Source organism: Musca autumnalis, unplaced genomic scaffold (assembly GCF_047663935.1).
Source record: "Musca autumnalis isolate F117 unplaced genomic scaffold, ASM4766393v1 scaffold_1, whole genome shotgun sequence".
In the NCBI taxonomy this organism is placed as follows: Eukaryota; Metazoa; Arthropoda; class Insecta; order Diptera; family Muscidae; genus Musca; species Musca autumnalis.
In genome coordinates, this window is record NW_027411644.1 from 331053683 (window position 1) to 331116211 (window position 62529).

The following is a 62529-nucleotide window of genomic DNA, read 5'->3' on the forward strand; positions in this document are numbered from 1 at the left end:
CATTTTCAATGATCAACTTAAAAATGTTCATTTTTGATTTTCCAGTAAAATTTTAGTATAACGGTACTGTAAATGAAATGTTTATTTGTGCCATCTAAAAGACAACTTTTCAGGCTAAAAAGTTTTATTTTGAATTGTTAAAAAATCTCTACTTGTTTCGAAGTCATCAACGATTACATTTTTTATTTTATGTTGCATCATTTTCAGTGACAGTCACTGTATATGCATGCTAGGCATGCCTAGAAGGAAATTTGGGTCTAAATCGATTCCTTTTGTATGTAACATACAAATGCACCTAGGGTATAAAAATGACATAAACGCTAAAATAAAAACCCTCTGTGTCATGCAACATATAATTCAATTCTATATATGTACTTCATTTTATAATAATTCCACCCTAAGCCCATAACTCATACAACGTTAATTCATTTGTAAAGGTGAAGTTGGAGTTAGCACTACTCCAACATGAATCGTGCAACCATACAACTGTGAACTTCATTATGAATAGTATCGTAAACTATTTGTCTCCTACATTGATACAATGCGAATGACACTGGCAATGATACCTTCAACCGTTATCGACAACTATCGTCGATACAGTTTTAAGTGGCGGAACATTCAGATCTGGTATAGCATGTCAATAGAAAAGAAAGAAATTCTTCTAAGATTTCATATGGCATATCAAATATGCAAAATTAACTCACACTGATGTTCGAAACGGGATCGTATAGTACCTCTCCAATTGGCAATAACTATTAAAATCGATGACGAAGACATTGTGATGCTGCCTTATAACTCATGGTCTTAATGCCAAATATCTGTGCCGATTGTTTCTTCACACAAGACAATCAGAATGAAAAGGGACTGAGACAAAGAAAGAAAACCAGTAATATTGGTATTTTTAATGAAATACTCAAGTCTCAAGTATACCACCACCTTAGAAATCCAACGCTTGTTAGCTATTCTTCTTTTAATTCAAACTGAGTAAAAGTGTAAAAATGGAGAAGATATAATAAACAACATAATAGAAATAAATCAACAAAGATAGCGCTAAAAGATCTTTAATGACTAAACAACAATGACAACAACGTCATAACACAACATGCCAGCAAGCAAGAGTAACAACTTAAACCGCATAGATGCTTATATTATATTAACGAATGTCTGTTTGAATGAAATAAGCGACTGCTAGTTGAGAGCACTTCAAGACAAAGAAATGACATTCGTAAATAGTGAAGGAAAATATTTGTACCCTCATATACATACATAGGTCCATATATAATTTATACGGTTATCGATTTTGAGGATTCTAGACAAATTTTGAAAAGAAATAAGGTGTAATTTGGCTTTTCGATTTTCAGTTTCAGATTCAGATATTCTAGATATTCTAGATATTGTGTAATGCACTATTTCGTACCCTATGCTGTAATAAATTCGCTTAATGTATCAGAATGGCAACCCTATCTTCTTTAATCCTTTCGACAATGAAACATTACTGAAATATGTATTTATCTTCAGGGAGTGTCCTATTCCTAAAAAAACGTTTACTGGACACTGACGACCGACACTCTTATCGTTGAATTTACCCACATTTTAATATTTAAAAGGTATATACATACATATGTACGTATATATGAATGTAGCTAGCTATCTACACCTCTCCCAACTCAAATAAACTCGCTTATACACTCTTGTGGTCTAGTGACCACCAGCAGATAGCTTGGCGCGGGGCAAACAACGCTGCTAGCCCTAACAAGCAGTGTGAATACAACAGCTGTGTGAGATACTCTTGTTCAGCTCGTTATGAGTCGGCTACCATCAATGGTTGTGGTTAGAGAGACTGGTGTCAACGATGTGCTTTCAAACTTCAACGTTAGTCTTTAAAGAAACTTCTCATAAAACGGGTGTTGGTTTCATTTTTAGCGCTAACAATCAGACAGAACTTGTAAATAATTCGCGTGTCGGATAGCGTAAAGTGACTCTAGAACACAACAAACAAAGAACGAGCTTACATAGCCATAGTACATGTACGTACTTAAGTCAATTGAATTCTTTAGATGAACAAGAGAAAGAAAACAATAATACAGAACACACACACATTAAAAGCGGTCAACAACAACGGTCAGCTGTTCCAACAAATGGTATGTGTTGCCGGACAATGTTTGTTACAGAACTACAGAGTAGTACAATGTCTGTCTTGTTGTTCGCCAGTCATGGTAAAACTAAAACCCAGGAGAGGCGTGTGAAAGTGGGTATAAGTAAATATTTCCTGTCAGGATTTTGTTCAATCTTGAGGTGAGGGAGAAACGACCAACGTCCTTTGACTTGTGGTCAAGCGAAAAAATATTCCATTAAAAAGAAATAGCCGTTGCCCTACTGCCCAGTTGGGGTTTTCCCTGCGCCACAAAACTAAGCACAAGTCATTAAACTTTCAAGTGTCTGTGGCGTTGTTGTCACTGTTGGCTTCGTCATAAATTTCGAGCTGGATGGAAACACAACAAAGTACACACCCGCTTTGAATTCCTCTGCATTGGATCATTTTCGTACTTTTTGTTTCGTTTGAGTCAGTAGGAGGCGCAGCCATTCATACATGTGTCTTAAAAATGTTTGCCATTGGCAAAAATAAAACCAAGAAAAAAATACGGAATGCCAAATAACCCATTTAAAATATTCGACTTGGTCATTCCAAGAAGTAACAAATAGAGTGTAAAGTTGCAAGAAAAGTGAAACACATTCCAGATGGTATCTTCGTAGATATTTAAAAAATTTTTGTAAACCGCATCGAACCCAAAAAAAGAAACAAATGGATTTAAAAAACCTAGAGAAAATCCCAAATTGTGTCTAAACACTTCTTGCTTAAAAAATTGCGAACGAAAATATCTGATACCAAAAGTAAGTCAATAACGCCGTTTACGTCGTAAATTCCACTGAATATCTATGAAACACATGACGTATATATTTGACCAACAGTTGTTTTAAGTGTCAGCGTAAAAAAAGTTAAACGAGTTGTCGAAGAAAAGGAAATAGTAATGGAAGCACCAACTGATGGTATTTATATTGAAAGATTAGAAAAACTAGAATACCTTATAAAAGGCTACGGAAGAGAAAGTGATACTACATAAAAGCATAGTGGTTGTTGAAAATCCACGGGCTATATCCACTTATCTCAAATTATTTTGCGTAAATTTTGTTAATTATTTTATCGCTCTTCGTTGGCGAAATAAGAAAAAATAGCTCATTCGCAAATTGTGACATTTAACCCAATGATGGTCTACGGCTACTACTGTACAGCTACTCTATTAACAAGTAAAAACAAGTGAGAAAAGGCTATAGTCGGTACGGGTCCGACTATGAGGGTATCACATACCTGTGCATAATCTTTTCACTCGAAAACATTTATTTTATGTAGATACGAAATGTTTCACCTATCTGGCTCTCACTATGCAACACTGAAAATGCAAACAACTTCTAGTATGCATTTTTGAAAGTAAATATTTGGACTATAAAAACCCTAGTAGGGTTTTGTCCTATCAGATCCAGTTCGGATTTTATGGCCTCATCTAAACCGGGCTAAATATACACTTTTTTGCATTTATCAGCTGTCTTTGGCAATATTGTAGCCCTAAACTGGTAGAACTTATCTTTTGAAAAAACCACATAAGAAAACTCCATCTAGGGCATCAAAATCTATAAAATATAGAAAATTTTTACATAATCGCTGAAATTCTGGTCCGTATTCACTAAACTATTGGGAGTTGAACCAAGTAACCCTTTGCAAAAATCTTCCAAATAAAGTTCTCATTAATTCTTTAGAACATTCTGAAACCCTAAATTGCTTACTTCATGTTGTTTCAGTGGTATTTTGCATCACATCTTTTACAACACGTATTTCAAAAACAGTTCTCACCAACACTACTTTATTGATTTCACTACTTTATTGACATTTTTTATTAAATTGTCGTTGAAAAGAAAATATTCAGAAAAAATTAACGGCTTTGAAGATACGGTGCGAAATGTATAAAAATTGTGGCATTTTTACATATATATTGAAATTTGAGGCAATAAATGTAGTTTTTTGCGTTCATTATTTCTCCAAATATTTTATTCTTGTTCTAACCTAAAAATTTGCTTCAGAGGTCAGAAGAAGATTCGCATTGGTTTCAGAGATATAGCACCGAATTTCTTTAATAACTCAGTATTTAACCATGTTTAGATGGGGCCATAAAATCCGAGCTGGATCTGACACAACAAAACCCAACTAGGGTTTCTTGTCGTTTGGGTCTGTTCTTTCAAAAAATCCTCAGTTCGAATTGTTTGCACAAGATCACCTTAAAATTGTTGCACAGTGTTTTATTCCAAATGAATTAGGGCGAACTGAACCAAAATAATTTATATTTAATTTTATATTTTACTACTATCGACATCACCAACATCAATAAGCTTTTATCTCTGTGAGAAAATTTCGTGATGATCCGATCAAAATTCCGACCTGTAGTGTGATTGCAGAAAAAGTGGAAAAAAGGGATGCATCAACGACTATTGTGATATCTCTATTATTTGACTACCTACGCCAACATACTTTGCATAATTTTAAAGATGGGATTTTCTACTTTCTAAGTCAGACTTTGCTTTTAGAAGGTCCAAATCAAAATTGCGACCTTTAGCGTGATTTCCAAAAAAAAAAATGTAAAAATGGGATGTATTACTGACTATTGCGATATCTCCGTTATTTGGTCACCTACGCCGACCTAGTTTGCATCGTTGTAAAGATGGGATCTTCTACTTTCACAGTCAGGCTTTGCTTTTGGAAAGTCCCCAACTGTGATATTCGTCATTATAATTAAAATCGCAAAAATGAAAATTTGCGTGATTTCCAAAAAAAAAATGTAAAAATGGGATGTATTACTGACTATTGCGATATCTCCGTTATTTGGTCACCTACGCCGACCTAGTTTGCATCGTTGTAAAGATGGGATCTTCTACTTTCACAGTCAGGCTTTGCTTTTGGAAAGTCCCCAACCAAAACTGTGATATTCGTCATTATAATTAAAATCGCAAAAATGAAAATTTGGGTTTAATTTACGACTATTGTGATATCTTCGTTGGTTGATCACCTACGATAACCCACTTTACATCATTAGAAAGGTGATATTTTCTACTTTGCTTTTGGTATACCCCCATATATAAGCTGAAATATTCGCTTTGGAAAAAAACGTTGTCTTTTTATCCACATAAGTTTTTTGCCCATTCCGACCCCTTAATATTATCCGACCATCACCAACATCAATGGGCTTCTTCCCCTCCGGGACCCTCATCAACACCCAAAATTTCATGACGGATGGACGGACGGACACACATAGCCAGATCGACTCAGCTCGTCGAGACATTAATTTTGGTTTATATAAGTATGGGTCTACGACCATTATTTCGATGCATTACAAACTTTTTGGCCAAAACCAACTTATAATACCCTCCCCACATAGTGGTGTAGGGTATAAACATTAAGTTCGGCCGGGCGGAACTTTTTATGCCCTCCACCATAAAATATTCAGTTAAAAATTATAGCTAAAATCCTCAAAATACCGAAAATCCGTTATATGGGGTTATACATCAAATGTACAATTTCTTCTAAATTTCAGCTAATTCGGTCAGAAAATGTAGCTAAAAGCCCTCTTTAAATCGGGAGGTATCGTTACATGGGGTCTATACCAAAACGTGGACCTATCTCCCCCATTTTTGGTGCAGACCTCTAACCTCTTGAAACTCAAAATGCCAAATTGGAGCCAGTTTGGGAGAAAATTGTAGCTAAAATCCTCAAAATACCTTAAATCGGGAGGTAAAGTTATATGGGGGCTATACCAAAACGTGGGCCTATCTTGAAAATTTTTAGTGGAGAAATTCCTTGGCCATTGGGAACTTCAAATGTAAAATTTCAGCTAGTTCGACCAAAACATGTAGCTAAGATCCTAAAAATACCTTAAATCGGATACTACCGTTATATGGGGAGTATACCAAAACGTGGACCTATATATCCCATCTTCGAACTCAAAATGAAAATTAGCACTCTGGTTCTATCTCAATTATTGCGGACTCTAGAGTGATTACAACAGACGGGCATGGCTAGATCGTCTTAGAATTTTATCCTGTTCTAATATATATATATATATATATATATATATATATATATATATATATATATATATATATATATATATATATATATATATATATATATATATATATATATACTTTATATGTTAGCAAAACACATCTCCTCCATATAACTAGAATGCTAAAATCCGATCAATAGTGTGACTTGAGGCATGACTACATAGCTTGGAATGAAGGAACATACACATCAATATCGACTCATACAATACATTTTTAGGTCTAGAATAAGAATATATTTCCGAACGCGTCGATCTTCTACTTTACTTCTTCTTGTAGTTGACGTGCAAGTGATATGTCTCGATCGTCTTGACTCCTTGCTTGTCTCTTTGACTACTTAAAAATGCCACTACTGGTCTTGAACAGTTCGACTGGCAGCCTATCTTCAGCTGATTAATTCCAATCATTCAATACCGTCATTTGGGATTGACTCTGGCCAATTTTGGGGTTTGACATGATGTTTGATAGCAAAAGATTGTTTAAATGCTTCTTCCAGATCATGGTGAACTTTGGGTACACAGTTGTTTTTGGTAACCAAGTATAGATTCGATTATAGCAGTATCGGGCATCATCACAATTAAAGTCTGAACATAAGGCTTCTTCAACCGAACGAGAGCACACGATGTTGGCTATAGTGTACGTGTGCTTCTGTTCGTCTTGCCTATGTTTCTGAGCATAAGAAAGTATGTGCGGTATGGATTATCCTTTACCATTACGTGCCCCAATCAACGGGTTAAGGAGTGCCGTCTTCCACAGGATGTGAGTAAGTTGAGTGGAGTGGACTTATCCCATGTATTGTGTTTGTAGCTTCTCAACGTCCAGCTTCCGTCACATGCACATTCGTTACAACATTAAGGCCAGTGCGGCACACAGGAAGAGTGTCTTCCGTCTATCACAACATGATCCATGTGGGCACATTATTGTGTATATAAATGTGTTAGATGGCGCTCCTCATTGCCATATCTCGACGCTGTAAACTCGATCTGCCTTATTCCATCCAATTTAAGCATTAAATATGCTAAAACAATGTTAATGGTCTGGTTAGGTTTCCTTCTCTAAACGCTCGTAGAAAATAAATAACCTTTACCAATACCCCTTGGGATAGCTGATTAGAACAGCATAGAGTCATAAATATGCTCACACAAACACCCCAAAACATCAATGAGTACACACCAATTCATATTATTTGAATAATATAGGACCTACTTTTTACTGTTGATTCCAAACGGTACCACATAAGACACCGTTTGTACAGAAGTTTTTCATGACTGAAATACTCAAGAAATATCGCCAATATTACAAAGGTGCGTATACTGTGCACAGGTGCGTATACTGAACTGGTAAGGCAACCGGGCAAGACACCTTCGTAGAGGGGGTTGTGGAGGGGGAAACGACACCCCCACGTCCCCAGTAACCAAGATAAGTAGGGACAGGCAACGCAAGGATAAATATAACTACAAAAGGGCTATCAACTACTGCACCAGTTTCATCGGATATAACTCAGGCGGAATTTCGTGAAGCTTCGAATTGTGAGGCGGTTTGAACGCAAATACCCTCATATTGAGAAGCTCTTCCAGCCAAACGGATGTGATAAATGTACGGAAAACCAGGGTTGTCGAGCTGCTCGAGTTTTTTGTGGACATCTTTGGTGTCTGCGGTAGGGTCGGAACCCAGTAGTTGGTAGAGAAAAAGGGGCAGTCGCAGGAAGCAAAGATCGCTCAGGTTGCTCGGGTTAACGTTATCCGAGAAAAATATATTTATTATTATTTATTTATTTATTCATATTTGTATAACATAAAGCCTTAAAGGCCAAATAATTTGTATACATGACAAAGACTACCTGAGTTTATATATTATATAATTCAAAACTTATATCAAATAATAAATTTTCTAACAATTCTTTCAATTTACACGAAATACTCTCGTAATCTTGGCTCCCCAGCCAAAAAAAAAAATCTTAGATCAAGATAAATGTTGTCCCATTAGCTATAACTCGATTTATGTAATATAATAAAAACAAAATTAGTTTTGAGATAAGGAATGGAAATGCCCCAAAATTTTTAAGCGGAATGCATTATTGCTGTGAGAGAAAATTCGCAGTTCTAGCGGTAAAAAATTCCAGCAACTTGCTACTCTGACGATAAATGATTTTGCAAAAATATTCTTCCAAATCATAGGAATGAATATTTGAGGATTTCTAGAAGAACGCGTAAAGACGAAGGTTCTTCTTAATGCTGGAGGTTTTTCACTTTTTATCATTTTGTAAAACGAAAAAAGGCATCGGAATTTTATGAACATATCAAAAGAACAACCAAGGAAGTTTATAACGTAGGAAGAAACATGACTATCACGACTTAAATTGTATATGAAGCGCGTGTAGTATTTACGATACGCTTCAATCTAATAATATTCATGGCAGTAGACCCCGAGTAAACTTCGAGACCATACAATATTTGTGAAAACAAAAGAGAATTTGCCAGTGTTATCTTGATTCGATAGGGTAAATATAAATTGGCACCATAAATTCTACGTAATGAACCCCATACTTTGCCGGTTAAAGTATCTATATGACTCTTAAAAGATAGTTCAGAATCGATTATTATGCCTAAGCATCTATGTTGTTGCACAAATTCTATACTATCATTACCTATGAAGAGATCAAATGAAGGTAAAACACGGTTAGTAATGCCAAAGTTCAACGCTTTAGTTTTCGACGAATTGACTTTTAATGAGTTTTGTGTTGCAAATTGTACAAATGTATTTAAATGAGAATTAATGTTAATTTCAAGTAAGTTTGGAAAATGACGATTGCCATTGAAAAGCAAAAATATGTCATCTGCGAATATATAAGTGGAGCAAGTCGTAGAATTTAAGAGACGCGGAAGATCATTCAAATATAGAATGAATAAGAGAGGCCCAAGGACAGACCCTTGTGGTACCCCAGACAATAAATTCTGACAATTAGACCAATATATTTTGTTTTTGGGTCGCCATACTATAAATAATAGTATACCAATATCAATGTCTCGAGGAGATGAATCCATCTGAATATTTGTGTCCATCCATCAATCAGTCCATCTCAATTTTGTAATCACGCTACTGGTCTAATTTTAATCGACATTTGTTGTGGAGTTGAGAAGAGCACTACTCATTTAAGTGATAAACGGATATGATTTATATGGAAAAAGGAAAAGAAAACAATTTCTTAAGCGAATATCTCCGCTTCTGTTAGGATTATTCCAAAACAATGAAAGTAGAACATCCCACCTAGTAGGTTGGCATAGGTGGTCGAACAGCGTACATATTATAATAGGTGCTAAGCCATACCATTTTTTTCATGGCTGCATTTTTAATGGTAATGTAAAATGGTTCAATTAATGTGTTCAATGTAATACAGGATTTTTGAATGTTATTTTAGATAGATTTGCCAAAGATGTAAATAATAATACGTCTTTGTATTTACGGCTTTAGGTCTTAGCCAGCGTATATTTATATTTCTTGTTTAAGTACTTTAATTGAGTTACTGCATACTTACATTTTACGATATACATAGGTACACTTTTTGGAGCAAGTTGAATGTAGTGGCTGGATTTGGAACTTTTTCCACAGAAAGTTTTCAAAAATTAAATTTTTGTGGAAAATAGCCGGCCTTCGGCCGGGATTTAAGACTTTCTCCTATGGACAGATACTAAACAGGGCTAACGCGATCATAATTTTTTTCAAAATTATTTTTTGTCAAAAATCATATAGGTTTTTCGGAATTTTCGAAGCCTATATCTCGGGAAATACGGACTTCCCGCACATGATTTTTATATTGGCGTAGTCAGCATTCCAAGACCTACCTGTGGACAAGATTTCAGAATTTTCTGAGTCCAGCCACTACATTCATCTTATGCCCACTTTTTTAACGACTTTGATTGACACAAATTTTGCATATTTGTTTTCTTAAATTCCATTCTTGTTTGTCACAATTTAAATTACCAAATACATGTCACGAACATTCTCTGCCGTTTAAGCCTATATATTTGCATTTTTATGTTGTTAAAATTTTATTTATGCCGCCAAAAATATGATTTACAACCCATTATCAAATAAAGTTGTTGTTGTTGTCTTCCCAAATTTATAAAATTTTAATTTTATTTTTTTTACTACACAAACTTCTCCAAGACTGGCATTACAAATGATTTAAAAATGTACATATAGACATTAGGGCTTTCTTTTTTTGCAATTACAGAAAAAAGTTGTGAAATTTTTTAATCATTCCAAAAGCATTGGAATTATGTTTCCTTTTTGTAAACAGTAGCTAATTTTTGTAATTGTTTTTATTTACTTCTAACTAGGCGTTTACACACAGACAGTATTGGGAAGACAATAGCAAAGTTACAAACCATTTTCACCTATACATTCATACTTTTCTTTACACATATTTAAAAAATTGTAAATGTATTTGTGAAAAAGGTTTGTATTTTTGCTATTGTCTTGCCGATACTGGCATTTGTAAACGCAGGGTAACAGACGTTCAATACTAAACTACATTTCATAAAATAATGCACATATATGGTCTGTTCCTTTACTTTTGAAAATAGTAAAACCGGCAAAAGTAGTAAAAGTTGTAAACTGCTCCCATATGAATTGTACGGTCTCTAAAGTAAAGGAACGCTTTTCGAGTAAAAAGTGGCAAAACTTGAAGATTCTTGCACGTAAAGGAACAGAGCTATAACTAGAATGGAAATTTGTCTCCAAAAATATTATACCCCAGTGTACACATACAGTGGATCCAAGCGAAAGTCGTACAGCTAATGACATTTATTTCATTGACTTATATCTCCGACACAAAAAAGGATATGAAGAAAGTATTTACGCAGCTTTTTAGTCCATTCGGTCGACAAATAAAAAGAACGAAATAAGAAAATAATCAACTCGTTTACATTGTTAAAAAATTAAATTAGCTAAAATACTAAGATTTTTAGCGCCAAGCGAAAGTCGTACAGCAATTATAAAGACAACAAGTAAAAAAGTATCAGTCGGCTTTGCCGACAGAGATATACCCTCAGCCTGGGTATATTGAAACAATTTTTCCCAAAATAGGAGGTTCGGGGGTTTTAAAAATATTGGACGTTTGAACCGACAAAAATGTTGATTAGGATTAAAGATCAAAAGTTTTGCGGAAGAGATACTAAAAGGAATGGATCGACATTAACCGACAAGTTGCCTTTAAGAGTTATCGTGCGCACAAATTTTCCGAACATTTTCGAACTTTTGTGGGGGAGGTACTGGAAGGTATCGACCGTATGCACTAAAAATCTGCGTAAATACTTTCTTCATATCTCTTTTTGTGTCGGAGATATAAGTCAATTAAATACATTTCATTAACTGTAAGGCTTTCGCTTGGATCCACTGTACATACAAAATTATGTCAATTATATTGTCAATTGATTATTTTTGTTGTGACCGAAAGTTATATATTTTTTTATTATTTTTGTCCAAATAATTTCAATTTAAATAAACGCCACAACAATAATAATAACAAAGAAGAGACAAAAATTCGCTGTGTTCCCATTGACAACGAAAATCAAAACCCCAAAAGGTGTACATATGTAAGTATGTAGGGCGGCTATTGCTGCTTCTGCTGTTTGGTGTTAAGTTTTTTTGTGTGTTCCCTTCGTTGCGTCCGTGGCCCATCAACCGCCTGATTGAAATTGGACATCAATTTAAAAACAATGATAGTATCTCTCAATTTAAAACCGCAACAAAAGCTGTTATAGTTTCCATTTCACCATTTTTGGTTGAACCAATGTCGTTGATTTGTTTTGTGCAGTCCATTCGCTCACTTCTGCTGCCGCCAGAAGGCTGTGATATGGGCTGATAGTGATTGCTAACAAACAAACTCTGATGGCATTACTGCCGTTCGGTGTTTGGCTTCCCACACAGGAATTTCAGTTGTATCAATTGTCGCGCAATGTCATATAAATTGGAGACTAATTAAGTTCATATTTTATGCTGAGTGGTGTGCTAGTGTGTTTGTTCGATGCCGTTTATTTCTGGACGCCCCCATGGATTGAGCTCCGCCTGTAAGCTGTTTCAATTGTCACCTTCAAAAACACACAGTCAAAGGATTTGCGTAATGTTCATTATAAAATCATTTATTTGGCTTTGAGCCTCGTAATCTTTTCCATTTTTGGGATGACTCATTAATTGGTAAGGTCATATTTGTTGTTGAGATAATCGACCGACCCGGGTGTACGTAATGAAAAGGGAAGTGGAAATACGTAAATGTTTGCCGGCGATAATTGTGGGTCAATTGGGATGGTGGGTGTCACTGCACCATATATTTCAACAGAATCCTAAATAGAGCAATATTGCTGTCGGGAAAAACACATTACGTAGATAAGGTTTCAGATTATTTATAAGAAAAATATTAGTTTAGTGGGAGTAGTTACATATACTAAATGATTTTTTCCACAGGGAAACAAATTTTATTGCATAAGAACTGAAGAGCTGTATAAATTATTCCACGAACATCCCAGAAAAGACGACGGAGACTTATCACCATGATTCAGGGTATTTTACCATCGTTGAAAATTTGATGTTGCCTTACTGGAGAATATAACACGGACAACCAGCTTACAAGGCGCGTGTTCATACCATTGCACCACGTTAGCTCCCAAATTCTACTTATTTCTACAAAAAAAGAACTCCCTAGTTCTCCTACAGAGTTTTGGAGTTTGTTTATTAGGCTGGTTTTAGCTCTAACGGAAAAATCTACATATATCGAAAATTTTAAGCGGCATTCCCATAAAATAATTAATTTTGTTAGATTTTAAGATTGCCAAAGTTTGAGCACAATTGGAATAATTTAACACGCGCCACTGGGGCGTCAAAGTTTCCATAATAATTTGATTGATTTGGTGAATTTTCACCAAATTACCGCCCCAAAAACCGACCTCGATTTTTAAAACCACCCTAGTATACACTTATAACTTCTCCTATTAAATCATTTCTATTTTCACCATTAGCATTCGTTACAATATACAGTTTGTCAAGTAATTGTTTTCGAACCAAGAAAACTAACATTTTTCTGTATTAATCTATAAAAAATTACTGATAATTGGGATAAAAATGTCGGGTTTTTGCAAAAAATAGTTGGTAGACTTATTAAAGACAAGATAGGATGTATAAATAAAAAATTGACCCACGTATTCCAAGAAAAAATAACGAAAACCCATAACTACATATAATTCAAGCTGTCAAATAAATGTTTTCGAAATTTAATGCAGGTTCCAAAATAATCCATATTTTTGGTAAATTCTTGAATATCATGACATTTTATGAATGTTATTCTTAAAAAGGGTAGAGTACTAACAAGTATCAACAATATTAGGCATATAATATCCCTACTAGGAGGGTTACCATATGGACCAAGGGAGTACCAGGTCATATTACATTTAAACAGGGTCCTATAGGTCTTATACCGGGAATATCTGAAAAACTAAGGCGTTTTTTAGTTCACCAGGATGGATTGCCATCAATTACAATAAAAATTACCTACAGAATAATTAGATCAGAAGGGTTGCCAGATCGACTAAAAAGGTACCAGGTTATATAAACAGTGAACGAGGCCTCCTGTGCCCCAAAACAGGCACCGAAGTTTGTTTTTTTTACTTAAAATTAATTAAGAGATAATGGCATTTCACTAAACAATCGGAAATATCACAGTAGGAGACCAATATTGCTTAGAAATGTATGGGGTAAAGGTTTCGACAATTTTCAGAAATGCATACTTCGACATATTGGGCAAATTTCGCGTACTCTGCAGTACTACTGTAGTACATTTTTAAGGGGAAAATTATGTTGATGGGTAAATAATGCTTCAGTGTTATCATGGAAGCAAAAAAACTTAGAGAATTCCTCTGAACTGACTATAAACAGTGGAAATCGGAGGTCTATTAAAAATCAGCATAGACTGACAATATATTATATATGCATTTCTAAGCGATTTTTGTACTTTTATGTCATATTTTGGTTTATTTCCCTTATCCCTTAATTCAATTTGAGTTAAATAAACACATTTTAAGCCCTGGTGATGGATCCATGTGGCCTCGTTTACTGTTTATATAACCTGGCACCTTTTAGTCGATCTGGCAACCCTTCTGATCTAATTATTCTGTAGGTAATTTTTATTGTAATTGATGGCAATCCATCCTGGTGAACTAAAAAACGCCTTAGTTTTCAGATATTCCCGGTATAAGACCTATAGGACCCTGTTTAAATGTAATATGACCTGGTACTCCCTTGGTCCATATGGTAACCCTCCTAGTAGGGATATTATATGCCTAATATTGTTGATACTTGTTAGTAGTTTACCCTTTTTAAGAATTACATTCATAAAATGTCATGATTTTCAAGAATTTACCAAACATATGGGTTATTTTGGAACCTGCATTAAATTTCGAAAACATTTATTTGACAGCTTGAATTATATGTAGTTATGGGTTTTCATTATTTTTTCTTGGACTACGTGGGTCAATTTTTTTATTTGTACATCCTATCTTGTCCTTAATAAGTCTACCAACTATTTTTTGCAAAAAACGGACATTTTTATCCCAATTATCAGTAATTTTTCATAGATTAATACAGAAAAATGTTAGTTTTCTTGGTTCGAAAACAATTACTTGACAAACTGTAACTGTGGCACCACATAAGAAATACTTCGAATTTAGCTTTCCTTCTTAAACACATCGCTACAATTTCAAATAAATCATTTCGTTGAATTTCCTCAATTGAAACCAATTAATATTTGTTCTGCACATTAATGCATCATAGCAAGCATTGTATGATTTATCCCTCTCTTTTTCTACTCTTCAGATATTTCCAATTGAACGTCTCCACTTAAAAACCAACTTCAATCAGTATTTCCACAAAACCATAACGACGACAACAACGAAAACATTGTTCCTATTTTAGAAGAAGTCCAGCGTGGGGGAACTACTGATTATTATCAAGCAAAGAAACAGAAGGCATAGACAGACTTCATCTCGAAAGGGCAGACATTATTAACAACAAACAAAAAACCCTAAAAGAGACACTCAAGTGGCCTATGGCGGATGGGTAAATGTATTATTGCCAGCAACTTGACACATACAACTCGATATACAGCATTTGCACAAAGCACCGAGAAACAGTAAGATTGAGAAGAATAAGTGAAGAACGAGAAAATATGTAGACAAAGAATGTCGATAGCCCGATTTTCTGAACTAAACGCATACTTTAGTTAAACAGAATCCAGCATCAGTAGTGGTCATCAGAGTCAGAAGGCTCTGTAGCGTATCATCAAGCTAAAGCGGAAAGATTGTGCGAGAGACAACCAACGAAAAAGTATTGTCATATTTTTAATTTGAGCTACAAGCCAACCAAACTACTCATCATAACATCAGCTTGGCCAAGAGACAGAGTGAGTCATAAATTGCCAGCAAGTCATAAGCAAATCTATCCACAACAACAACGACGTCAAATGAAAACAATAGCAGCCAGCTTAAGCACAAAAGACACAAATAAATAAATTTAAATTTGGAGAGATCGTTAAGAACGCATAACAATTTCTTTTAAGCAAGCGATTGAATCGATCGAACACACTCACGTTTGATATTTTTAAACCTAGAAAAAAACGCCTATTTCTAGAGAGGACAACCCACACCCCCACGCAACAATCTCTCGCCTTGCCAACTTGTTTCTTTTTTAGCTTTTTGCAAAAACAAAGCTACCGCTACCTACGAGCTAACCAGCTAAGCAGCAATCGTGCCATACATTAGTCATTCATACACGCTTCGATCACGTCACATTCATACATAGATCGTTTGACAATTGAATTGTTGCTGCTGCCGCCAAAGACGCTTGATTTTGTCTGAACTTCTTGCCAACACAAGTGAGCAAACAAGCAGCGTCTCACACTAGTGCCGCTCAAACGCCATCAACGCTTAAAGCAAGCTGTAATATTCTTTGTTTGTGTTATCATCATTGTCGTTAACTGTGAACATATTTGGCGATGGCGTCACAAGGTGTCGCTGCCACCTCAAGGCTGGCTGAAATGCAGGTGAGTTTGCGCGTTTTATTTATTCGGTAAATAGGTATAATAATATGAACAATAATATTAGTTTATCGTTTTGTATAAAATTAGTTAAAAAAAGTTATTTATTAATTCTGTTAAGTTTATGCTAATTTATTAAAACAATTTTATTGATAAAACAAAACACAATTTATTTAGATTAGAGTGATGTTGTTGTTTGGCGCGTTCCAAACGACCGTTTCTTTTTGTGCTTGTCAATTGTTCAAAGTGGAGAAAATATAGAACTTGCTGAATGTTTTATTATAAAATAAAAACTTCTATTTTTACATATTTGGGGACTACAACAACGATGACCCACGCCCAATTTTATTATGCAGTTTTTTGACCGAAATCAAATTATAGCTAATTTGGCCAGAAAATTTAGCTTAACATTTTTTTGGTGGAGAATTTTTTTTGAATACTAGAACGACTATGTAGATAAAAAAAGCTTCAAAATACCTGAAATCGGGTGGTGCTTATATAGGGAGCTATACCGAATCGTGAACCTATATAGACAGTTTCTTGTGAAAATTTTTTTTCTTACCTCTTGAAACACAAAATCCAAAAATTACAACCAATTCAGTGTTCAACTGGGACTGTAGTCACTTATTGCGGACAAAAAAAAACATTTTCGTGAATTTTTACATTTTTACTCAACTGCAGTAGCTCAGGACTGAAGTTTAAAATGCAATATTCAATATTCGGATCGACACCCACATTCACAGCGACATTTTTATCAGTTTCCTAACAGGTGTACTCACCCAGCAAAACAAATTTCAGATGTTCGACAAATCTGAACAATATCGAAAGCAAAATCGTTCAGATTTCGTTCCAATTTCTACACAATTTTTTGTAGGAGAATTCGTACAGATTTCTTTCCGATTTCGGAGAGAATGTCGGAAGTAAATTTCCCTTCGAATATACCAATGTTTTTATTCCGATTTCGGTACGAATTCGGATCGATATGTCGGAAACAAATTTCCCTTCGCACAACAATCACATTTTTGTATATATCTAACAGCAAGAGGTTGCTTTCATTTTAGTTTGTTCTCGAAAAACAAAATGCTTGGTTGTAAAATTCTCATATACAATTTTTTAAATATAAATGCAACATATAATAGCTTAAGCTAGTGCTGATAGACTCAACATAATCGTACACAAAGTTTACATTGTTCTACTTTACATTGTTTTGCTTGCCAAAAGTTCGAAAACGATATCATTTTCGAACATTTGGTAAATGTTTTTTCTTCACAAGAAAATTTGTTTCGAGAAAAATTTTTTACTCTGGGTTTTTTTTTGTTTCTATTAGGCCCATACCTATATACGTCCGTTTACCCAAAGCGTGTGTGGTGAAAAAAGTAGAACACTAGTATTCTTAAGAGAACTACCGAAATACTTCGAGCGTAGACTTTTTGAAAGCTGAAAAAACTTAACTTTGACAGAACGTTATTGTTTGTATGTGTGTGCGTTTTGTAAAAACAAAAGCCCAACAAAACATTAAATACAATTCATTGCAAATGAAAATTATTTGGTTTACGAATGAAAACATTTAAGTAAGTTTTCCCGCCACAAACTGAGCGACGAATGAATCGTTTTCAATTTATTCTCGTGTGTCGTTCTCGAACAAAAAATATCCGCAAAACTGTCGAGAAACATTCGAAAACGATATCGTGTTTGATAGCAATGGTATGGTGGGTAACTACAATATGATAACAACAATAAAAATCATTAGAACCGTTTGAAAGTACAATATTCCAATAAACAATATTCCAATAAAGAAAAAATGATCAAATAAAAAAGAGGCGATAGAGAATTTTTTTCCTTCTAATATTCTTACATCATTATTCCAAAATAGTTCAGAAATCTTTACGAAGATTCGGAAGGTACATCCGATTTTCGTACGAGATTATTTCAAAATCGTTCAGAAATCTGTACGAAGACTCGCAAGAAAAAATTAGCCTTCCCAATTTCCTATGGATTTTCTTCCGATTTTTTTCCGAAATCATTGGGTCGATTTCGCTCCGACATTTCGTTCCAAAATTATGTCAACCACTTCATACAACTTTCGTTAAGATATCGTTACGATTTTGGATCCGACATCGAACGTAGCGTCCGAATTTTGTTCCGACTTCGATACGATTGGTTTGTTGGGCATATACCAAAAATGGTGCTGGGGATGGTTTGGGGAGGTTTATCAACTTAAAACACAGTGTTTGCTCCTCTAATTTGTAGTTTATATAGTTTTTATACCCTCAGCCTTAAGGCTAACGAGGGTATATACACATTCATACGACCAAAATGTGTCTCATCGAAGTCCGTTTCAGACAATTTGGAGTTGATTTAGCCATGTCCGTCTGTCTGCCTGGCTGGCTCTCGAACGAATCAACCGATATTTGTACGAGACATAGATCAGATTCGAATATGAATTCTATCGGTCCACAACTTCCGGTACCTCCCACAAAAAGAAATCGGAAAAGTGCAGTTTAAGGTCTGGCCTCAAACGCTGTTCTTATTGTCCCTATTACGTCTGTCTGCCTGGCTGGCTCTCGAACGGATCAACCGATATTTGTACGAGACATAGATCAGATTCGAATATGAATTCTATCGGTCCAAATCTTTGGATACCTCCCACAAAAAGAAATCGGAAAAGTGCAGTTTAAGGTCTGGCCTTAAACGCTGTTCTTATTGTCCCTATTACGACAGTACAAGTTTTTTTCAGGGGCAGGTCCATAGTTCCTGAGGAAATGGTCCGAAATGTGTAAAAAACTCCATGTGTAGCGGCTAGTGCACACGATAATTTTCGAACCGGATACTGTGTTGATCCAAATATTCAAAATTCAACTCTCAAATGTTCACAACAGGACCCTAATTCAACCATTCTGGGATATCTTCTGTCATCCTTAATATTCAAAATTGTACTGCATGAAGTAATGGGTATCAAAAGGAATGGAATGACAGAACTCGTTTAGGAAAACCAAATGTCAAAATTTGTATTCTAGACTAGAGAATCGCCGTAAAGATCGTCGGTGTCGGTCCACCTAAGTAAATGTTGTGTGCTATTGTCCCATTTTACCTTGTCTTTATTTTTCTATGTCAGTAGCCAATTAATCAGCAATATTATTCACGGCAAAGTAAAAAAAGAACGCATTACTTGTCCGGCTATAATTGTTAATTACTTGGATGAATCATCCATATTGCATGTGCAGGGCTGCCTATAATAACAAAAACATTGCTGCAAACATTTGTAAGCTAAATTGCAATGATGTAAAATAGAAACTGATGAGCCTCTGCTTTAACACATCACATGGGAATATCCAACACCAATTTATTTATTAACCACCAACCTATTCCACCCACTTTAGGTCACTATCATTGGATAATGAAACAAGTATGACAACGCTTAGTCGGAGAATCTGAGCACCACTACACTACACTAATAGCGGCATTGAAACAATGGCTTTAAAATGTTTTGGCAGTAACTTTATATTGGCAGAAACCCCTTTTACAAAAAATGTGATTTTCAAATCTTCACCAATTCTGTCGACACTCAAAAATTCAAACTTAATTGCGTATAGTTTATATTAAATGAATTTTAAACAATCTCAAAGAATTTAAATAAGAGATTTGTCCTAAGCAACCATCAAAGTTTCCTGAATATTTCGACCTTTTCGGTTTTGTTGGTGTTTTCTTTTATTTGTTTCTTTTTTGTTGTTATGCCTGTGCTGTTTTCCCCAAAGCCGGCATGGGTTATTGTTTAAACCACAACCATGACAACGACGCTTTCCTACACATCGAACACAAAGTATTATTAAAGGCTGTTCAATACGATTCAATAAAATAAGCGAAAATTCGTTGATAAACAATACAAAACCAACAACCGCAATAAAGAAACAAATCAAGGAAAACATTTTTGGGATTCTCAAGTTTTTAATTCACCCTTTGTCTTTCCTTGTATTCGTGCGGTACGGAGTTTAAAGGTCGAATAACGATGGCTGAACTGCAAAATTTTCTATTTTCAGTCAAAATAAATAATATAAAAAAAATCGTGTGTGTTTGAAAATATAAAACCTTACAAAATATTCACAGTGAATATACACATGCATATCTTTGACTAGCATTAATATTAAAAAGAAAAAATAGTCAATTGAACGTCTGTTATGGGAGTCAACGTTATTAATTTTACATGAACTCGACAAGAATAATGAAAGACGATAGTTAATTCAAATAATAACTGCAATAAAAGTCAAAGGACAACACTCCTACCTACCACTTTTGGCATGAAATAAAGTCTGTTGAATTTGTATGATTAGTTTCTAGAAGACCGCCACTGTCTCCTGATGGTGATATTAAGCATAACGCCAACTAGGATAAATTCAAATTACAATTAAAGGACGCTACATACACACACACCATCACCGAGTTCAACATATTACAATAAAAGGATTTATTTGTGCGTTTCCTACACTTCAAGCGTTTTTGTTGCAGGAAATTAAATACCAACAAAGTACTCATGTACGGAAGACATGTAAGTTCTGATATTATTGTGGGCGCTTTCAGTGGAAAAGGTCGTTGTGATTGTCTGAATAAAATGAGCTTAGGTACGGTCTTAAAAGTACAAATTAAATGATTAATGATTGAATAAATCTAGTTAAGGCACGATAAAAATCTAAATAATGCCATTAATTAACCATTTTTTTCGAGGAAAGTTCAAAGAATTTTCGAAGAGTAGGTACAAAGAAAGATAACCGTTGTGGATAAAAACATATGAAAACTACAAGTGCTAGAAAAAAATCCAATGTCGGTGGCGAAGCTAACCCATAGGTAGGGCGGCTTCGCCACTTTTTGGACATTTTGTAAATTCTCAAAAATAATATTTAAAAAAACAAAATTATAACCATTTATATATCAAAACTTTAGTCAAGATATGCTAATATTTTCACAAAAATTAATATTTGAAGAAAACTTTAACGATGTCGATATGAGAATATTTTGAACAAAAACGTGGCGAAGCCGCCCCATGTTGTTATATGTACATCGAGCCCTTCCCGCGAAAAAGGTGTAAGCGTCATTTTTTCGATTTTCTTTTTGTTAAGGAAATCGATAAAGAATATTTCAACACACCATCTCCTAATTTTTTAGAACTCTGCCAAGTACCGTTACGAAATTAGAGCAAAAACAATTTTGATGTAAGCGCCCTTTTTATTTTGTTTAAATTTTTAGGTGACTGCGAATTGTAGCTTACATCAAAATTGTACATTAACATACCATGTAGTTATTCGACTATATTACAAGAAATACGCTTTAATCTTATAATTTTTCGAATAAATACTTGCTATTAAAGTAAGTTGCTTTGTTTTTAAATTATAGATGTGTATTACTCTAAAAATGATTTGTTTCAAATAAAATTTTTTAATGTAACCGCCACTTCTTAATGTAACAGTCTGATTGCGTGACAGCCAAAAAGATGTAAGCGACACTAATTACCGTTATATAGAAGATATTCCACAAATTACTTATTTTTTTAGTAAATAGCATTTAGTAACGGAACTATACCAAAACTTAATTAAAAATTTTGGTTAGATCAAACGTTATTCAATAAAAAAAATTTGCTTTTTGTCGCTTACACCTTTTTCGCGGGAAGGGCTCGATATATAAATATAAAAATTGAATTATCATTATTTATTCTTATATTGACCTTACAAAAACTAGTAAGTTAATGAAATATACATTAATTATCCGATTATGATTCACAGATGTAAATACGAAAACTAAAATATATTAAAACAAGTGAAATATTCGTTAAGTTCGGCCAGGTCGAACTTTTTATACCCAAACTTTTTTCGACCAAAGATACTCCAAATGCCTAAATTACCTAATCTAAATTAATCTAAATATGTGTTCAACCAGGTATAGCCCTCACATTACCATACCTCCCGATTTTCGGCACTTTGAGGATTATTAAATTTTTAACCGAACTAGCTGATATATAACATTTGAGGTTCTCAGTAGTCACGAAACTTCTCCACCAAACTGGGTCAACGTAGGATCATGTCTTGATATAGCCCCCATAGAACGGTACCTCCCGATTTTCGGTATTTTGAAGGTTTTATCCTCAATATCACAACGAAATCATTGAAAATTGGTATTTAGTATTCGTAGGGGGTATATAACTTTCCACCTGAAATTTGTCGGAATAGGCGCCCATAGAACGGTACCTCCCGATTTTCGATATATTGAAGGTTGTGCCTCAGTATACCACTGAAGTGGCTGAAATTTGGGTTTTAGTCTTCGTTGGGGGTATAAAACGTTCCACCAGGAATTTATCGGTATAGGTCTTTATATAACCCCCTTAGAACGGAACTCACGGATTTTCGATATTTTGAGAGTTTTATGCAAGTATAAGACATTCCTTGCCAAAAATCAGACAGCCTACGTCCACGTTTTGCCAAGAGTCCCATGTAAGGGTGCCAATTTAAGATATTTTTTGAAGATTTTACTTACATTTAGATTTAGTTACATCGAACTAGTTGTTAATTGGAAGTGATTATCATGAGTAAAGATATTGTTCTCACCCAAAGAATTATACTTAACGTAGTTACCATTTCTTCATATTTACTTAATACAATGGTGGTGCAGGGTGTAAAAAGTTCGACCCGGACGGTAACCCGCATAACTTTTTATTTCTGTTCGAGTTCCCTAAAAAATTTTACAGTTAAAAAAAATACATTTTTAAGAAAATTAAATTTGTGTAGGCATTTTGTAAAAAAAAAAAAAAGTAAAAAAGTATCAGTCGGCTTTGCCGACAGAGATATACCCTCAGCCTATATATATTGAAACAATTTTTTTCCCAAAAAAAGTATGTATTTAGGGGTTTTTAAAAGTTTTGGGAATTTGAACCGACAAAAATGTTCATTAAGATCAGAGATCAAAAGTTTTGCGGAGATACTAAAAGGAATGGATCTACATTGACCATTATGAAAGTGGAACTCCAGCCACTACATATGGTGCTATGGGGGTTTTTACACCCTTCGGGATTTTTGCTCAAGAAGTATGTACTTACCCCTGAAAAACGTTTACCATCGTAATTGAGGCAGCGAATGCAAGTTGCTTCAACAAAAATCAAAGTGATTCGATAGCAGGTCTTAAAGTGAACTTATCCGAAATTTTGTGTGGGAGGTACCGGATGGAGTGGACAAATATAGTACATATTTGAACCTGATTTATATCTAGTAGATATATTAGGATGTGTTAAGTATGGACCAATTCGGCCACTCCCTTCAAGAGTCACCGTATGAACAAATTTTCCGAACATTTTTGAACTTTTGGGGGGGAGGTACCTGAAGGAGTGGAACGATGTGGCTTATCTTCAAATTTTGGACCGAATCGGCAGATCCGTTCTAGAGTTATCTTGCGCTCCAACCACCTCACACGGTGTCATAGGGGTTTTTTGCAACTTTCAGGCTATTTTCTCAGGAAGTATAGACTTGCCCCTAATGAAACTTGTACCGTCGTATGGAGGGCAGTGAATACAAATTGCTAAAATTAAAATCAAAGCTACTCGAGAGCAGGTCCTAAACTGAACTTATCCCAAATTTTGTGTGGGAGGTACCTGAAGGAGTGGGCCGATTGAGTCCATATTGCAACCTCATCTAAGTCTGGTAGAAATTTCACGATGTGCAAAGTATGGACCAAATCGGTTGTTCCCTTCAAGAGTTATCATGCCCACAAAATTTCCGAACATTTTGGAACTTTTGTGGGGGAGGTACCGGAAGGAGTGGACCGATATAGCTCATCTTCGAACTTAAACTAAGTTTGGACAAAATATTACGAAAGCCAAAATTTGAATCGAATCGGTTAATCCGTTCGAGAGTTATCGTTCGCACCAGCCAGACAGACAGACGGACAGACATTGCTAAATCAACTCCAAATTGTCTGAAACACATTTCGTCCAAACATACTTGGGGTCTAAAACCATTATATCGATGTGGCACATTTTGCCCGTATGAAAGTGTATATACCCTTTCTAGCCTAAAGGCTGAGGGTACAAAAAAATAAGTTTCAGTGTTTTATTTAGAAATGCACTTAAAACTAGAAAATAATTTGTCGCTTAGCCTCAATAAATATATTCGTTCTTATGATGGAATCTCTCAAATAAAACGCTTGCCGTTTAATTTTGCCACCATTTATAATTTAAATGCACGCGTTTTATTTGGGAGATTCCATCATGAGAACGAATATATTTATTGAGGCTAAGCGACAAATTATTTTCTTGTTTTAAGTGCATTTCTAAATAAAACACTGAAACTTAATTTTTTTAAATTATTTTTTATTTTTAAGTAAATACATTTTTTTACCACTGTGAACTAAATTATAGTCAATTTAGGCCGAAAATTTAGATAAAAACTTTAAAATGCCTGAAATCTTGTAGTATCATTATATAAAGGCTATACCAAAACCTGGACTTATGTCCATGATTTTTGGTGGGGAAGTTTCTGCACCAATGGGAACTCCAAATGCCAAGTTACAGCCAATTCTGGTTAAAAATGAAGATAAAATCCTTAAAACACTTGAAATCGGGGGGTACCACTATATGGGGGCTATACCAAAACCTGGACTTATGTCCATAATTTTTGGTGGAGAAGTTTCTGTACCATTGGGGACTCAAAATGCCAAGTTACAGCCAATTCGGCCTATAAATGAAGATAAAATCTTTAAAACTCTTGAAATCGGGGCTATGAAATGGAGGCTATACCAAAACCTGGACCTATGTCAACAATTTTTGGTGGAGAAGTTTCTGTACCATTGGGGACTACAAATGTCAAGTTACAGCCAATTCGGCCTAAAAATTAAGATAAAATCCTTATAACACTTGAAATCGGGTCGTACCGCTATATGGGGGCTATACTAAACACTTGAAATCAGGTGGTACCGCTATAAGGAGCTATACCCAAACCTGTACCTATGTCCATCATTTTTAGTGAGGAAGTTTCTGTACCAATGGGGTGTCCCATTGCCAAGTTACAGCCAATTCGGCCTAAAAATGAAGATAAAATCCTCATAATACTTGAAATCGGGTGGTACCGCTATAAGGGGATATACCAAAACCTGGACCTATGTTTACAATTTTTGATGGGGAAATGTCCGTATCATTGGAAGTCCCCAATGCCGAATGACAGCTAATTCGGGCAAAAACGAAGAAAAAATCCTCAAAATACCTGAAATCGGGTGGTACCGATATATGGGGGCTGTAGGAAAAATGGGCCCATATTCATGTATTGTCATCCAAATCTGAAAAGTGTGCAAAGTTTCAGTTCGATTGGTCAACTGCAACTGTGTGGAAAATGAGTTACCAGAGCTGAAATGCAAGTTAAATAAAACACGGCTAAAACACTGTAAAATGGACCAATATTGGCTTTGATTCCATATTCATATTCTGAAAATTGTGCAAATTATGAGTTCGATTGGTCAACTGCAACTGTGTTAAAAATGAGTTACCAGATTTGAACTAAACGGACACCAAAGCAAGTTAAATAAAACACTGTAAAAATAAAATAAAACACTATTAAACGGACACCATAATTAAGTGATTCCAGTAGGTTTTTAACTTTTGAATGAATATGAATCGAGCTTTTATAAAAATTAAAAAAATTTTTTTTTTTAAATTTGTGGCGTTTTAAATCAAATGCGTGGAAATACATAGGCATTAACTTTCCGCGGAATTTCTCTGTCATATACCTACATATGGAGAATTTTTTCACACAAAAGTTATTGGCACCGGCTTTGACCTAAATTCTTATCTCGTGCAAAATTTTGTTAGTAGTTATGGACGATACATCAACATAATTGACATCAATGGAAAGGAATTCAGGTTGGAACCAACAATATTTCCTGATGATCATTCCACAATTGCGGCCTAGAATTTGATTATTTTATTATTGTTATCATTTGAACATTCTTATCCACCGATGAACAATTGGGACTAGCTGGAATGTCAATTGTATTTTGAACCAAAAAGTGATTTTTTAAAAAGTTTAAGAACCATTATTTTGACTCCGGCGTTGTAAATGTTACACCATCGACTTCAGTCTTGAAGTCTATTATAGCCTTATCTTTAATGGGTCGCGTTGGCAGTTGCAATTTTTACATTACGGATGGCAACAGGCGCCTGACACGGTCAAATTCTCTGGCCATAATGGTAACAATTATTCCATTTGAAATTCGAATTATTCTATTTGTAATTCGAATTATTCCATTTGTAATTCGAATGATTTCCTTTGTAATTTCAAAAAAAATAATTCGAATTACAAATGGAATAATTCGAATTACAAATGAAATACTTCGAATTACAAATGGAATAATTCGAATTACAAATGGAATAATTCGAATTACAAATAGAATAATTCGAATTACAAATAGAATAATTCGAATTACAAATGGAATAATTCGAATTACAAATGGAATGTTACGAATTACAAATAGGATTCTCGAATTACATATGAAATGTTACGAATTACAAATAAAATGTTTCGAATTACATCTGAAAAAGGTGTAGAGCTATTTGTGGTAATTATTTCAGAAGCACCCCAGATGTCTAAATAAGCAAAAATCAATTGTTACGTCTACATACCAATAACGAATATACAGAAAAACAAAACATAGTATATTTCTGAACCAAAACCGATTAAATGTCAAAAAGGACAATGAAAACGGGACAAAAACGGTTAGTTGTCGTTGAGAACCGTACCTAAAATCTTCTGAGCAACATTTTTGTAGAATATTTGGATGTTGAAAATCTCATCTTGTGGTACTTTCACTACGGTTCAAGAAATAAAGGACGAAAAGGACATGAAAGGCATTGAGTTAGAAGAATGAAATGTTTTACAAACAGATTCGCCAATCGATTTTACTGAAGACATGTCACCTCAAAACGAAGTCACAACAATGCCAAACAGAGATATGGAGTATTTTCCCAAGTATTATTGGGAAAAAAAATCAAAAACTTCACTGCGCTATATCTCAGAAACTTGACCTATGGCGAAAATTAGTATACTCATCAAGGGCTTACATCTCCAAAATATATGTTCCACCCCCCAAAAATGCTGCTGCACAGTGTAATTCATAAAAAGTTATGTATATACAAATATTTGCTTGTAATAATAAGTATTTGTAACACATTTCTATTTGAATTGCAACAACTGTTTATTAAAACTATTATTTGTATGTATGCGTGTTTATAATCGAATAGTATTTACATTTCCTTTCATACATGCAACAATCAGGCACCGCCGTCTTGTTATTGAACTTGTTTCCCTAGATAGCATGGATATTGTCATTTATTTAATTACACAATCTATGAATAATTTATTTTTTGTGTTGAATGTAGGCATAAGACATTTTTACTGAGGTTACTACAATGAATACAATTTTCTATTTGCCCTATAATTGCTTCCAAACATTTCAAACGTATGAAGAAAAATGAAATGTGATTTCCTTTTCTATGTACATTTTTTTTTTTTTTTTGATGACGTTGAAATTAACGAAATTCTTTTCAATACTTTAAAATGTGCCTAGATATAGATTCCGGCTACCCCCATGTGCCACCCAATAATTTATTCGCTCTTTCGAACGGTATGGGACGGGCCACTGTGCATTTGCCCACTCATATGAGTAATCCTTAATAAAAGCCACCATTGAAATGATGATTGAAGTGTTTTGCTTTGGGAGAAACAATCAACGTGTTTGTTGGTGTTTACATAAAGCATTGGGAGACAACAACTAAGAGTCATAAAAATAATAACACCAACTTTGCGCGGGTAAATACCAAAGGAGGAAGCCCGACAAAACAAAAACATTGACCAAGGACTCATGAACTTTAACCATACGTACCTACAGTAGCTGCCACTGAAAATGATGCAACCTGAAATAAAAATGTAAACGTTAATAACTTGGAAACGAGTTGGAATTTTTTAACACTTCCAAAAACAATTTTGTTGGCTTAAAAGTTATCTTAAGATGGCATAGAAAAATATTCCGTTTACGCTACCGTATGAAATACAATACAATATGAAAATTTTACGGGAAAACAAAAAAATGGGCATATTAAAATTGAGCATTGAAAATGATGCACCACATTTTAGTAATAAGAATGGTGGAATAATTGCTTCCCTATAATTTTGTCACTGATTCCGATAGAAAAATAAAATACGCCATTGCCTGAAAAAAACCCGCATCAAAAAATAATTGGAGTGCTTCTATGAAACTCGTCGAAGGGAGTAGTATTGTTTGGGCTTGAGTGGCAACAAAGGGTGTCGAATTTTTAGTTTTTATAAAAGCAAACCTGGTCAAAGCATTGTTAACTATGTTTCTAAGGAATATTTTTTAAGGAAAGTGCAAAAACTAGTGTACTTTTCCCTGATAGAGAATATCAGGGCAATACCGTTAAGGACTAGTCTAATATGGAGCAAGCCTGCTGATACAGTCTAGACATAACCCCTAATAATTTTTTATAGTAATATCTTGGAAAATAACTTCAAAAACTAGAAATTCCTAGCCAAATTGCCTACATAGGGACATTAATTACAATCATCCCAAAATTACGTCAGGAACATCATTTTTTCTATCGGAGTCAATGAAAAAACTACTGAAAACGATACGGAACCAATAATTCCACCAATCTGATTACTAAGAGGTAGTTTACACTATCTATCAATGTCATATGACACGAAAAAAACCATTCCATATCTACCCACGGAGGCAATGGTGAGACGTAGTTTTTTTACATTTTTGTTGGTGTGGGCCCACAGAGTAAATGGCGTAAGGAAAATCTCCAATATTGCACATATTAGTGAATATATAACGATGGAAAATTTCATGTCATATGACATTTACATATAGTGTAAACTACCCCTTAAATGGCATAAAAAGCGACACATTTGGAAATTATTAATCGATTATTGTGTGCATAATTTTCAATGCTCAAATAACAAGTAAAAAAGTATCAGTCGGCTTTGCCGACAGAGGTATACCCTCAGCATGTGCAAATTGAAACACTTTTTTCACAAAAAAACTTATGTATTTAGGGGGTTTCAAAATTTTGGTCGAATGAACCGACAAAAATGTTGATTAGGATTAAAGTTCAAAAATTTTGCGGAAAAGGTACTTAAAGGCATTGGCCGATATAGACCATGGGGGTGCCATAGGGGATTTTTACACCCTTCGGGCAGTTTTCTCAAGAATTATGGGCTTGCCCCTTTAACAACTTTTACTATCGTAATTGAGCGAATGTAAGTTGCTTCAACAAAAATCAAAGTGATTCAATAGCATGTCTTAAAGTGAACTTATCCAACATTTTATGTGTGAGGTACGGGGTGGAGTGGACAAATATAGTCCATATTCGAACCTGATCTATATCTGGTAGATATTATGAGAATGTGTAAAGTATGGACCACATCGGTCACTGCCATCAAGAGTTATCGTGCGCACAATTTTTCCGAATATTTTTGAACTTTTGTGGGGTAGGTGCCTGAAGGAGTGGACCGATATGGCTTATCAACGAACTTAAACTAAGTTTGGAAACAATATTATGAAAGCCAAATTTTGGCCGGAATCGGCATATCCGTTCGAGGTATATCTTGCGCTTCCACCCATAAACATGGTGTCATAGGGTTTGTTTTTCAACTTTCAGGCTATTTTTTCAGGAAGTATGGACTTGCCCCTGAGGAAACTTGTACCTTCGTATAGGGTACAGTGAATACAAGATGTTACAGCAAAAACCAAGGCGATTCGAGAGCAGGTCCTAAACTGAACTTTTCCGAAATTTTGTGTAGGAGGTACTCGAAGGAGTTTACCGATTGAGTCCATATTGGAACCTCATCTAAGTTTGGTAGAAATTACACGATGTGCAAAGTATGGACCAAATCGGTTATTCCCTACAAGAGTTATCGTGCGCACAAGGTTTGCGACAATTTTTGAACATTTGTGGGGGAGGTACCTGAAGGAGTGGACCTATATGGCCCATCTTCGAACTTAAATCGAATCTGGACAAAATATTTCGATACCCAAAATTTGAACCCAATCGATTGATCCGTTCGAGAGTTATCGTGCGCACCAGCCAGCCAGACAGACGGACAGACAGACAGACGGACGGACATTGCTAGATCAACTCAAAATTGTCTGAAACGGATATCGTACAAACATACTTGGGGTCTAAAACCATTATTTCGATGAGGCACATTTTTGGTCGTATCAAAGTGTAAATACCCTCTTTAGCCTAAAGCTGAGGGTATAAAAAATGACAATTTTTTTGTTTTCCGGTAAAATTTTAGTATGACGGTACTGTAAACGGAATATTTTTGTATGCCATCTTAAAGACAACTTTTCAGCCTACAAAATTGTTTTTTGAATTGTTAAAAAATCTCAACTCGTTTCCATGCTATCAACGTTTACATATTTTATTTCGGGATGCATCAATTTCAGTGACAGTCACTGTAGTTGCAATGTATGTATGTATGTACTCGTACATACCCCACGTTTTTCTGTTTATTTTAATGTATACATGCACACGAATAAAGTAATTTTCTAAAATGGAATATTAGGGTGGCGAAATGTGTAAATAAGATTTTGTATAGAGAAAGCTTTAAATTATTATACCCTCAGCATTTATGCATACGGGCAAAATGTGCCTCATCGAAATAATTGTTTTAGACCCCAAGTATGTTTGAACGAAATGTGTTTCAGACAATTTTGAGTCGATTGAGCAATGTTCGTCCGTCTGTCTGTCTGGCTGGTGCGCACGATAACTCTCGAACGGATGAACCGATTTGGTCCAAAAGTTGGTTATCGCAATATTTTGTCCAAACTTAGTTTAAGTTCGAAGATGGGTTATATCGGTCCACTCCTTCCGGTACCTCCCCCACAAAAGTTCGAAAATGTTCGAAAAATTTGTGCACACGGTAACTCTTGAAGAGAATAACCGACTTGGTCCGTACTCTGCACATCGTGATATTTCTACCAAACTTAGATGAGGTTCCAATATGGAATTAATCGGTCCACGCCTTCGGGTACCTCCCACACAAAATTTCGGAAAAGTTCAGTTTAGGACCTGCTATCGAATCCCTTTGATTTTTGTTGCAACAACTTGTATTCACTGCCCCCAGACGATGGTACTAGTTTCATCAGGGGCAAGTCCATACTTCCTGAGAAAATAGCCTAAAAGTTGCAAAGAGCCCCTATGACACCGTGTGTAGTGGTTGGAGCGTAAGATAACTCTCGAACGGATCTGCAGATTCGGTACAAAATTTGGCCTTCGTAATATTTTGTCCAAACATAGTTTAAATTCGAAGATAAGCCATATCGGTTTACTTCTTCAGGTACCTCCCCCACAAAAGTTGAAAAATGTTCGGAAAAATTGTGCGCACGATAACTTTTGAACAGAGTGACCGATGTAATCCATACTTTGCACATCCTAATATATCTACAGCAACTTGCATTCGCTGCCTCCATTACGCCGGTAAAAGTTTCTTCAGGGCAAGTCCATATTTCTTAGGAAAACAGCCCGAAAGGTGTTAGAAATCCCTATGTCACCATATGTGGCTGTCGGAGAGCACGATAACTCTCGAACTGTACAACCGATTTGGTCCAACATTTTGTTTTCGTCATATTATATCCAAACTTAGTTTCATGGGGCAATACCGGTCCACAACTTCCGGTACTTCTACCCAATTTTTAAAAAATGTCACTAAAATGCTAGGACGATATCACTTGAATGGGGCAACCAATTTGGTCCAAATTTGGATCTCCAAATATTTTGTCAAAATTTACTTTAACTTCTAAAATGGCCCATATCGGTCCTCCCTAAGGGTACCTCCCCCACAAAGGTTCAACATTTGTGTTTTAGTGCAGTTAATTCCTAATCCACATTTTTGTCGGCAAGTTCTAATGTCCAAAAAGGGCCACAAAATTCTGAAGAGACCTTTAATACATTCGATCTGTCCGTAGGTGAAAGTTTCACTTTACATTGGCTGAGGGTATATGTATATCTGTCGGCAAAGCCGACTGACACTTTTTTACTTGTTATATTATCATATAAATTATATTACAAACGTATTTAGTTCTCCAAGTCAAAGTTATGCTAAGTTTACATTTACGAAATCCACTCGATTTCAACTGTCAATTCCATTGTTTAAGCGTCAAATGAAATCCGATGGATTTCAGATGAGATTTCATTTGACGTATACGCAAAGGAATTGACAGTTGAAATCCACCCGATTTCGTAAATGTAAACTTAGTATTACCAATTTTCGAACATTTAAAAAGTGTCTTGAATATTTTAAGTTTGTTGTTATACCATTCTAATAAGCATTCCACCCTAATCACGCCATCACATGTAAATGCATGTTAATACAGACAGACACCCAAACACACATTAACGATTAACATTTGTAAAGTTCTAACGGTTATTAACATTTAAGTTTCTACAACCTGTCTGACCATCCACCGCCCCAACACATCGTTGCTTTTCTGCCAATGTCCTTCGTTAATGTCCAACAATTCTCCATCGTCATCAAATCACATTTAGCTATCAACCCGGGCAAGTGTAAGGTTACACACACGCTCCATGATAACAGGCAACGTTATTTGGCGTTTTTCATAATGAAGCCGTGACCAGTTTTACCTAAAACGTAACCAAGTCAATACGCTATTAAACACAAAACTTCCGAAGTTAACAGAACTGATTAGTTATTTAAATTAAAGAAACTCTTATTTAAGTGCCGTTGTCTTGCCTTTTTTGTAAATTATTATTATTAACAGAGTGTTGGACAATGTACGACGACTACCAAACTCGACAACTGCATCAGCAACGGCACAACGATGAATTCTATCGAGAAAATATTGTGCCCATAAAGCTAAACGAATCGTGGGCCGGTAGACGTCTCGCTGAAGCTCTGAGTCACCTGCCGCCACAGAGTTTAAGTTCATCATGGGATGTGAGTTGAGTTGTTGGCTTTTGTTTGGTTTTGCAAATTCATAACGGAAATCGATATTAAATTATTTCAAAACTTTTCAAAGAATACTGGTAAGTGTGGCCCAACACATTTACCAACCCTCTCCGACTACTACGCTACTCTATTATTTCTGGTTTTAATTGTTGTTCTTTCCACACACACATACGACAATCATTTGGGCGTTTTGTGTAATTACAAGTCTAGGTTTAGCTCCGCGTTGGTGTATTATATTTAAAATAAATTTATTTAGCAAAACTAACAATTTTTCCTAAACGTTTCAGTTGAAATCATATAGCCGAACAAAGTGATTGACTCGGAGATTAATTCTAAAGATTTTCTACTTTTGTTTTCTTCATTCCAGATGAGATTTCAAAGAAAACAGTTATTGGAACGTGAACAGAAGAAATTAGCCCTGACAGGTGTGAGTGATAGTGGAATTGAGACAACTACAGTGACCTCACGAAATGTGATTGGAAATGGAAAGGTGAGTAGTAGCAAAAATTAATTAAATATTGTTCCGTTATCCTCGCATCAGAAAATTTCATTCTCGGTATACCTACCTGGAAAAATAACATGTCATTCCACAATAAATGCCGCCACTACATTCACTTTTCCGGTAGACTTGCATAATTTTAAGCCATACTTTGTGTACTTATTTCCCCCAAGCCAAAATCAATAACTAATAACGGGTTATAGGCTATAACTTATAGCCACTTATAAAGCACAAAAAAAATTATATTTTTTTACAAGAAATCTACCAAACTTTGTTAGACAATTCGTTGTTCATATAAAAATTCACATATTGACCTACTTCCGGATTTGTTTTTTTTTTTTTTTTTTTTTTTTTTTGTTAAAAATATTGCATTGTTTTCTGACAAATGCCCGCCTACGAAACACTGTTTTTACTAAAACAGTTTGCATTGCCCACTTTATATCGAGAACGAATAAACCGATCAGTACATATTTTTGTGGGATCATTAAGAACATAATAATCTTGTCCTTAAGTTGAAATGAATAAGAATTAAAATAAAAAAATCTATTTTTAAAAAAACGGCGAACTGTGAAAATTAAAATTTCGATTTTAACGAAAACAAGTAAAAAGTATCAGTCGGCTTTGCCGACAGAGATATACCCTCAGCCTGTGCAAATTGAAACACTTTTTTCACAAAAAACTTATGTATTTAGGGGCTTTCAAAATGTTGGTCGTATGAACCGACAAAAATGTTAATTAGGATTAAAGTTCAAAAATTTTGCGGAAACGGTACTTAAATGAATGGACCGACCATAGACCATGGGGGTGCCATAGGGGGTTTTTACACCCTTCGGGCTGTTTTCTCAAGAAGTATGGTCTTGCCCCTGAAACAACTTTTAACATCGTAATTGAGGCAGCGAATGTAGGTTGCTTCAACAAAAATGATTCAATAGCAGGTCTTAAAGAGAACTTGTCCAAAAAAAATATAGTCCATATTCGAACCTGATCTATATCTGGTAGATTTTATGAGAATGTGTAAAGTATGGACCAAATCGGTCACTCCCATCAAGAGTTATCGTGCGCACAATTTTTCCGAACATTTTTGAACTTTTGTGGGGTATGTACCTGAAGGAGTGGACCGATATGGCTTATCTACGAACTTAAACTAAGTTTTGGCAACATTATTACGAAGGCCAAATTTTGGCCGGAATCGGAATTTCCGTTCGAGAATTATCTTGCGCTTCCACCCATAAACATGGTGTCATATGGATTGTTTTTCAACTTTCAGTCTATTTTTTCAGGAAGTATTGACTTGCCCCTGAGGAAACTTGTACCTTCGTATAGGGGACAGTGAATACAAGATGTTACAAAAAAACCAAGGCGATTCGAGAGCAGGTCCTAAACTGAACTTTTCCGAAATTATGTGTGGGAGGTACTCAAAGGAAATTACTGATTGAGTCCATATGTATTGTAACCTCATCTATGTCTGATAGAAATTTCATAATGTGCAAAGTATGGACCAAATCGGTTACTCCCTTCAAGAGTTATCGTACGCACAAATTTCCCGAACATTTTCGAACTTCTGTGGGGGAGGTACCGGAAGGAGTGGACCGATATAATCCATCTTTGGACTTGAACTAAGTTTGGACAAAATATTACGAAAGCCAAATTTTGGACCAAATCGGCAGATCCGTTCGAGAGTTATCTTGCGCTCCAACCACTACACGCGGTGTCAGAGGGTTTTGTAACTTTCAGGCTATTTTCTCAGGAAGTATGGACTTGCCCCTAATGAAACTTACAGCTTCGTATAGAGGACAGCGAATACAACTTGCGTAAAATCAAAGCGATTCGCGACCAGGTCCTTAACTGAACTCGAGGAGTCGACCGATTGAGTCCATATTGGAACCTCATCTAAGTTTGGTAGAAATTACACGATGTGCAAAGTATGGACCAAATCGGTTATTCACTACAAGAGTTATCGTGCGCACATGTTTTGCAACAATTTTTGAAAATTTGTGGGGGAGGTACCTGAAGGAGTGGACCTATATGGCCCATCTTCGAACTTAAATCGAATCTGGACAAAATATTTCGATACCCAAAATTTGAACCGAATCGATTGATCCGTTCGAGAGTTATCGTGCGCACCAGCCAGCCAGACAGACAGACAGACGGACGGACATTGCTAGATCGACTCAAAATTGTCTGAAACGGATATCGTACAAACATACTTGGGGTCTAAAACCATTATTTCGATGAGGCACATTTTTGGTCGTATCAAAGTGTAAATACCCTCTTTAGCCTAAAGGCTGAGGGTATAAAAATGGGCAGTATTCTCTCTATAAATCCGTCAAAACAAATGTTTATAAAAAGTCTCTCGCTTGAGGACACGGTTTTTATGTATGTAATAATACCATAAAAACATATGAAGATCTGATCATCTGTCATTGAGCTACAGTGGACACCTCATTCCAAAATGCCATTTCGAGAAAACCGCGTTTAAACCAGTAAGAAATTCATGAAAGATAAGACAATTATTTAATAAAAAATAATTAAAAAATTAAACTACAGTGTTTTATTTATAAATGCACTAAAAGCTAGAATATAATTGTAAGCTTAGCGTCAAATAGTATATTCTTCTTCATGATGGAATCTCTCAAATAAAACGCTTGCCGTTTAATTTTGTCACAATTTTTAATGCATATAGCTGTATATTGCCTATACATATATACATATAGAAAACGGTATAATATTCTTTTCGATGCTTAAATAAAGATGTTGTACGCAAATATTCTTTATGGAAGCGAAGTATTTGTTATTTATTTTTGATTAAAAAGTTGTTTTGACAGCAAATGAAGACAGTTGGTATTATTGTTTCACCTTCTTTCTGCACCATGGGATAATCTTTATTAATAAGAAAAGTTATTTTTAATATAAAAAGTTATGAATTTGACACTAAATTTAAGATTTTTCATAAAGTGGAGTTAATCAATAAACGACTCAATTGTCTTCTTGTTGGTGGAATAGGGTATTAAGAGGCCTCTCCTCTCTTTCTCCATCAAATTGACAATTGTTCCGAGAAAAATTTCCGAATATAAATAAGTTAACACAAAATGAAAACTTGCAATATGTTACTGGACAAATTTCTTCACGTAAAAACAAGTAAACAGACACACATGTTGTCTTGGCACACTGCACCTGTACAATTTTAATAGTAATTTTATGGGCCGATTCCGTACAGCGAGGCGAGTCATGTCGCGTCGTCTATCGTCTCTGTGACAAAATTTAAAAAATGTACTACGTACAGCGATAGAAAATAATCGTCGATAACAAGTTATTTTTATTTTATTTTTATTCGTTAGTAAAAATGTACGGCGACAGCTAATTTGTTGTCGCCGGAAAATGAACATTTCGGCGACAAAATTTGACGACGTCAGGCGATATTGCCATACGGAATCGAAAAATTGCATTTGGCGACGCGACACGAGTCGCCTCGCTGTACGGAATCGGCCCATTAGTTTAAACATACATATGTAATATGTATAACTACATATATCATGGAAAGGTACATACATACATATACCTATACTCCGAAAAAAACAATCACCCTAAGCCACCCTAACTAAATACATAGGTTTATCAATTCTGGAAATCTGTAACTTTCATAAATTTGTATTTGCTTTTCTGTTACTAATAAATATTGTTTTTTCGCTTCTTTTCCTTCTTTCCCAACAGGTTCGTCAAATGTTCGAACAACGTCGAGGTGTGGGTATCGACCGCAGTCACCCATTGAAACCAATAACAACAACAACCACCACAACAACAATAAACAAAACACAACAAAATCCACAAAATCCTGTACGTCGTCTTACTGGCGGTGGCAATCCTGCAACAACAACAACCCGCCGAAACGTTGTTACCACAAAACAAAATATCTCCTCTACATTGAAAAATTCCCATTCCAGTCCATTCTCATCAAATGGTAATTTGTTTGGAGACGAATTGGATGCGGTGGATAACCTAGAAAGTGAAACATTTCCCAACGAATTTTCTTCGCTGAGCTTGGACAACACTAGAGTTATGGGTCCCGCTGTAAGCGATGGTAATAACAATAGCAGAAGTTCGAATGGCATTCGTAAAGATATTATGGACACAACAATAACATTAGGCCGGAAATCCACAACAACGAAAACGAATGGTATTAAATTGAATCCAGTAATAACGAAGAAATCGCCAACAACAACAGCGCCGCGCACACTTGCTGGCCAATCGAGGACCCCGAGCAGTGCAAGCCGAACATCAACAATCTCTAGAACGTCGGCAACAAGCAATGGGGCGGTCATGAAAACTCCCGACAAAAAGGCCAGTCCATCGACTACTTCAACGACAACAGTCAAAACCGGTGCAAAGGTGGGTATTTATCTGTAGTTATAAAAGAGTTCAGTAATGATGACTCACTGACTCACTGATTCACTGACTGACTGACTGATTCATAATCAACGCCCAGGCTAAACGGCTGGAGCTAGAATCTTGAAATTTTGAGGGAGTTTCAACGCGAAGAGCTAGAATTCTGAAATTTGGAATGAGGTTCACTGATGGAGAGTTAGAAAGGTTTACCAAAGGGTTTTTGGAAATTCGAACTATAAGTGTACGAAAAGTACTAAAAGTTACTAAATTTAGTACCATTTGGTACTACGTGAACGGATAGAGCTGAAATCTTGAAATTTGGAATGAAAATCAAGGTTGTGTACTCATGTGTACGAATAGTACTAAATGGTATTAAATTTGGTACAATTTGTATTTGGGCGAACCGATAAAGTTGGAATTCTGAAATTTGGAATTACTATTACTGTTAAAGTGTAGGTTTGAGATATGGAGGTACTTTTCGAAATTCGTACATATGGGTACGAAAGGTACTAAATAGTACCAAATAAAGTACAATTTAGATTTGGGGGAACGGATGGAGCTGGAATCCTGAAATTTAGAATTAGGATTACTGTCGGAGTGAAGGATAGAGGTATTTTGGAAATTTGTACTAATGTGTACAAAAAGTACTAAATCGTACTAAATTTGGTGCAATTTGGATTTGGGTGAACGGATAGAGCTGGAATTCTGAAATTTGGAAATAAGATTACTCTAGAAGTGTAGGATTGAAATATGGGGGTAGCTTTTGAAATTCGTACTTATGTGTAGGAAAGGTACTAAATTTGATACAATTTGGGTAAACGGATAGACCTGGAAAACAGAAATTTGGAATTAACGTTACTGTTGGAGTGTAAGATTAAGGAAGTTTCGGAAATTCGTACTATGGGTACGAAATGTACTAAATAGTACTAAATTTGGTACAATTTGGATTTGGGTGAACGGAGAGAGCTGGAATCCTGAAATTTGGGATTAAAAAAAAAACGAAAAAATAAAAAAATCGCCGGAGGGGTTTTTAAATAAATCGCGGTTTTCACGATTTTGCTTCAGAACGGTAAGTCCCATTGAAATGGGACTAAAGAAAAAATTGTAGCTGTAAAAATTCTCTAGAGGATTGACCATTATTATTTGTTCGTAGGTTTTACCATTTTGAGATATTGAAGTTTAGGTCCCTTTTTAATATTTTTTTATTAGGTTGTACGATTTTGCTTGGGAACGGCAAGTTTTATTGAAGTGGGACCAGAGAAAATCTTATAGCTGTGAAAATTCTCTACAAGACCGACTTTTGTAATTTTTCCTAGGTTGTACCAATTTTGAGATATATAAGTTTAAGTTGGGAAATTGTAGTCATGGCATTGTTTTGTAAGGAGGCGATGCTGTCAGTGCATTGTCCCACTTTGAACTTCTATATCTCAAAAACGGTAAAACCTACGAAAATATCATGAAGGTCAATCTTGTACAGAATTTTCACTGCTACAAGATTTTCTTAAGTCCCACTTCTATAGGACTTGCGGTTTTCAACCAAAATCATTAAAACTTAAAATTCCCCTAAAAGTGTGAACTTTGACTGCGATTTATTTAAAAAGCCCTCCGGCGATTTTTTTAATTTTTTTATTTTTCTCATCTATGAACATTGCAGTTTCAGAATCCGCAAAAACTTCCTAGGTGTAAGCTCCTTCCATTTAAATTTGGTTAAGGCGCACCGTGTTGTAGGATTGAAGAAGTTTTGAACATTCTTACTTGTGGATACGGAAAGTACTATGTTTTGTACAATTTGGATTTGGGTGAACGGATAAAGCTGGAATCCTGAAATCTGAAACTAAGATTACAGTCGAAGTGTAGGATTCAGGTAGTTTTGGAAAATCGCACTTATGGGTTTGAAAAGTACTAAATAATACTAAGTTTGGTACCGTGTAGATTTGGGATTAAGATAACTGTTGACCTGTAAGATTGATGTGTTTTTTCAAATTCGTACTTATAGGTACGAAAAGTACTAAATGGCTCTAAATTTGGTACAATTTTGATTTAGGTGAACCGATAGCGCAAGAATCCTGAAATATTAAAATTACTGTTGGACTATAGGATTGAGGAAGTTTTTAAATTCGTACTTATGTGTACTAAATGGTACAAAATTTGGTGTAATTTGTATTTGCTGTCGAAAGTTTGTCGAAGTTTTGGAAAAACGTACTTGTGGCTTACCAAAAGTACTAAATGGTACTAAATTTTGTACAATTTCGATTCAGGTGTACGGATAGCGGAGGAATCCTGAAATTTGAAATAATGATTACTGCAGGTCTGTTGGAATGAGGAAGTTTTTAAAAATTCGTACGAAAAGTACTAAATTTGCTACAATTTGGATTTGGTTAAACGGATAGAGCTTGAATTCTGAAAATTGGAATTAAGATTACTGTTAAAGTGAAGGATTGAGGTAGTTTTAGAAAATCGTACTTATTGGTACCAATAGCACTAAATGGTACTAAGTTTGGTACAATTTGGTTTTGGACGAACGAATACAGCTGGATTCCTGAAATTTGGAATTAAGATTACTGTTGTAACTGTTACTGGTGTAGGGTTGAGATATGTCGCTGTCGGAATACCATACGAAAATTAATTCGTTGTTGGGTGTAGGCAAAGAGCTGGAATCTGTATTTTTTGGAGTCAGGGTGAGTATTGGTGTCTAACTATGGTATATGGACATTTTTTAAGAAATACGTTCCATAAATTTACGAAAAGTAATAAAGCGTTCTAAGAGGTCGATTATGGATAGCAACCCAACTCCAGTTGCGTTGCCGACAGCAAATTTAATAATAGAAATTTCCATTTCCGCATTGAAACTCATACTTTTTACAATTAAATTAATAGCTGAAGGTTCAAAACACCGGTATTGAATGGATTTAACAAAAATTTCTGTAGTTTCCGTTTTTTTTAATTGTATGATTTTCTCATCTGACTACAGTTGAGTTGCTATTCATAATCGACCCCTAAATGTTGTATCGGGTGTAGGAACAGGGCTTTGGAAATGCATACTATGAAAAGTACTAAATTGTACAGAATGGCTGACTTCCGTATCGTCATTTGCTTTGTGTTGTTTAAACTTCGTCAAAATATTTCAGTTGCACACTCAAGCATTGTTCCTCGAAAATACAACTAAATGCGTCAGAAATAATAATGATACTTGTTTGCTTTTTACATGCGTTAAAAATGCGTGTTTTTCATGTTTTAAAACACGTTGCTTCGCAGTTGTTAAGTACTATGGCGTTAAGAAACATAGTACTTCGCACATTTGTAGTCATTTGTTAAGCAACTGACGATACGGAAGTCAGCCAATTTGGTATAATTTGCTATATTTTTTAAAGAGGTTGGCAGGAATTTTTGACATTTTTAGGAGGAGGTTTCGGAAATTCGTACTTATGTATGTAAAGTACTATAATTGGGATTGGGGTAACTGATAAATTTTTGAATGAGATGGTTGATATAAGAAGGTATGAGTGTCGCTGATGGCTGAAATGGTATTGGAAATACCTAATATAAGGCAACGAAATATACTAAATGGTACTAAAATTGGTCTTGGGTTTATTTTTTACAACAATGTTTTACCTTCTGAGAACAGAAAGCACTTAATTAAAATGCATCAAAAAGTGGTTCGCTTTAGTTTGCTAGTAAATACATAAAATGTTAGAATTTAATAATTAGCCAGGCACCTGATCAGAATTATCGGGCATGTTCTGGAATTCACAGTGTATCCATTTCACATCACACAAGCACTTCACCTGAGAAAGAAATTGATGTTCTGTATTTCACGTGAAAGGAGCTTTCATATTTCACGAAAGAACTTTGGAAAGCTTTATTACAGCTTTCAAGCTTTATCATTAACAATGACAAAATATCAGTCTGCGTTGGCACATCAATGAATACACATGCGTGTGTGGGTATGTACGATTTGTTCGTTTGATTGTTTACGAAACAGACGTAAACAAAGAAACGAACTTCTACAAGAGCGCGTACATGTTGAATTTGGTACTTTAGGAAAAAATACATTTTTAAATAATATTTTGTTAAGAAAATTAAATATTTTTTAAAATGCTAATAGAAAACAAATTAAATTTTACTTCTATGCAGTTTTTTGTAGAAATTTTCAATTATTTTCTTTAAATAATAAGGATTCACTCAGCTCTCGCCATCAAAATTTCAGTGTGAGGAATACACCCCAACTAGGTGTAAAGTGTGTTGCAGAACAGCTTTAGGTGTGTTCGATACACGTGATGTGCTGAGGTGAATGCCAGAACATGCCCGTATAATACTATGTTTACATTTACGAAATCCACTCGATTTCGACTGTCAATTCCATTGCTCAAACGTCAAATGAAATCCAATCGATTTCAGATGAGTTTTCATTTGACGTATACGCTAAGAAATTGACAGTTGAAATCGATTGGATTTCGTAAATGTAAACATAGTATAAGTCCGGATTTAACTTGCTAAAATTCTTAGTTGGTTTGAGAAAAATGTGAATCTAATTGGATACCTACGTAGACAAAACGAGAATTGCTGCAAGAGAAATTGCTAATGCGATTTGAGACTAAAGAAATAAATTTCAGATATATTCGGGTATGTTCTGAAACACACATCACTTCTCACTTCACGCCTCAAGCATTTTGTTCACCCCATTTTCGCTTATTTTTCCAGTGTTTTATGGGCGGACTTTTTAAATACTCTAATGATCTTAGCCCCAATAAATTCGCAAGAAATTTTAGTAAATGGGGTGAGCTAAATGCTTGAAGCGTGAAGTGAGAGGTGAAGTGTGTCTCAGAACACACCCGACTAGCTTTGTCTGTTACCCGATATTTATTAGCAATTGTTAACAAATATTAGGATATTTCCTGTTATGCCAATTTCCTCTTATTTTCGACTTTTCGTCATTGAGAAATTTCTGGTTTATTATTATACTAATCTCGCATATCTTCTATTCGTAGACCACAGCCAAAGCTGTTAATGGAAAACCAGCCACATTTGTTATGGTGAGTAAATCCCTGTTATTTCACTAGATATCAAATTAAAACATATATTTTTTATTTCAAACAGGCTGTGAAACCTCCACCTCGCATTACAACTCCTCCCCCTGGCATGGCTACCTGTCAGTATTGTAACCGCAATTTCAACGAAGATCGCCTTTCAAAACATGAGGACGTATGTCGCAAAATGGTCACCACCAAGAGAAAAATATTCGATGCTTCCAAGCATCGTGTTAAGGGTACAGAAGCAGAAAAATATGTTGCCAAAAAGAAGGGTGCTACAGCAGCTCCCAAACCAGCTGCTGTTAAGAATACACAAAGCGATTCATCGAAGAAGAGTAATTGGCGCAAGAAGCACGAGGAATTCATAAATGCCATACGTGAAGCCAAAAAGGTGCAAGCCTATTTGGCAAAGGGTGGTAAATTAAGTGACCTTCCCCCACCACCACCATCCGAGAACCCCGATTACGTTCAATGTCCTCACTGTAGTCGACGTTTTAACGAAGCAGCAGCTGAACGCCACATACCCAAGTGTGCCAATATGCAGCATAATAAACCGAAACCGCCACAAAAGAAGCGTTTCTAAAAAGTGGTAGACAACTGCATACAATGAATGAATTTTGGTTTTCCTCATTTCTCGAAATCATTTGCATTCGCAGATCACTGTAATTACCAATATCTGATCTTTAAAACAAACTTTTCTCCGTAAGGAATATTATTTTTTACTAATTATTTACTAATACTTTGTATAAAAAACTACAATGGAATGAGCGTTCGTCCTTATAATCCTGTACATGATGTGATAAATTATTTGTGAACCCATTACTTTGGTTTTAGTTCTTATTAACTCGATATAATGAGTGTAGAGTTGATTGATTTTTAAATAATAAACAATATAAAATTTGAAGTATTTGTTTGTTCTTGTTTATTCATTTGTTTCCATTCTCTCCTCACTCTCGGCATCTTTTTGAGCACTTTTAGCCGCCAGACGATCTATTAAAGCTTTGACTGCTTTCGCAGCTGTGTTTATTTCGAGGCCCTCCATTGTGTAGGCCAGATTGTCCAAACTGGCATCATCATCATCGGCGAACCAATTTACCAACATAGCGACACATCCGCCATCTCTATCGGCATTCTCTGTCTCAAAGTAGAGCAATTCATCTGCAGCATAGCCCAACTTTTTGCCCAATTTCTTCCAGTCATCGCCAATCAATGGGGCGAGCTCCTCAATTTGTTCTCTAGACGCTGTTAATGGCTTTGTGTGAGCATTATTGTCCTCATCTCCTTTGTCCAAATCATTGGTTTCCTCCTCATCCTCAAGGACACCTTCGTCATTGACTTCCTGCTCAGTTTCTTGTTCATGTAAATTCTCCTGTATTTCACTAGAGGAAGTAGTGCTTTCTATATTTGTACCATTCGAATTGATAGCAGCTTGTTTAGCGGCATCCAATCGGTCCTTTGCCAGACGCTTTCGCACAGCATCCAAATAGTCTGATATTTTATATGATGGTGAATTAATAAATGTAAAGAAATGGGGTGATTGTCGAGCCAGCAGACGCAATGCTCTCCATTCAAATGACGTGTCGCTTTTGTCACGAAAGCTTTCCAAATAAGTTTCGACATGTGGTAAAAAGTTGCGTTCCTCACTTTTGCAAGCTTGTAAATTGTCCGGTGAATAGTTCCATAGGCGTGTAAGGACTTCGCTAAAAAACAAAATGAAATTCAAGTGAAAAACGCCGATCCATATATTTTTTTAATTTGTACTTACTTGCCCAAAAAGAATTTCCCTTGCCTATTGGCATCTCTCAAACAATCACCCAATGTTTTACGTTCTCGTTTTGCAGGAGGAGGTTTATCATCGGAAGTGTTTTCTTCAGGTTTCTTGAATTCTTTGCATCCATCATTTTTCCAATTATTCCACATTTCCTCGCGTTGAAGCATGTGTTTCACAGTACGAGAGAAACGTTTGCCATTCGGAGGTGTTTCCTCCAACAACTGATATACTTTCGCCTCGGTTTCTTTAATAAAATCTGACTGGGCTGGAGTCAAGGTGTTCGATTCACTTAATACAGATTAATGTTATTGAAATTTAAAAATAGGAATCAAATCAAATGGTTGGTTTTGCTTACGCTTTAAATTTCACTGTCAGTTGTAAATACTGAAAAAGTATAAGGAACTGTACCAAAACTGCTCTCCGAAAATTAGCATCCGACAGTTGTAAAGCCAAAAGTTTAGGATTGGTTAAAAATTTAGCAAAGAAATGATCCACCTTTTGCACCGCCTGATCAATTTCATTTTTGAAATCCATTGTAAAGCTTAGATCCAAATCCATTTTATCATTTAAGTCGTCGTTATTGTCTTCTTGTTGTGCTGACGCTGATCGCAGATCTTCCAATTTGAAGCTCGAAAATGATTCCAGTACGGTGGTAGCATGCTATAAGATAAAACATTTTAGTAGTGTAAGTTCTTTTGTTCCCATTAATTTCTATTTTTTACTTACAGTCTGAAACATTTTCCACGATGCCTTACTGTAACACTGATTCGGATTTCGGAAAAAGTCTTGTAGTGACCAAAATTTACAATATAAATTGTAATCTATTTTAATTGGTATATCCTCAATATCTTCGAGTGTATCGTCCAAATCCTTGCCATCAACGCCATAATCGGTCACGTTCTCCAAATTAAATTCGGAAACAATGTTCAAACCGGATCTTTCGGAGAAGGGAAAGAACTTGGAAAGGAACAAAAGTATGCGCCCACAGAACACTGTGTTCTGGGCACGACTAAGCCGTCGCAACAAGTCATTACACATTCGCAATATGTTATTTTTACACGACGAGAAGAAAATCTCTTCCTTCCACACCTCAACCATTTCCTCAACATAATTGAAAATTTTTTCACATTTATCCAGCGTCACGGTCTCGAAAATATCACCCAACAGAACAACCGGTATGGTCACCGAAACAATTTCCGCTCTCACTGCTTGAACAGATAATTTTACCAACTTGCCTATTGAGTCCACATTATCGCTAAGTTTGAACATTAGTATTTCCCGAAAAGCCTGATCCATTGGTGACTTTTTGTCATGATCAGAATTGTTGGAATAGCTATCGTAGGCTTTCCTCAATACCTGTACATCATTCTTCTCGAAGGCTTCCTTCAATGATTTCTGCAAGGTAAACAAATTAAATACATTGACGGTGTGTCTGTCTCAGTGGTTAGATGCTATTTTTACTTACGGAAAATGCTGCATGTAAACCCGTGAAGTCTGTCGATCTTTCGATTGCCTTACTCATAGTAATGAAGATGTAAATCGCCTATCCTTTATTTCCAAAAAAGCAAAATTCAGCTCGAATAACTCCTTTACCTTTCGCCTCTTCTTTTTATACTAGGCAAGAAAAGTGAACTGATGCCCATGAAGAAGTAGGGATACAAACGTCGAAAATATTCAATTCGAATTTTAACCCCCAGTTTACACATGCAAGTGACAGTTCGAAAAATACCAATGCAGTCACACATATTCACTGCCACACCAGCTATCAACCTCACTGCCGATCAAATTACCTTGTCATTAAGTCCCGGGCCACAATACAGTAATTTCACTGAAAATTTGATATGAAATTATGCGTCTCTAGATCGACGTCCATAGTAGAGTAAAATCATAAAATTGCTGTAATGGAGAATTCGATTTAAGAACACATAATTTCATTAACTTTTTTAATTAAATTCACGCTAGTGTGGACCGGGACTAATCAATGTATTGGTCCAAATACGTACGATCCGTTGTGTGACGCGTTGAAAACAACAACCACATGAAAAGTGTGTAAGTGATGCCAAGTTTGTTCTTGAAGTTTTTAAATTGTTGAAGTTAAAGTTGCCGTATGTGCAGCGGCATTAAGTGCTTTGAAAGTAACTTCAATTTTTTTCTGAACTTTTACACATGCAAGTATCAGTTCGAAAAAATTGATGTTTCGAAATTGAAGTTATTTGCATGTGTAATCATTGGGTAACAGCTATACACAATAAAGCTTCGTTCCCGTACTTTTTAATAGTAAAACTTGTAAAAGGCAGAAAGAGAGAAAAATTGTTCTCACACGAAAGCTTTTTCAAAAAGTTCGGGAACGCAAAAATGGAAAAGACGTCAAAAAAGCTGGAACAAATTTCAAAGTCGACGTACCAGCCAGTCAGACGCCGGCAACCATGTTACTTTTTTTACACGCTCAAATTTGTCGAGTAAAAAGTTTTTAAGGAGAGTTCAATCAGCGCCATTTTTGCTTAAAGAGAAGTGAACATTACACTTGCGCTCCAAAATCCACTGGATTTCACGAAATCCTGAAATACACACCGGTGTTTACACTTATTTTCTTTGTGATTTCAAACATATTACAATAATCAAGGTAGATGCATATGCACAGCTGATCGAACATGAATTTTCAAAACAAGTTGTTGTAAATTGAATAAGTCATCAAAAATGTACGACAATATAGAACTTTACAACTTTAATTCGAAAATTATTGTAAAATTACCTATATATCGTATTAATTGTGTATTGTACTAACAAATGAAAAAATAAAAAAAAATGTTTTCATCGTTGAGACATCATAATAATAAATTTTGATATATAAATGTTGTGTTCAGAACCTGCACTGTTACTACTGGCACTAGTTTTCCCGTTTAGTGGTAAAAATAGGTTCCCGTGCTCCGAAATCTAGCACTTCTCTTTAAACAAAAGTAGCGCCTAATAACACCCTCTTCTCCTGTTTTCTACCATACAATTTTGGTAGAAACTAGCAGCATGTTCATTATCATCTAAATGTTGATTTTGATTTTGTTTACAAATTTTTTGTTGCAGCAATTGCCCATCTACCTTGCTTATTGTGATACGTGCTTATTGTGATACTTTTTTAGGCAAAAAAAGGTGCTCTGTTCCAGAACCTGCAAGAAGCTACTATTTTTTACTACGATAACATTTTTTCCTTTATGTTTTCGGAAAAAATAGTAAAAATTAGTAGATTCTTGCAGTACTGGAACAGACCAAGGGTTGTATATCATGTGTACTGTGATTTCGATGTTGATTTCGCTGAAATCACGAAATGAGATTATTTCATTTTTGTATGCGAAATCATGATAAATTATATAATAAATCACGAAACGACGCCGAATATAAACATATGCTCTGTTCCAGAACCTGCAAGAAGCTACTATTTTTTACTACGATAACATTTTCTTCCTTTATGTTATCGGAAAAAATTGTAAATTCTTGCAGTACTGGAACAAACCATAAGCTTACAGAACTGTTGTCTTCGATTTTCAGATCTCTATACGTCCCGAATAATTTATCGATGTTGAAATCCCTATGTTTTCCTTTCTTCCATTCCACAGTGATTCTAAACATTCATTTGAGTTTCTTGAGTTAATTCATTCAATTTGTTTAAATTTTGATGAAAAATAATTATAATGAGTCAATCAGACGTAAAACACTCTCTTCGGAAACTTGAATTTCCAGCTTGTGTTAAAGAAGCGCTGCCCCGAATAGGTAAAATGCTGGCTTAAGTCGAGTTTAGGGCGGTCAGGCGAGTAGTTGGTTGAAAGTCTTAAATTGCCGGTCGAAGCTTCTAATGTTTAATGGAAATGTAAAAATATGAGAAATATAATTGGTATTTACAAATTGGTCTGTTCCAGTACTGCAAGAATATACTAATTTTTACTATTTTTCTTCGATAAAATAAAGGAATATTTGTTATCGTAGTAAAAAGTAGTAGCTTCTTGCAGTTTCGTTATACTCAGGATCGTTATATCAACTCTAAACTCGACTTGTTCCTTGTTCTTAAAGTTGGAGCATTTCACTTACAATCTTCATTTACAGAGAGTATGATCATCGGACGGGGCAAGCAGAACTTCATCATGCAACTAATATCTGAATTTGTATTTCTGGAACGCAACAAAGACATGGATGTTCGCAGGGGACAATCACCGCAGACCTATGTCAATATGCAAATGAATAAAATACAAGAATTTCAATTGATTTTGGTTCTAATCGAGTATTTTTCCCAGCCGGGGCCAGATTCCACTAGGAACGCCGTATTTCTTTCTCTGTTCACAAACCTGACCCCGCAACGATCCAAAATCTTGTGCAAACTTATAAGTACTTCGGTTTCGGGTTCTGTGGCTCCCTTATTGTCGGCTGCAGGAACATGGATGCAACAAGTGGGATGTACAACACCACCCAGTTTAGAAGTGGCACAAAGCCTAGTGAGCGATTTTATAATATTTTCAAGGAAAACTTCCGAGCAGCTAAAGCAATTACCTCTGGTCGCTCCACATTTTGCTGCCAATCTAATGACTGCTGTTGCTGATCTGTATCTCAATGATCAGAGAGGTATATTAACTCCTCCCCCCGATGCCTTGTTAGATGTTTTCTGTGAATGGGTTTCCGAAAATCCATCCCTGTGTTTAGCATCGCAACAGCCACTGGCATTGCCAACTGGTGCAATAGCTATGCCGGTTGTGACCCCACTTGCGGGTTTAATTAGATGGTCTGTGTTGGCTCCGATTGTATCCAACAAACCAGCATACAGCACCCTACATTTGGCACTACTTCAAACTCTACTAGAAATTGTTAATGATGGACCACCCACAGCTTTAAATGCACAACATTTGATGTTAATTGCAACACCTTTAAAGAATCATGCGGCGCGTTTGGTCAGCGACAAAATTGATCCGTTGCAGGATGCAGATTTTCAAAAATGTTTGGAACGTTTGGCTCAAGCCGTTCAAATTGGACTAACATCAAAATGTATTTACGGAAATATTCCACAATTGTTATGCACTTTGGAAACCTTACCCCCGCACACTCTAATGAAAATTGTTATATCGGCCAATAAAAGTCTGTAATTACATAAAGATTTTAAATTTTTAATTATTTGTTATTTAATACGTTATAGAGAACCATTGCTGTGAAGAGTCATTTTTGTCTGAAAATTTACAATTTTGGTCTTTAAGTCAATTCCTTATAGAGAATTATTCAGGGCAATCATAAATATTTCCCTCCGAATTTTCTGTACGGAAATAATTTTAAAAAGTGAATTTCTCTTATAAACAATATTTTAAAGCGTTGAGAACTACTAGAAAATATACCCTTTTGGAAATATAGGCTGACTTCCGTATCGTCAGTTGCTTTACAAGTGACTGAAAATGTGCCAAGTATTATGTTTCTTAACTTCGTTGCAATTTACAAATACGAAGCTACATGTTTCTAAAGTTCAAAAATACACATTTCCAGCGCAGGTAAAAAGCAATCACGTATCATTTTTATTTCTGATACATTTAGTTGCATTTTCGAGGAACAATGTATGAGGGTGCAACTGAAATATTTTGACGAAGTTTAAACAACACAAAGCAAATGACAATACGGAAGTCAGCCATACAGCCCGATCATGAATATCAACTAACTCGCAGTGAGTTTGCTCACTCTCTCCTTTAAGTTACAACGGCAGAGAGACGGACTGATAAATTGTGAAATTGGTTCATGTTCAGGTGCTGCATTTGTATTAGAATTGAATACCGATGGCATTACGTTTCACACGATTTTGCATAAAAGCTTCATGGAAAACGGCATTTCGTTCCGATATTTGGTGGCTATCGATGTGATGGATTACCTCTATATTCCCAAATCTTTTTGTATAAATGTAAATAAAAGAAAATTCGAAATACAAACAAGTATTTTATTATTCTTTAATAATGTAATGTTCATAAAAAGCTTCACACGACACATTCCTACAATTAACTACGGCTAGGCTAACATCTAAAATGGTCTAAATCTCCTCGTCTGTTTCAGAGCTTCGATTTTCTTTTTATCCTCTTCGAATTTTTTCCGTAACTCGACGATATTTTTCATTTTCGATTCGCGTATTTGGAACGTGTAGAAATTTGTGAGCTCCTTCTTCTTCTTGCTCTTTTCCATTTTGTCTTCCAGTTTACCAATATTTCCTTCCGTTTGCTCAAAACCTGCATTATTTCCCCTCTTGCCAACCGTGACCCAACCATCCGCATCAGCTTCTGATGTTTTGGCAGCTTCAGCAGCAGCCCTCTCTCGTTCGTCATACGCAGCCATATATTCGTCAATGTAGGCCTGAATCTTGTCCACATCCAAGATACGTTCATTATATTTCGTGTGCCATAACTGCATACCCGTAACTATATACGACTCATTACTTGTAGCACTAAATAAATCAATACTCTTCACTTCCAGAGCTCGGCTAACACTGTTGGAGTTTTTGAAAACGACATAGGCAACTTTGAAGGTAAATGGGGGTTCACTGTTGCTGAATTCCGTAACTTTCTGCATCCATTTTTGATCTTCATCACGGCCAGCTTTTTGTGCAAACAACACCGAAACTACGGGACCAACCTGCTCAAAAAATGTTTCCAGACTCTTTTCGGTAACATAGGGAGGCACGTTCAGTAAGAAAAGTGTACGACCTTTTGGTTTATTCGGATCCATAAGACGTATGAAATGTTCCTTCATGTAGACGCTGTGGCAGTGTTCGGCATCTTGAGTTACTCTCAGGGGCACCACTAAAATAAAAATAATGTATGAATAAACATTGCTAATGCGGCTTATTCCCAATTTTAATAACTGTCTGATTAATCAGAACTTTTTACCACAGATAGATGTCCATGCCCTGATTACGAAAACGTAGAATTTTGCCGGCGGTCATAACCGGTTATTTGAACCGAAAGTTCGCGTAAAAAATGGGATATACTACAACCGTGGATATAACGCTGTGGGTATCAAATGAAAGGTTAAAAAACACTTTTTAATGATATAATTTTTCTTAAGATGCACATCCCTGTTTGGGAGTTAATCTTGTGCCAGACACTGAAAATAACACATGAAAGATTTTTGCTTTTAGGAGAGAGCGGCGGTGAAGGAGCACCCTTCTTACCTATAAGCTCAAAACATTTTCATGAACATTTTCATTGTCTGGCACAAGACTTAGAGTAAAAATTGTATTTTTACTCTAATTTTTGTTTAAAGTTACTTACTATTTTAAGGAAAGATTGTGCGCGTAGACCGAAATTCGCTCCAGGCTCGTAGCCAGTTTATATAAAGGTAGGAAAGTTGCATGTTTGGATAGGTGTTTTCTTAATCTTTCGTTTGATACCCATAGTAAAATTTTACATTTTCATAAACTATGAATGTTCCGTTAATGCTTTGGATTATTGAAATGTATCTACCTTTGTATCCATCTATTTCAGGCATTTTCAACGAATGATTTTTATTTTATACGGAATGGCCCCGGCACATACGGTACGTTATGCGTTGCGTCACGCGTTAAGAACAACAACCACATGAAAAATTGTAAGTGATGCCAAGTTTGTTCTTGAAGTTTTCATGTGGTTGTTGTAACGCGACGCACAACGTACCGTATGTGCCGGGGCCAGAAGATTAGAATGTAGCACGTGAAAACGTGTTCACGAAACAAACAAAACAATTTTGACATGTTTAGAAAAAAACCTCAAAGAAGAAACATGATAATGAGAAACCCCCTGAAAAGAGAAACATGATAGTAATGTGGCAACACTGATGAAGAAGTTTGTTTAGAATGAGTGAGCAAGAGAAATACGATTACATACAGTCGACTCTGAATTAAGTCGATTGGACGATATCGTATAACTTGAATCATGGCAGAATAACAAGGTAGATGAATCGGCGTATTGCTACAACAAAGCAAATTTCTTTGTAATATGTATGTTCGGTAATTTCGTAAGTAAAAAGTATTTGCAAGTTCTTGCAAGTACTTGCAACTACTTCTCATTTCTCTTTTACTGAACAAGTTTGTTATCGAACAGCATTTTGTAAAAGTTTGTACAAATTTTTACAAACTTCTGGGTTATCGAACAGATCTAATGTAATATGTCAAAATTTGTAAACAAGTATGAACTTAAGGTGAGAACAGAATGAGAAATTCAGGCTTATCCAATCCTGACTTTATGTAAAAGAATAAAGGGGAGGTACTACCTAATTAAAATGCGATCTTGCATTTCTTTATTCTATTGCATAAATTCAGGCGTGGATAAGCATGAATTTCTCATTCTGTTTACACCTTTAGTGGTTATTTAATTTATTTAATCGACATATGGACTTCGTGGCAAATTTACTTAATCAATCAGAACGCAAAATAACTAAATCATATTGTCTTTCTTCTGTTTGTTATCATATTTATATTTTCTTATCAAACATTGTATATTGACAATATGAAAAAAAGGCCTAGAAACATAAGAAGCATGGCATTCTTGCTTAAGTCATATCTGGTAAATGACTAATGACCAAGTTCGACCTAATTCAAATGTGGTTCTGACATTTCTTTATTCCTTTCCCTGAAATGACTTCACCAGAAAGCCAGCCGCTTATATGTCGAGGCCTTAAGTGTATACCTTTAACTGTTTCCACGATCGCGTTCCACTATAGTAGACTCCAAATAAAAAATGCTAAAAAAAAATTCACTTGATTTCACGAAATCCTGTTTACACTTATGTTTTGTTGATTTCAAACATATCACAATAATCGAGGTAGATGCATAGGCACAGCTGATCGAACATGAATTTTCAAAACAAGTTGTAAATTGAATTAGTCATCAAAAATATACTACAATATAGAATTTTACACAGGCTCACAGGCTTTTGGGAGAGAGCGGATATGAAAGACTCTTTGACCTCCGCTCTCTCCCTAAAGATGTGAAAGTTTCAGCATGTAGCATAGCATTTGAGTTATTAAATGTGAATTGGTGAAGGCCTTTTTGATTTTCAAAATTAACCCTCCTGACTTGTTTTTAAGGCCTCGACACATAAGAAGCATGGCATTCTTGCTTAAGTCATATCTGGTAAATGACTAATGACCAAGTTCGACCTAATTCAAATGTGATTCTGAAATCTTTTTATTAGGTCGGACTTGGTCTTTAGTCTTTTATTAGATATGACTTCAGCAAGAATGCCATGCTTCTTATGTGTCGAGGCCTTAAAAACAAGTCAGGAGGGTTAATTTTGAAAATCAAAAAGGCCTTCACCAATTCACATTTAATAACTCAAATGCTATGCTACATGCTGAAACTTTCACATCTTTAGGGAGAGAGCGGAGGTCAAAGAGTCTTTCATATCCGCTCTCTCCCAAAAGCCTGTGAGCCTGTGTAAAATTCTATATTGTAGTATATTTTTGATGACTAATTCAATTTACAACTTGTTTTGAAAATTCATGTTCGATCAGCTGTGCCTATGCATCTACCTCGATTATTGTGATATGTTTGAAATCAACAAAACATAAGTGTAAACAGGATTTCGTGAAATCAAGTGAATTTTTTTTTAGCATTTTTTATTTGGAGTCTACTATAGTGGAACGCGATCGTGGAAACAGTTAAAGGTATACACTTAAGGCCTCGACACATAAGCGGCTGGCTTTCTGGCTGAAGTCATTTCAGGGAAAGGAATAAAGAAATGTCAGAACCACATTTGAATTAGGTCAAACTTGGTATTTAGTCATTTACCAGATATGACTTAACCAAGAATGCCATGCTTCTTATGTGTCGAAGCCTTAACATATTGTTACGAATGTAACTGATACGTTTAAGTTAATCTAGTTTAATTTCGTTGATTTAAAAATTTGAAATGTAACGTAAAGTTTTTTTATTACGCACTTACTTTATTTAAGTAACAACAACTACCATGTAGAAATCTCTTCATCATTCTGGTTCTTACTTTACCTTTCATTAATGTGCTTTTGTTTTGCCATAATCATGTAATTATCGTTTAGTTTGCTACTTCTTTATTTCTTGCATTTGTTTGTTGTTGTAATTACGTCATTAGTGTGTTTGTCCACTTGTATTGATCTTCTCCCATGTATGTGAGTCTGGTTGTTCGCTTAATGCGAATGTGCGTCTCTGTGTTCGTTGTACAGATTCGAGGTGTTGCCAGACGTGTTCTAGAGGACTCTCGAACAGTGAGATTTTGGGGTATAAATAAGGTGGAACTAGCAATGACGAGTTAGTTGTATTCTAAGCGTTGAACTGATATCGGTTAAAGAATAGCTGTGTGCTAACTAGATACAAGATGTGTGCTTAGTAATTAAAGTCGGTTCCGAATAAGTGTAATAAAGTAAATAAAGCATGGTAGAAACGTAATCTGAAACGAACCCTGTTTTATTTGGTAAAAATCGTACTGGGGAATAAAACAACGTCTACACGGAGATTAGTTAAATCTTATTCCGTAACAATATATTTATACATTACAAGATTGCGCATAATGGTTTATTATTTCCAGAATTTACGTAAAAAGTCTTGCTGTCCTAGGAGTTGTTTTTAAATGGTGTATTGGACCGTTCTGGATTATAGAACACACTTAGTTGTATATTTTATATGTACATAAATGTTATATTTTGTATGTTAATAAAATAACAAATGTTAAAAACACTTGTAAGCGAATCTGTCGTCGACGACGACTTCGAAGACAAAAACCCTCTTTTTCGTTAACGATCCTTTTGCATACAATGTCTTGTAATTTGTCACCAACGACCCTACTAAAGTTAATTTTATTTACATACATAAATATGTTGTATATGTAAACAAAATGTAAATACTGACCGATTCAGCCCATTATAACTAATATAATATACAACAAACATTAATAACAACACTACTGTTGTATCCCTATTTATAATTAATGTACAATGGTAACTCTAATCAATAATGTAAATTATAATACAGTGGCAACACTATAATTCAAATGTCATTGTATTCCTTTTTCTACTTCATAGTTTGTAAGTTTCTAGCAAAGAGAGTAAATGAATTCCTAATAAACTAATTAAAAATTAAACGCGTACCAAGCCTTTCAATTATTCAACATATATAGTCCACTCTGACGACCATTCCAGACACAACAAAATTGGCGACGAGTAAAAACAATAGGAATAAAATGGATGCAGCACAATTCGAACAATTATTGCAAGTTTTCAATCGGAGCCAGCAGGAGTTGTTAAATAGAATTGCAGAAAGTTCTAGCAACGCACAGACACGGCAACAACAACAAAGTGTGCAACAAATACACACAATTATACCGCCATTTGAGCATTTCGATTCCACCAAGGAAAGTTTCAAGTTGTACATGCAAAGATTCGAAAACTACTTGTTGATGCGTGATGCTTTAAAAGACAAAAAACTGTGTCATCAAATGTTAATTAATTCAATAGGCTCCGCAAATTTCAAATTGATGGTGTCCCTAGTGTCTCCTAAGAAATTGCCAGAAGTGAGTTACGATGAATTGGTACAAAAACTAGAAGCACATTTGTGCCCCAAAAAGAACATTTTGGTTTTGCAACATCGATTTCTATGCACATATCAAAGCGAGAAACAATCAATAGCCGAATATGTAGCTTTATTACGCAGGGATCTGAACGATTGCCAATTTGTATCATCGTGTGAGTGTAGAGCCGACATTTCAAACATCTTTCTTCGTGCGCAGTTTATACGAGGCCTTAAAGACTCATACATACGCGAGCAGCTCCTTCAGTCAACAGAATCGGATTTCGACAAAATTATGGATAAGGCACTGTCGTTGGAGGCATCAAAGATTGACAGCCAAGAACTAAATTCAAAGCAGCACATAACTTCGAATGACTTCAATAAAATTCAACCAACTTTTTCAAGCCGCCGAAGAAGCCGATCATCAAGAAGATCATCTGATAGACACCGTTCAAAATCAAAAATAAATTTTTCACAATTGCGTATCGACCATTTGTGTATTCGCTGCGGAAGGAACAACCATAAGGTTAAAGATTGTCGCACCAACCCAAGGAAGCTCAAGTGCAAATCATGCAACAAGACGGGTCACGTTAAGCAGGTGTGTATCAAAACATTAATGTCAACTCAAAATAACAACAATGTGGCATCAAATGACGACTACGATGAGTCTATACACAAACTTCATAACATAAACAAAATTGTTGATATCCATCACAACCGGCCCAACAACAAGAATGATGATGACAAATACATGGTCACGGTTAACATCAATGGCCGACGTCAGAATTTTGAAGTGGACTCTGGAGTAAAATATACATTAATCAACAAAAGTGCGTTCGATCGTCTCAACGTCAAGTCACAATTACAGCGTTCGTCGATAGCGTTTCGCTCCTACACCAGAAATATTTTAATTCCTTATAGAAAGGTAAGCGTAGAAGTTGAATTCAATAAAAATAAATCGAAACAAGAAATGTATGTAGTACCCGATGATTATGAACCACTGCTAGGACGAATTTGGATACGTAATCTTCAAATAAATCTCCAAGAAATTGATCATAAACAAATAACACCAATTCAATTTGTTCGAATTAATCAAACATATTCACTAAATGAGATCATTAATGAATTTCAAGAACTTTTTGATGAGAAAATTGGATGTGTTCCTAATTTTCAAGTTAAATTACAATTACGAGAAAATTCAACCCCTAAATTTTTTAAAGAACGTGAAGTTCCATTTGCACTACGCCAGCGGGTGGAAAAAGAACTTGATGAATTAGAATCATCAGGCATCATATCGAAAGTTTAAAGGTGTGACTGGGGTTCTCCATTAGTAATTATCCCGAAATCAGATGGTGGGGTTCGACTCTGTGTCGACTATAAAATTGGAGTAAACCAACAGTTAAGGCCTGCGTACATAAGCTGCTCTGCCTGATTGCCTTGCTTTGCTGCTTCAATAAAAAATAAAAGAACAAAGAAGGCCGACCCAATTTCCAACTGATGGCAACCCAGTTCGAAATTTCGTCTTTATTCTATTATTTTTATTACGTCAGAAATGAAGCAGGTAAGCAAGGCAATCAGGCAGAGCAGCTTATGTACGCAGGCCTTTAGTCTCAGCCAATTATCCAATTCGCCGGATTGATGAAATTTTAAATAGCCTTAAAGGAGCCAAGTATTTTTGCCGTTTAGATTTGTTTAAAGCGTATTTACATCTTCAAGTCGACGAGGAATCCAGTCAAATTCAAACAATATCAACCCATAGAGGAACTTATAAATTCAATCGATTGTCCTTTGGAATAAAGACAGCGCCATCTGAATTCAATCGCATAATAGAACAAATTCTGTCTGGTTTGAAAAACACAATGTCATATTTCGACGATATAGTAGTTTATGGCGCTACAGAAAATGAATGTTTACATAATTTACATCAATGTCTTCAACGTTTAAAACAGTACGATTTACATTTGAATTTGGGGAAATGCTCATTCATGAAACTTAAAATCGAATATTTAGGACATGTAATTCAACATAACAAAATTTCAAAATCGCCTTCAAAAGTTCAAGCAATAGTAAATATACCAAGACCATCAAACGTAGATGACGTAAGACGATTCTTAGGTATGGTTACGTACTATTCAAGATTTATTCCGGATTTGTCTTCAACAACTGCACACTTACGGTTGCTACTACAAAAGAATAAAAAGCTTTTCTGGTCAACAAGTTGTGAAACAGCATTTTTAAAACTCAAAAACATTATAGCTAGTGACCAAGTACTCATGCCATTCGATCCAGACTTGCCAGTTGTGGTAGCATGCGACGCTAGTCCCACAGGGATAGCAGGGGTATTGTCACATATTGTTAATGGTCAAGAACATCCAGTAGCTTTTGCTTCAAGATCGTTGACAGCTGCTGAGAAAAATTATAGCCAACTGGACCGCGAAGCATTAGCAATAATTTTTACAATAAACTATTTCTTCATGTACTTGTATGGTCGAAAATTTAAACTGAATACAGACAATCGTCCCTTATGTCGAATATTTCACCAGAATAATAAATTGCCAGCAATAACATCAGCCAGATTACTACGTTACGCAGAATTTTTATCAAACTTCGATTACGAAATAATTTTCAAAAAAGGAACTGACAATTCAAACGCTGATTGCCTCTCAAGAGCAACACAAATGTTGAATCAGACAACAACAGATCAATTTATCAATGAAGAAGTTAATCAGCTTTGTGTTCAATCAATTTTCAACATTTCAAATGAAATTATCAACGCCGAATTAATAGCGAAAGAAACAGCTAATGATCAATATTTATCCAGCCTTCTTGAGCAGCTACGCAACGGCACTGATGTTAGCGAGGTGTATACGGTGAATGACAATATTATATTCAAGGGTCAACGAGTGGTAATTCCCAAAAATATCCAGCCTCAAATATTAAAGGAACTGAACCACACACATTCGGGCATAACAAAAATGAAGCAGCTCGCCAGAAGATATTGCACATGGAAAGGTATAGATCGCGATATAGAACGAATGGTGCGAGCATGTGAGTATTGTGTTCAAATTCAATCAAAACCGGTAAAAGCCCCTTTACATCACTGGGAGGAACCAGCACAGAACTGGGATCGAATACACATCGATTATGCAGGTCCGTTCCAGAACCATCATTTCTTAATTGTAGTTGATGCGAAATCAAGATGGGCTGAAGTAAAAATTACACGTGACGCACCCACAACCGAAATTACATTGAAGTTGTTGGCAGACATTTTTGCGAGTCATGGATTTCCCATTACAATGGTATCGGACAATGCAAGCATTTTCAAAAGCGACGAATTCAAAGCTTATTGCAAAACAAATGGAATTTTTCAAAAACTAATAGCTCCTGGACATCCAAGTACCAACGGCTTAGCAGAGAGGAATGTACAGACCCTCAAGCGGAAATTAAAGGCAATGTCAACTGAACGTGGTACATTACACAGCAAGGTAAACGAAATTTTGCAAAGATATAGAGCAACGCCTCTTTTATGTGGAAAAAGTCCAGCTGAATTGTATTTCAACCGTCGTATTCGAATTAAATTGGATGCAATATTGCCTACAATAAAATTTCAACATACAAAACCAATACCTGGTGTTCGTAAACTAAGCGTGGGAGAAAGAGTGATAGTTCAACATATGCATAACAACAAGTTAATATGGAAAACCGGTACAATTTTAGAAAAGTATGGACAGTTACACTATTTAGTAAAACTCGACGATGGATATGTGCTTAAACGCCATATAGACCAATTAAGAGCCTCAAGGGTTCAAGAAAAGAAAGTTCGTTTCGAGTCAGCAATTCAAAGTCAGCCATCGCGACAGCAATATGGTCAATATCAGTATTATACTCTCCAACCAGCACCTCCAGGTCAAATCCAATCAAGTACTCCAGAAACATCAAATTCAGCAGTGCAATCATCTCCAGGAAATACTCAGCAGACTCAAGATTATCAACCGGTACAACAAGACAATAATCCAGACATTCCAATTTCTACAGTTCCAGATTCAAATGTACTCAGTCAACATCGTCCAACAACCCAGCAGGTCAGTCCTCAACCAAATCTTCCATCTTCAACTAATCGACAACATCCAGAACCTCAACAGCAATTTTTAAGAAGATCTCAACGTCCTCGAAACAAGCCAACGTATCTTAGAGATTACGTAGATGAAATAGATTAGTAAAAATGTATTCAAGATCTCAATTAAGCGTGGGAGACTGTTGTATCCCTATTTATAATTAATGTACAATGGTAACTCTAATCAATAATGTAAATTACAATACAGTGGCAACACTATAATTCAAATGTCATTGTATTCCTTTTTCTACTTCATAGTTTGTAAGTTTCTAGCAAAGAGAGTAAATGAATTCCTAATAAACTAATAAAAATTTAACGCGTACCAAGCCTTTCAATTATTCAACATATATAGTCCACTCTGACAACCATTCCAGACACAACAACTACGGTCATAATAAGTAGAAAGTAAATAAACGTCATTTATTTCTAGGATTTCGTAAAACGAAATCCAGAATATACTTAGGGAAAAAGGTACAATTTACAATAACTTTTTATGTTGTATTTTGTTGCTATTTTTCATTATAAGATTCAGTAGAATAACTATAAATATGAAAGTTAGTTTATATTTATTTTATGTTCTGTCCACATTTTATTCATTTTTAATGGTATAGGAATATACCCTCGGATTCGGAGCCGAAGTCGTGAAAAAAACTGGCATTGAGTCCGAGTCGAGCCAAAAATACCTCGACTCCGAAGCCCTGCTTGTAATAGGGCAGTGAAAACAACCTTCTGCTAAAAATTTCAAATAGGCCCGAGACAAGTTCTAAATCTACACTTTTCCCAAAATTTGTGTGGGAGGTACCCGAAGTACAAGTACAGGAACAATATAGTCCATATTCCAACCTGATACTGGACTGGATGAAATAGTACGATTAGCAATGTTTGGACGAATCAAAAACTCCCTGCGAGAGATATCTTGCGTATGTGCCATTTTGGATGGCGCCGTCATGGTTTCCTGGAGCTTTTAGCTCATTATCTCAGGAAGTAAAGACTTGCTTCAGAAACAAATTGTACCTGCTGAAAACGATCCGAGAGTAGCACCTTCTAACTTAAAATATTGCGAAGTGCAAAATTTTGTTCGAATGGCTGGTCCGTTCGGGAGTTTTCGCACGCAACAGCCAGCCAGACTGACAGACGGACATTGCTAAATCGACACCAAATTGTCAAAAACGGATATCGTGTGAACATCTTGGGGTCTAAAACCATTATTTCAGCCTAAAGGCTGAGGGTATAAAAACTCAGTTCTCATCTAAAATCACAAATACTCAATAATTCTCGGCGAAAAATCCCGATTAAGTTGGAGAAGGCCAACTATACGTTGAGTTGAATAAGAAATAATTTAGTTTTATTTATTCTATCTATAAACTGACTTACAGCCTGTTTCACTATGCCGAAAGAAAATGAAAACGAAAGAAAAACTACTAAACTCGTGTATGATTTTCAAATTTTTTAGTTGTTTCGAAGTAAAAGCAAAGTCTATATTAACATGAAAAGCAAAGTTTGGGTGTTTTTCGTTCGCATTCATTTTCTTTAGATATAGTGAAACAGGCCCTTAAACGTCAACATGATAGTGAATTCGTTCATTGAAAATACTATCAGCCTGCTTCACTATGTCGAAAGAAAATGAAAACGAAAGAAAAACTACTTAAATCGTGTATGATTTTCAAATTTTGCAGTTGGTTCGAAGCAAAAATAAAGTCAATATTACCATGAAAAGCAAAGTTTAGGTGTTTTTCGTTCGCATTCATTTCCTTTCGTCATAGTGAAACAGGCCCTATAAGTTCCTCAATAGGACATTCATTCCGTATCAGAAAAGCAAACCGAATATTGCTCCTTTCAGTAGTATCCTGAATAGTGTATATTAGGGTTAGTCATTTTTTTTAGATTCAAAATCTGTGGAAATAGCATATAGGGCAGGCAAAAACAAGCAGAATTGCGTTTTTACTT

General features: G+C 35.5%; 5 protein-coding genes across 12 annotated transcripts in view; 3 read left to right on the forward strand and 2 right to left on the reverse strand.

Annotated features, from left to right (window-relative positions):
- Positions 1–1700: 1700 nt before the first annotated feature.
- On the forward strand, positions 1701–44083 carry LOC141390197 (uncharacterized). Of its 8 annotated transcripts, none has more exons than XM_073962958.1 (6): positions 1701–2141; positions 15034–16258; positions 33635–33757; positions 37478–38152; positions 43138–43182; positions 43247–44083. In XM_073962958.1, exons 2-6 carry the CDS (start codon positions 16211–16213, stop codon positions 43760–43762), a joined length of 1407 nt encoding a protein of 468 aa, XP_073819059.1. In that variant the 5' UTR covers positions 1701–2141; positions 15034–16210; the 3' UTR covers positions 43763–44083. The 8 variants fall into 8 exon arrangements, with proteins under 8 accessions (XP_073819059.1, XP_073819061.1, XP_073819060.1 ...); XM_073962960.1 differs by having other exon boundaries at positions 1701–2027; XM_073962959.1 differs by having other exon boundaries at positions 1876–2892.
- Positions 44078–46609, reverse strand: Hpr1 (THO complex 1-like protein Hpr1). The gene is made up of 5 exons (XM_073962956.1): positions 46416–46609; positions 45677–46345; positions 45306–45610; positions 44945–45238; positions 44078–44879 (listed from the first exon to the last, which is right to left on the reverse strand). The coding sequence occupies exons 1-5, from the start codon at positions 46470–46472 to the stop codon at positions 44102–44104; spliced, it is 2103 nt and encodes a 700-aa protein (XP_073819057.1). The 5' UTR covers positions 46473–46609; the 3' UTR covers positions 44078–44101.
- A 1931-nt stretch (positions 46610–48540) lies between these two features.
- Positions 48541–50081, forward strand: LOC141391539 (integrator complex subunit 15). The gene is made up of 2 exons (XM_073964412.1): positions 48541–48712; positions 49043–50081. The coding sequence occupies exons 1-2, from the start codon at positions 48634–48636 to the stop codon at positions 50068–50070; spliced, it is 1107 nt and encodes a 368-aa protein (XP_073820513.1). The 5' UTR covers positions 48541–48633; the 3' UTR covers positions 50071–50081.
- A 798-nt stretch (positions 50082–50879) lies between these two features.
- Positions 50880–52688, reverse strand: LOC141391540 (ribosomal RNA-processing protein 7 homolog A). The gene is made up of 3 exons (XM_073964413.1): positions 52623–52688; positions 52417–52469; positions 50880–51753 (listed from the first exon to the last, which is right to left on the reverse strand). Exons 2-3 carry the CDS (start codon positions 52439–52441, stop codon positions 50981–50983), a joined length of 798 nt encoding a protein of 265 aa, XP_073820514.1. The 5' UTR covers positions 52442–52469; positions 52623–52688; the 3' UTR covers positions 50880–50980.
- Positions 52689–55986: 3298 nt separating this feature from the next.
- The window catches only part of LOC141390200 (uncharacterized), a 12896-nt gene continuing 6353 nt past the window's right edge, over positions 55987–62529 (forward strand). Inside the window, exon 1 of the mRNA XM_073962967.1 lies at positions 55987–57393. Within this exon, the coding sequence (XP_073819068.1) occupies positions 56143–57393 (1251 nt within the window). The 5' untranslated portion in view covers positions 55987–56142. The remainder of the gene's footprint in view (positions 57394–62529) is intronic.

Bases quoted from the DNA above. Each gene is read 5' to 3' on its own strand.
- LOC141391540 (XM_073964413.1), bottom strand. From the start codon at position 52,441: ATGCCTGAAATAGATGGATACAAAG. The intron at 51,754-52,416 runs GTAGATACATTT...TTTTTATTTTAG, and splicing joins TGAAATAGATGGATACAAAG to TGGTGCCCCTGAGAGTAACT.
- LOC141390197 (XM_073962957.1), top strand. From the start codon at position 33,091: ATGTACGACGACTACCAAACTCGACAACTGCATCAGCAACGGCACAAC. The intron at 33,256-33,634 runs GTGAGTTGAGTT...TCTTCATTCCAG, and splicing joins GTTTAAGTTCATCATGGGAT to ATGAGATTTCAAAGAAAACA. The intron at 38,153-43,137 runs GTGGGTATTTAT...TTCTATTCGTAG, and splicing joins CAGTCAAAACCGGTGCAAAG to ACCACAGCCAAAGCTGTTAA.
- LOC141391539 (XM_073964412.1), top strand. From the start codon at position 48,634: ATGAGTCAATCAGACGTAAAACACTCTCTTCGGAAACTTGAATTTCCA. The intron at 48,713-49,042 runs GTAAAATGCTGG...CTTCATTTACAG, and splicing joins AGAAGCGCTGCCCCGAATAG to AGAGTATGATCATCGGACGG.
- Hpr1 (XM_073962956.1), bottom strand. From the start codon at position 46,472: ATGAGTAAGGCAATCGAAAGATCGACAGACTTCACGGGTTTACATGCA. The intron at 46,346-46,415 runs GTAAGTAAAAAT...TTTACCTTGCAG, and splicing joins GTTTACATGCAGCATTTTCC to AAATCATTGAAGGAAGCCTT. The intron at 45,611-45,676 runs GTAAGTAAAAAA...TTTATCTTATAG, and splicing joins CGTGGAAAATGTTTCAGACT to CATGCTACCACCGTACTGGA.